Below are 60,948 nucleotides of genomic sequence, written 5' to 3'. Positions count from 1 at the left end.
AACCAGTGTTGAGCAAAAGAGGACTGATTGGATGGGGACACAGAACGTGTGGGAATTACGGAAATGTGCCATACCTTGAGTAGAGTGGTCATTACACAGGTGAACACACTTATCAAAGCCTTGAACTGTCTACTTAAAATGAATTAAACCTCGGGAATTTTTTGTTTTTTTGTTTTTTGAGACTCGCTGTGTCACCCAGGCTGCTCTGTCACCCAGGCTGGAGTGCAGTGGCACAATCACGGCTCACTGCAGCCTCAACCTCCTGGACTCAACCAATTCTCCTGCCTCAGCTTCTTGAGTAACTGGGACTACGGACATGCACCACTATGTCCAGCTAATTTTATTTATTTATTATTTTATTTTATTTATTTGTTTGTTTTGAGACAGAGTCTTACTATGTCACCCAGGCTGGAATGTAGTGGCCCAATCTTGGTTCACTACAACCTCCGCCTCCAGGGTTCAAGCAATTCTCCTGCCTCAGCCTCCCCAGTAGCTGGGATTACAGGCAAGTGCCACTACGCGGGCTAATTTTTGTATTTTTAGTAGAGATGGGGTTATGCCATGTTGGCCAGGCTGGTCTGGAACTCCTGACCTCAAGTAATCTGCCAGCCTCGGCCTCCCCCAGTGCTGGGATTACAGGCATGAGCCAGCACTTCTGGCCTAATTTTTAAATTATTATTTATACAGACAAGGTCTCACTATGTTGCCCAGGCTAGAAAACCTGTTTTTAAAGCATATATAAAGGAAGTTTGGGAACCGTGGCTTTCAGATTCGGAAATTTAGGCCTAAAGAAGTCAAGTGACTTCCCCAGAGTGATAGATAAGGATTAAGCCCCATTCCTGCCAACACTCTGTGTAACTGTCCTCACAGCACCTCCTTCCTTAAAGCCAGCACCCCATGGTTTCTTTTCATCATTATCCTTTTCTTTCTGAAAAACAGATGCTCTCCTTGTGGTGGGTCCTGCCCCTCACTGCCAAGTGTGAATTTGGACCTCAGTCCAGAAGAAATGGGTTTTGTATCCTGGAAACAAGACCAGGGCTCTGCCAGGAAAGGCTCTTTTCTGCCACAGGCCCTAGGTAATTTAGCTTATCTGAATTGCATAATTGAGCAGGGCTGAGCACTATAATCACACAAAAGACCTTTGTAGATGGACCCGGTATATCCAGCCCAGCAAGGCCATCATACATAGCCACCTCCCCGAGGGTCTCTGGTCCAGAGTTTTGGTCTTTGTCAGCTAAGCAGTTCCTTAGAGCCCTATCACTTTTGATATTTTTTTGACCTAAATGTGATGCATCACATAGGAAATATACGTCAGCAAAAAAGTCCCATAAATACGTTATGCCTCACATATGTATGATTTTGACAGGATTTTTGTTCTTTCTAATCAGCAAACAAATGAAGGCATTATACCATCTGCATTCATTCTACACTTAATTTATCAAGCACTTGTATGTGCCAGGCACTGTTCTACATGCTGGGGAAAGAGAACTCCAGCTAACTCCATTAAGGCAGCACAGGCAACAAACAAACAGACCTGTAAATGAAATTACACAAGTTGTAATATGAGTTTTACAGAAACAAGTAGAGTTCCAGCAAAGAACAGCAGGAGGGATTCTACCTCAGATACTTATGTTAAGGCCGCGCTGAAAACATGACACTGAAAAGGTGGGATTCACTTATATGAAGAGGGTGGAAATAGCATTCCAGGCAGAGACAGGAGCATGTGCAAAGGCTCCAAGGCAGGAAGGAGCTCAGTTAGGTGGAGACTGGGAAGAGATAGGCAAAGGAAAGAGTGGCACTAGATGAACCTGGAGAAATGGGCAGGAATGGATAATTTGGAACCCTGTAAACCAGTCAGGGGGCTGATGCAATCATCCATGGCAAGGGGCTATGACAGTCTAAGTGACAAAGGTTGCAAGAGACACGGCGAGACAAGGGTGATCCAAGCTATGTTGGATGCACCATCAAATAAGATGGTACATCTTAGTCCCACCTTTCAGGCCACCTGATCATCTTCTACTTGATGCAACATCAAGCTGTGGATTGGTGCACCTTCTTCTCTCAACAAGCTATCACTATGTTGGGGATAAAGACTTTCCAAGCAACTGGATGAGTAGGATGAGGAAAAGAAGGAACCTGAGATAACATCTGAGATTCTGGCTTGAGAAATGAAGCAGGGGAGTTTAGGGAAACAGCACATTCCAGGGAGATCAAGAGTTCTTGTTTGGACATGCTGAGGTTGAGACCCTATTAACCATCTACATGGAGATGTCAAGTAGGCAGTTCGATATATGAGTTTGGAGCTTAGAGGAGCAGTCAAGACTGGCAAGACACATTTGGCGGGTCATTAGCACATATGCATGGAATTTACAGCCAAGGGAGCTGATGAGAATGTCTGGCTGGGGAGAGGGTGCTGATGAAGTAGGGACCCAGGACAGCAATTAGAGCTGACAAGCAGCTTGTTCTAAATTCTCACCGTTGGCTTCATTGTGTTCTTTCTTATGGTATTGTGTGACATTGCTGTGAGTAACGTTTCACACATACCTTTCAACAGCATAGGAAAGAGTCATATGAAGAACCATATGCAACATGTTGGAGGCTGGCAGGAGATGGGAAAGAACAGAGGGGCTCACGTCAATGGATCATTGCTGACACCACTTGTATTTTCAGCCACTGTCCTCATCACTGTTGCTGTATGAGAGGAAACGAGGTGGAGCAAGATGTGTAGATCAATAAATCACTAGAAAATAGCGTGCAGTGTGTGTCTCCTCCAGAATAAGACCCAAACACTTCCGCAGGCAGCATCCCCACGAGTACTCGCCCTACCCGGCCTCCCACCACACGCTCTCACACCCTTCCCTCCATAGCACTGGCGGAGATACTGATCCACCTTCTGGCATGTCCTTCTCCCTGCCTGTCTCCCACCCTTCAGGCCACGTTGCTACCCTCTACTTGTCCTTTTTGTTTTTGAGACAGATTCTCGCTCTGTCACCCAGGCTGGAGTGCAGTGGTGCAATCTCAGCTCACTGCAACCTCCACCTCCCAGGTTCAAGCAATTCTCCTGCCTCACCCTCCTGAGTAGCTGGGACTCCAGGTGTGTACCACCACGCCGGACTAATTTTTGTATTTTTAGTAGAGACAGGGTTTCCCCATGTTGGCCAGGCTGGTCTTGAACTCTTGACCTCAAGTGATCTGCCCACCTTGGCCTCCCGAAGTGCTGGGATTACAGGCATGAGTCACTGCACCTGGACTACTTACCCTTTCTTTATACCCCTCCTGTGTACCCACCTCAGAGTGAGGTTATGAGGATTAGAACTGTGCCTGGAACGTGGTAAGAGCTGAGGAACATTAGCTCTAGTTAGCCTTATCTTCATCTCTGTTATGGTTATTATTACTCTTGTTCTCTGTAGCCTTGCTATCAAGGATCAAGGCTAGCCATCCAAGTAGCTCTCGCTCCAACTGTCTGAGGGAGGCAGATGTGGTATTCTCTGTGCCTAACAACTGGCACACTGCAGTGTGGACAATGCAGTAATGTGGGTGGCCCCAGCCTCAGGGGGCTTCTGGGTGTCACGTATCTGCCAGCCAGGGTGCCTCTCCCTCCCACCAGGTGGAGGCCTGCTTTGGCCAGAGGGGTAGGCTGGGGCATAGAAGCTGTGGTAGCCTGGCAGGGCTAGTGGATATCCAGGGAAGTCCCAGGCAGGGCCTGGGGATAGGAAGAGGGGAGAGAAACAGGGGGAGTTCCCACCAGTGGCTATTTTCCTAATCTTATGAAAACTCTTCAACATTTCAGGACAGGTGTGGTTGTTTCAGCACGTGTCTGCTGAACCAAGAGTGGGAATGAATGAACCAAACCAAGAGTAGAAAGCTCCCCTCCCACCACCCCATCCCCACCTCCACTGTCCACCTGCCAGGCTCAAATCTGGGTTGTTGATGCTCTTTATCTGAAATAAACCAGAAGCTTGGAAGAGTGGAGGGCTGGGCCAGGGCTTGTCAGGGATTCACACTCGCAAGCCTGTTCCTCCCTGTCTATCAGGACCCACAGAAGCCACTGTGGGGCCCTAGATCCCCCAGAATCCCAGCACCAGATGCTGACTCAGGGCCTGTCTGGCTGTGGGACCAAGTCTGTGTCGCAACGTCTGAATTCAGCCTTTGAGGCCTCCTAGGTACCCATGTACTCCTTCGGATGTAACTAACAGAAGAATGCATAAATAAGTTGTGATGTAGTCACACAATGGCCTACCTTAGAACAATGATGATAAACTTAACACCACAACTCACAAAAGAGGTGCCTTGCAGGTATAATTTTAGAGAAAGAAGCCAGACCAAAAAGACTCCTTTTATTCAATACAAGGAATATGTCTCCTCCTCCTCCACCTTCTCCTCTTCTTCCTCCTTCTCTTCCTCTTTCTCCTTATCCCCTTTCTCCTTTTCCTCCTCCTCTTTTTTTCCTCCTCTTTCTCCTCCTCCTTCTCCTCTTCCTCCTTTTCTCCTTCCTCCTCTTCTCCTCCTCCTTCTTCTCCTCCTCCCTCTTCTCCTCCTTCTCCTCCTCCTCCTTCTCTTCTCCTTCTTTTTCTTCTTCCCATTGCCTTCTCCTTCTCTGTCTTTTCATTCTTCCTCTTGTTCTTCTGTTCCTCTTCTTGCTCCTCCTCCTCCTTCTTCTTCTTTTAATTCTCTTCCTGGCCAGCCCTGCATAGCATGAGGACACTCCTGCATTCTGTTCAGAACATCTGGGGGTCCTGCTATAATTCAGCTTATTATTGATGCAAAGCCCCAGATCAAAGTCATAAACATGGACCTAATAAGGACATATCCCTGCTTAAAGTCGCAATCCATTGTACCTGGAATCAACTTGAAACTCTCTGCCATGACTTAAAACAAAAGCAACCTATGGGCCAAATCCTGCTTGTCATCTGTTTTGTCAATAAAGTTTTGTTGGAACACAGCCATGCCCAAACTTTGCATATTGTCTATGGCTGCTATCAGCTACAAGGGCAGAATTGAGTGGTTGTGACTGAGACCCATAAAGGGCCATAACGCCTACAACTGTTACAGAAAACATTTGCAGTCCCTGATTAGAAGTCCCATGCAATCTGGCCCATGCCCACCCGTCTAGCCACATTCCACGCTCAGTCCCCTGAGGCCCGTGCACTTGGTCTTTCTCCTTCATCTCACAAGGTTGGCTCCTTCTCATCAGACCAGTCTCAGCCCTAAGGCCTGAGGTCTCCCTGGCCTCCTCACTCTCTAGTTCATGGACCTGCTCTATTTTTTCCAAAGATTATTTGTTTACTTGTGTACTGACTGTCTCCCCTAGTGAGAATGTCAACACCATCAAGGCCGGGACCCAGTTGATCTTGTTCACTGGTGCATACCCACAGCACCCGTGCCGTGACCCAGTTTAAGTGCTCAGTAAATACTGTTTGTTGAACAAATGAATGAAGTGATGAACATTTTCTAAAAGACAACACTTACATTGAGGACCTGGTGTGACATGTGACAGGGTACATCATCTGTGATTTTTTTTTTTTTTGAGACAAAGTCTCACTTTGTCACCCAGGCTGGAGTGCAGGGTGTGATCTGGGCTCACTGCACCCTCTGTCTCCCGGGTTCAAGCGATTTCCGTGCCTCAGCCTCCCCTGTAGCTGGGATTAAAGGCTTGTGCCACCATGCCTGGCTAATTTTTGTATTTTTAGTAGAGACGAGGTCTCACCATGTTGGCCAGGCTGGTCTTGAACTCCTGACCTTAGGTGATCTGCCCACCTAGGCCTCCCAAAGTGCTGGGATTATAGGCATGAGGCACCGTGCCCAGCCCTGTGATGTTCTTACCATCATCCAGTGATCACCTACTCTGCAATTTGATTCCCTTCAGCAGCCTGTGCAGTGGGGAACATCATGCCCATTTTACAGATGAGAAAACTGAAGCCCAAAATGGCAAATCCGCAGTCAGTAAGTGACAGCGAGATCAGACCTGTCTGAATTCAGTATCCAGACTTTCTCCAGGTGCCCTGCTCTCAAACTCAGCCAAGACGGCTTTGACTTTTGCTAATATTTGGAAGACACTGTCCTCCCAGAAACTTCTCTCTGTAGGATGAAAGAAGGTTGCAGAACCCAGCTGGCAGATAACGTTTTAGAATTTGAGGCCAGACTGCACATATGTTATTGATCTGCTACCCTCATTCATTTTTTAAAAATCCAAATAAAAATGAAGCCCAGCAGTCAATCTGAATTAATTAGCTTTTCTGGCAGCTGCCATCTGAGAATTAGGAATTATCCTGAGCCAGTAAATTCTAACTGATTCTTTTCTTGTGGTGTCAGATTGGATTAAAGGAAATGTTGAGGGTAAAATTAAATACTACGCTTTTCTTATTGCTTCAGTTGCCCAAAGATAAACGCTTTTCATGATGATAAATATACCATAAATTCTCATAACAATAACCGAAATTCAAATAAATAGGCTGTATAACCCCATGTGACTGTAATTTTCCTTTTATAGTCAGCTTGTTTACTGTTTATTGAAGAGAATGTCTGGTCCTTGCCTTTGAGGGATATTAAATGCAGCATTAGTCCAGATTTTTTAAGGAAAGCCCCAAGCCAAGCACCTGTCTATATCGTTGATTGTTTTCTCTTTATTAAGAGACTACAAGGCCACAAAGTCCTTGATGCATATGATTGGGATGGGCACAGGGGTGAAATGAAAGGGAACAAGAAACATGTCAGCTAGAAGTCAGGAACCCTGGGCTCTGGCCCTGCACTTTGACGTTAACCAAGTCAATTCATCTGTTCATCTGATTTTCATCTCTTAAATGAGGGGATTTGTAACTGCCCTACATACATCAGAAAGTGTTTGACCCATACCTGAGATATTAGGGGTGACTAATTTAAGAAGGACAGAACTTGCTTCTTAGGTTGACTCTTGGCATCACAATAGATGAGTAACTTTGCCCAGTGACTGAAGGCCGCCCGTGACACCAGATTCACAAATTAAAGTGACAGTAATGAGAAGAAACACCAGGCATTGGCAGCCATAAGTTAAATTATTCATAAGTCACCTGCATTAAGTGAAAGATAAAGTTTAACCAGCAATCACATGTCTAGGTATGTAACAGCATGCTAAGTTGGAAGTTTAATATATATAACTGAATTTCCAAAATGAGAAAGTTCAAATTAGGTGACACAGAACGAATTAAACTTCTCAAAAATCACTGAAAAGATCTGAAGTGCTTGAAAGAGTTAAAAGGGAGACAGGGTTTGTGAAGAAATATTTTTGGGGAGAGCCACTGCAGAGTTGGGAGTCTCACCCCACTTCCTCCCAAGCAGGTGAGATTCAAAGCCTCAAGCCAAGGGAGCAAAGATGTGTCAGTTAGCTACTGCTGCATAACAAATCACTCCAAAAACCAGGGGCTTTAAATAACAAGAGTTTATTTAGCTCACTGGCTGGGGGCCATCTGGTCTAGGATGATCTCACTTATGCATGTGGAGTTGACTGTTAGGCCAGCAAATCAGTTCTGCTGATCTTGTCTGGGCTCGCTCATGTGTCTGAGATGAATCCGCTGACCCAGTTTTGCTCCATGTTGCCTCTCATCCCCCAGCAGGCTAGCCTGGGTTTGTTCATACACAGTGGCAGAGGTCTAAGGAAGTGAGCAGAAGCATCCAAGGACTCTTCAGGTCTAAGCTGGAAAAGGTACATCATTATTTCCACCGCTCTCTATTGGCCAAAACAAGTCGTTAGATCAGCCCAGATTCAAGAAAGATTTCAACCCACCTCCAATGGGAGGATCATCAAAGACACATTGAAAAGGGGTGTGGCTACAGGAAGAATGGAGAATTGTGGCCAATTTTACAAGAATCTTCAGGGAGTTTGAAATGGTGCAATTATGGGGGTTATTAGATTTAATTTCTTACATGTGACTGAGGAAATTTAAGGTGAGAGACTACAGCTTCCAAACTGAGTCATGGGGCAGAGAAAGGGAGGGAATCAAAGGCTGAGTTTGAGAAACAGCAGCACTGCCACCAGGCATATGTTTTTCATGAGCTAGAAGTGGGCCACCTAACAGAGAGGACAGCTGGGAGGGGCAAATGGACTCCACCTAGAGGTCTGTGCTGAAGGATCCACTCAAGATCCAGGAGTGGGGAAGGGAGTGGGGTCTGGAGAAGGACTTCCCTTCCCCTCTGGAGCCATAGTTAGGACCCAACAGAAGAGCTGTGTAAATCCATGAATTTACTCATCAAAGAGTTAGCTCTAAAGGCTTGACAGACTCCCAGAATATGAAAAACCATCTTATGACAGTATCAAACCAGTAAGAGCTTTTTTTCTTTTTGGGACAGTGTCTTACTCTGTCACCAAGGCTGAAATGCAGGGGCATGATCATGGCTCACCACAGCCTCAACCTTCTGGGCTCAAATGGTGTTCCCACCTCAGCCTTCTAAGTAGCTAGGAACACAGGCTTGAGCCAACACGCCCAGTTAGTTTTTGTATTTTTTTTAGAGACAGGGTTTCGCCATGTTGCCCAGGATGGTCTCCAACTCCCAGGCTCAAGCCATCCTCCCGCCTAGGCCTCCCGAAGTGCTGGAATTACAGGCATGAGCCACTGTGCCCAGCCAAGAACTTTCTATATCCCTTGTCCTGTATCCCTATCAGAAAAGGCCAGGGCCACTTCCTTAGCAAGTCAAGAGGAAAGATGAGGAAGAAGGAGTGGTGACCACGTCCCCTCCCAAGTTCACCTGGAGCTGTGCTACTCCACCTGGGGCTGAGAGAGGGAGGAGACTTAATTCTAAATCTAACTTCTAAAGTTTGGAGTTTGGCTGAATGTGGTGGCTCACACCTATAATCACAGCACTTTGGGAGGCTGAGGCGGATCACTTGAGGCCAGTCCAAAACCAACCTCAGCAACATAGTGAGACCTCACCTCTACAAAAAAATTTAAAAATTAGCTTGGCATGGTGGCATGCTCCTGTAGTCCCAGCTACTGTGAAGGCTGAGGTGGGAGCATCACTTGAAACCAGGAGTTCAAGATTAAGTGAGCCGTGATTGCGCCCCGGCACTCGAGCCTGGGTGACAGAGTGAGAACTTGTCTCAGAATAAATAAAGTTTAGAGTTTTGACTATTCCATGATTCTGGGCAACCTAACTAGCAAATTAAGCCTATTTGTATAGATAAGACTGTCTAGTACCTAAGTATGAGCAGAAAAGTCACACCAGAGTCTTTATCCCAGGCAGGGTTAAAGCTTCTACCACAGTGAATACATTTTAAAGAGATGGGGAGAAAAAAGATAAAGTTAGACTTGTATTGTAACCTATTATCAATGTGTTCACAGTATCAGTTATAGGTATTCATATATTATGCTTCTCTGCTGTGGCAGAAATTATTGTAGAGTGCTTGGTAGCACTGTATACAGTGGAATGTGCACTATACATATTTCCTGTTACTAATATTTTTGCTTGTTTAGTGTAAACTTCAGTCTCTCCAACTCTGCTCTTTGAGAATAGTGACTTCCAAATTTTCTACAGAATAATAAAATATCAGAAAAATATATTTAGCATCACTACTAATCAAGGAGAGGTAAGTAAAAACAAAATACCATTTTTCATCTATGAAATAGGCAAAGGTTAAAAAACAACAATGCTCAGAGTTAGAGCAAGTGCTATGGAAGGAAAGTACAATATACTCCAGAAGGGAATGTGAGTTAACACTGTATTTTGGAAAAGCAACTTACAATATGCATCACGAACCTTGAAAATGTTTCTGACTCTTTGATGTAGCCATCCCACATATAAAATGCATTCCAGGAAATAATCAGAGAGATATGCAAAGGTGTATGTGTAGCAGAAACCTGGAAACAACTTCAATACCTATCAATAAGAGTGATTGATTAAATAATTACTTCATGCACTAGAATAATTTACAGCTGTTAAAAATATGTCATAGCAAATTATCACATTAGATGGAAAAATACAATGCTTTTAAAGCAAGATAATATAGTGCATTTACAAACATGAAAGAAAATGTATGAAAATGTTCACAATGTTTATCTCTGGGAAATAGAAATAATGGCAACTTTTTTTTCCTTTTCATTTAATTTTCTAAATTGTCTACAAAGAGTATATACTGCATTTGTTAACAGGAAAAGGCACTGTATCTGTGAGCCTCATCCACATTGTCGGGTAGATACCTGGAACTGGAATTGCTGGGTGTATGTACGTTAAGCTTCAGCAGATACTGCTAGTTTCCAAAAAAAAAAATACAGTAAATACGACATATTTTTCTTAATTACTGTTTTTTTAGAAGTTTAACACAAAATTTACACTCCCACCAGCAGGGTATGTGGATGGCTATTGCTCCACACCCACGTCAGCACTTGGTATTATCGTGTTGTTCATTACATTTTCATTTCATTTCCATTCTGGTGGGTGCATGGAAGTGGAGGTGTCACACAGCAGCACCAAGCAAACCTGGGCAAGAAGGGCTCCTGCTCTGTGCCTCACACTCACTCCAGAGAGCCTCACATTTCTTCCTATCACTGTCAAGGCCTCAGGGAACCATTTCTCCATATTTCTGGCCCTCTGTCCTCAATAAAATGTAACTCTGGCCAATTATCATGAAGGTGTGTGAGTTGTGCCACAGCCAACATCAGAGGCTGGCACTGCTTTGAGAGCTGACAAGGACTAGAGTGGAGGAAGCCCTTAGCAAGGGAAAACACAAATTAATTAACTTGTTAAATCCACTCTCCTGTGGCATGGATGCAATAGATTGTTGCATATTGGAGTTCCATTTCCCAATCATAGCAAGCACCATTTTCTTGCTTTTCTTCATGTTCTAATTCATGGTTCTGGAGGTAGTCACGAATCACAGCTGAAGAACACTTAGTCATGTTAGCCAACCAATGACCTTTTTCAGTTTGCATCTATGCAAGTCTACACCAGGGCTTCGCAATCTTCACATTATTGACATTTGGGGCCAGAAAATCTTGCGTGTGTCTGTCCTGTGTATTGTAGAATGTTTAGCAGAATCCCTGGCTTCTATGCACTTAAGATGTCAACAGGACCACCATCCTTAATGTGACAATCAAAAACGTCTCCAAATGTTGCCAAATGTTTCTTGTGGCGCAAACTTGCCCCCAGTTGAGAATGACTGATCTAGACATAAAAAAACATGATCTGGAATACTGGTCCTTTCCAGAAACAACTAGGTGGACACTGAATGCTGAAATTGTAGACATTTAATTTACAAAAAATGTATTAAGATTTAATTATTTTAAAAAATTAAAATTTCTTGGCTTTAATTAAATAATTCTTATTTAGAATTTTGATAGTCAATACTTACAATTTTTAGCTTGACTTTTAATTTTAATACTTTTAAAACTTTTAAGAGAAATAAATTTTTGAAAACATACAAAAAGTTATTTTAATTTTTTATTTTTACATTTGTTTTCATTTAAATTTTTGATAAAAATTAATAAAATTGCATATATCTTGAAGATATATTTTAATCCTTTAGATTATTATTAATTAAATTAAAATTATGTGAAAGTATTGATTACAACACAGCGATTTTGCTAAAATGAGGCAAGAAGAATAACTTATGGAATAAGTACATATCACTTATGAATTATTATTTGTTTACTATTCACCCAAATACCACAGGTCTATTAACAGAACACACAGATGTGCAAATATTAATTCAATTCAGTCTTCTTTGATATTTTAATGACTTTGTCATATAAAAACTGTAGCTTTATATTTGCAATGTTGTCATTATGAAGGTATATTTGTTAAAGCAAGAGGATAAAACTTTTAAATCAGTTTTTCTAGGTTGATGGATAGCATTTAAATACTTAGCTGTAATATTTAGCATTAGATTTAATTAAAATCTAATTTTAAAATCTAATCTAAAAATCTAATACTAAACGGATTAATAGATTAGATTTAAGATTTTGCATTAGAATAGTGTGTGGCCTACAATTCTCACTCCCACCCCAAGCCACATAATGGTGGGGACAGGCTCTTCTTGTGGTCTTAATTTGCATCTTTCTGATTACAAGTGAATTTGAACGCCTTTTTTGTTTACCGGTCACTTGGATTTCCTCTCTTGTGGCATGTCGGATGAAGACATTTACATATTTTCCCATTATGTTTTCTGCCCTTTAAAAATGGATTTGTTGACTTTATGTATTCTGAATATGAGCCCTGATATGGTTTGGCTCTGAGTCCCCACCCCAATCTCAACTTGAACTGTACTCCCATAATTCCCACGTGTTGTGGGAGGACCCAGTGGGAGATAATTGAATCATGGGGACGGTTTCCCCCATACTGTTCTCGTGGTAGTGAATAAGTCTCACGAGGTCTGATGGTTCTATCAGGGGTTTCCACTTTTGCATCTTCCTCATTTTCTCTTGCTACCACCATGTAAGAAGTGCCTTTCACCTCCCGCCATGATTCTGAGGCCTTCTCAGCCACATGGAATTGTAAGTCCAATTGAACCTCTTTTTCTTCCCAGTCTCAGGTATGTCTTTATCAGCAGTGTGAAAACAAACTAATACAGTTAATTGTACCAGTAGAGTGGGGTGCTGCTGAAAAGATACCTGAAAATGTGGAAGCGACTTTGGAACAGGCAGAGGTTGGAACAGTTTGGAGGGCCCAGAAGAAGACAGAAAAATGTGGGAAATTGTGGAACTTCTAGAGACTTGTTGAATGGTTTTGCCCAAAATGCTGATGGTGATATGGACAATAAGGCCCAGGCTGAGGTGGTCTCAGATGGAGATGCGGAACTTGTTGGGAACTGGAGTAAAGATGACTCTTGTTTTGTTTTAGCAAAGAGACTGGTGGCATTTTTCCCCTGCCCTAGAGATTTGTGGAACTTTGAACTTGAGACAGATGATTTAGGATATCTGGTGGAAGAAATTTCTAAGAAGCAAAGCATTCAAGATGTGACTTGGGTGTTGTTAAAGGCATTCAGTTTTATAAGGGAAGCAGAGAATAAAAGTGTGAAAAATGTGCAGCCTGACAATGTGATAGAAAAGAAAAACCTATTTTCTGAGGAGAAGTTCAAGCTGGGCTATAAAAATTTGTATAAGTAATAAGGAGCCAAATGTTAATCCACAAGACAATGGGGGAAATGTCTCCAGAGCAGGTCAGAAGTCTTCACCGCAGCCCCTCCAATCACAGGCGTGGAGGCCTAGGAGAATATGGTTTCGTGGGCTGGGCCCAGTGTCTGCACACTGTATGCAGTCTAGGGACTTGGTGCCCTGCATCCCAGCCACTCCAGCTATGACTAAAAGGGGCCAAGGTACACCTCAGGCTATTGCTTCAGAGGGTGGAAGCCTCAAGCCTTGGCAGCTTCCATGTGGTGTGGAGCCTGCGAGTGCACAGAAGTCAAGAATTGAGGTTTGGGAACTTCCACCTAGCTTTCAGAAGAGGTGTGGAAATGCCTGGATGCCTGGGCAAAAGTTTGCTGCAGGGGCGGGGCCCTCATGGAGAACCTCTGCTAGGGCAGTGCAGAAGGGAATTGTGGTGTTGGAGTCCCCACACAGAGTCCCTACTGGGACACTGCCTAGTGGAGCTGTGAGAAGAGGGCCACTGTCCTCCAGACCCCAGAATGGTAGATCCACTGACAGCCTGCACCATGAGCCTGCAAAAGACACTCAGGGCCAGCCCAGGAAGGCATCCAGTAGTGGGGATATACCCCGAAAAGCCACAGGGGCAGAGCTGCCCAAGACCATAGGAACCCACCTCTTACATCAGCATAACCTGAATGTGAGACCTGGAGTCAAAGGGGATCACTTTGGAACTTTAAAATTTGACTGCACCCCTGGATTTTGGACTTGCATGGGCCCTGTAAACCCTTTGTTTTGGCCAATTTCTCGCATTTGGAATGACTGTATTTACCCAATACCTGTACCCCCATTGTATCTAGCAAGTAACTAGCTTGCTTTTGATTTTTCAGGCTCATAGGCAGAAGGGACTTGCCTTGTCTCAAATGAGACTTTGGACTGTGGACTTTTGGGTTACGGCTGAAATGAGTTAAGACTTTGGGGGATGGTTGGGAAGGCATGATTGGTTTTGAAATGTGAGAACATGAGATTTAGAGGGGCCGGGGCAGAATGATATGGTTTGGTTCTGTGTCCCCACTCAAATCTCATCTTGAATTGTACTCCCACAATTCCCACGTGTTGTGGGAGGGACCCAGTGGGAGATAATTGAATCATGGGGGTGGTTTCCACATGCTGTTCTTGTGGTAGTGAGTAAGTCTCACAAGGTCTGATGGTTTTATCAGGGGGTTCTGCTTTTGCATCCCTCTCATTTTTTCTTGCCACTGTGGTGTAAGAAGTGCCTTTTGCCTCCTGCCATGATTCTGGCCTCCCCAAGCCACTTGGGTATGTCTTTATCAGCAGTATGAAAATGGACTAATAAAAGCCTTTTCTTGATTTATGTCTCACACACACACCCCACCCCACTCTGTGACCTGAATTTTCATCTCTGAACAGTGTATTTTGAAGAACCGATGCTCTCAATTTTAATGTAGTCCTGTGTATTAATCCTTCCCTTCATTTTTATTGTTTTTTTGGGGTTCTGCCTAAGAAACATTTTCCTCACTTCAAGGTCAGAAAGATATTCTTCTGTGTTATCTTTTATAAGTTTCATTGCTTTCCTTTCTCTCATGATTCTGTGATCCACCTGGAATAGATTTTGGGGTATGGTGTGCAGCAAGGCATAGAGCTTCATTTTTTTACATAAAGCAACTCAAAATAATTTACAGATAAATTATTAGAATCAATAGGGGAATATGGTGAAGTTGCCAAGAGCAATATACAAAGGAACATATTTCTATGTTCCAACATTAGAAAAATTTTTGTATAGATACCATTAATAATATCAAAAACATCAAATATCTAGGAGTAAATCTAATGAAAGTTAAGAAGGACTCTTACATAGAAAACTATGTAACATGACTGAGGGAAATGAAAGAAGTCTACATAGATGGGAGAGGGGGGCTGTACCACAGTTATGGAGGCTGACCGAGGGTCTCCTTGCTTCTTCCTTCCAAACCGCCTCTCCACTGTAGTACAGATTTCATTCCCCAGAGACCTCAGCTGGGGCTGTTCCCGTTCCCTGGTCTTCCCTCTCTAAGATTCCCCTCCAATCTACCCTGTTTTCTTTTCTATTCCCTTCAGCCCTTCCCATTGTGAGATAGTAGTGTTGGTCAAAAGGAGTGCTGGTCACCAAGGCTACTTTGGAAAAGGGTCATAAGTGCTTTTAGGAAGCAGGGGGTGTGCAGGACCAAGGAAGCAGTCAGGGGTAAGGCAACATGAAATAAATAGCAGGGCTGGTGGTAAACTCCTCGAGAGCATATGCCTACTCTAAATTTGGAAAAAGAAAAATTTAAAAAGCCATTTTGATCAAACAAATATTTGTAGACTAGACTGAGCCCACAAGCTACTGGGTCTTAAAAATCTCTCCAGGTGAGTCTAATGAGCTAATGCTGAGAACCACACAAGACCAGTAGAAGGGCTGTGTATTAGTCAGGGTCCCCAAAGAAATAGAACCAATAAGGTGCATGTGTGTGCACACGTGTGTGTGTGTGTACACAGGCATGTGTGTAAAATAAGGAACTGACTCACATGATTATGGAGGCTGCCAAGCCCCAAGATCTGCAGAGCAAGTCAGCAAGCCAGAGTCCCAGGACAGCTGACGGTGTAGTTCCAGTCCAGATGCCAGCAGGTTCAAAAACACGGAAGAGCCAAGGTTTCTATTTGAGTCCAAAGTCAAGAAAAAACTGAAGTCCCGGTTTGAAGGCAGCCGGCAAGGGGGTTGTCTCTTCCACGGGAGAAGGGTCAGCTTGTTTCTTTTGTGCAGGCCTTCAACTGATCAAATGAGGCTCACCCACATTAGTGAGGGCAGTCTGCTTGACTCAGTTTACTGATTTAAATGCTCATCTCACCCAAAAACACCCTCACGAAAACATCCAAAATAATGCTTGACCAAATGTCTGGGCACCCTGTGGCCCAGCCAAGTTGACACATAAAATTAACTACCACAAGCTGTTTTTAACCAGCCATACCCATTAGACTCTCCTCATGAACATTCTCAAAATGGAGTTTCTGTTCCAACACTGGAGTATCTGACTGGTCAGGAATGGGGTGGGGCCTACAGAAGTGTGTTTTGCTTTCAAGTTAAAGGCTCAGCATAAACTGGGATGGGAGGCAGGAGTCAAATCTATATTTATAAATGGGCTGATGTCTGCACAGCACTTCCTAAAGCTGAGGAGCAGAAGCCAGGGGACTCTCCACTAACAGCTTACCCCTGGAATGAACTGGGAATGGGAAACCCAAAGACAGATGATGGTAGCCACAATTTTCAGAACTGAGGACAGAACAGAGTTGGGAAGTGGGCCACAGAGTGACTGCTTCTGGGAGGGCAGAGCTGTGGGCCAAGAAGGTGGACCCTAACCAGACAGGACATGGCCATGCTTGGGATGGGGAAGGCCCAAGACAGAAAAGCAGAAAAGGAAGGAGATGAGCTAATTCAAGATACAGGAACACTGATAGCTTCGAAAGTAGGAGGCTTCGAATGAGAGACTGCCAGGCCCTGAAGAGACTGATTTTTTAACTAGCCAATGGGGCTGGTTTATGAGGAGAGATAGGAGCCAGTTAAGGCTTATTTGGGCACCTCATTGTTTGGTTTGGCTTTCGTTTGTTTTAGACCAGAGGCAGCTCACATGTCGGTGAGCCCACTGGCTATTTCTCATTGCTTTGTCCTGACCTGAGACTCTTAGAAACCCCTTTGATGAAACATTGCTCCTACAGGTGCCAGGGCACCCAGGGGCTCCTGCTGAGAAGATGCCCTCCGCTTCCTGCTGACACTGAAGCTTCCAGAAGTGAGTTAGTTCTACCCCATTTTCCTCTGCAGAAAACTCTCACTGACTTCTCAGCCCCTCGGCAGCTTTTCCCAGATAGGTGTTGTCTTAGTCAACTCACCCTACCATGACAAATTACCACAGACTGTGGCTTAAACAACAGAGATTTACTTCTCACAGTTCTGCAGGCTGGGAATTCCAATAGCAAGGTGCTGGAAGGGTAAGTTTCATTTCCAGGCATCTTCTCTTGGCTTGCAGCCGGCCACCCTCTTGTGTGCAGTGGAGAGAGAGATCTCGATCTCCTCCTCTTCTTGTAAGACGCTAATTCCACCATGAGAGCCCACCCTCATGACCTCACATAACCTAATTACCCCTCTGCTATGGTCTGCTTGTGTCCCACAACGTTTGCATGTTGAAACTTGATCACATATGTGATAGTTCTGAGAGGCAGGGTCTTCAGGACGTGATGAAGTTATGAGAGTGAAGCCCTCATGGTGGGGATTAGGCCCCTGATAGAAGCACTGGAGGCAGTGAGTTGATCCCATTCCATCTCTTCTGCCACATGAGGACACAGTGTTCATCGCTTCCTGAGGATGCAGCAACAAAGTGTCACCTTGGAAGCAGAGAGCAGCCCTTACCAGGTGTTGAACCTGCCGGCACCTTGATCTTGGGCTTCCCAGCCTCCAGAACTGTGAGAAATACATTTCTGTTCTGTAACAATTATCCAATCGGGGCCAGGCACGGTGGCTCATGCCTGTAAGTCCAGCACTTTGGGATGCCAAGGTGGGTGGATCACCTGAGCTCAGGAATACAAGATCAGCCTGGCCATCATGGTGAAACCCTGTCTCTAGTAAAAATACAAAAATTAAAATTAGCCCAGCATGGTGGTGGGTGCCTGTAATCCCAGGTACTCAGGAGGCTGAGACAGGAGAATCGCTTGAACTCAGGAGGCTGAGGTTGAAGTGAGCCGAGATCATGCCACTGCACTCCAGCCTGGGTGACAGAGCAAGACTCTGTCTCAAAAAAAAAAAAAAAAAAAAATTACCCAACCAGGTATTTCATCATAGGAATACAAGTGGACTGAGACACTCCTAAAGGACTCATCACCAAATACCATCACCTTGGAGATTAAGGCTTCAACTATGAATTTTGAGTGGACACAACTCAGTCCATAGCTGACATCCTACTGGCTTCAGGATTTTTGCTACCTTTCCTCTCCCCAAACCATTACTAATGTACTTTTAAAATTTAAGTGGGTCACCTTAGCTCACCTTTTAACTCAACTTTATTTTAAAGGAAGATTTAATCACTGTAATACATAGAAAACCCCAGCTAATTTGTGTGTATAGTTGGGAAAGGCAAAATTTATTCTACCACCTTCTCTGAGAGGATTGGATCCCAAGAATCAGAGTAATTAATACTAGCTACAATAACAGTAAGTACAAAATCTGAGTGGCTTCAGGCTCTAAAGCAGGGGTCAGCAAACTGCAGTCCACAGGCCAGATCTGGCCCGTTGCCTGGTTTTTGTGAAGAGTCTTTATCTGGGGCATAGCCACACCCATTCATTTATGTGCTCTTTCTGGCTGCTTTTGCACTGACAGCAGAGTTCACCGGTTGGAAGACCAATGACCGCCAAGTGACTGAGGACCACCTAGCCTCAAGTGTTAACTCTTGGGTCCTTTTCAGGAAAAGCTTGCTGAGCGTGCTCAAAGGTTTACTTCTCACTCCTGTCACAGTCCTGTTGCGTTCAGTAGACAGCCTTTCATGACATGTGAAAAGACTTGTGTTGGGACTTGGATTGCATCTGCCCAGGAGCAGATCCTGGGTGACCCCAGGAAGCCCCATTAGGGGAGTGGGAAAGTGAAACAGGGAAAAGAAGCAGATGGAGGAAGTGTTCATGAGCTGTCATCGCTGTGGGCACTTGGAGCTCCTTCCTGCTGGGGACCTGGGCCGCTGTGTAGGACACATGTCAGAGTCATCCCATTCGAGGGCAGTGGAAGTGGGGGTATTTATCCACCACTGGCTGAGGGGCTTGCGCTCCCCAGCCCTCTGGCCCATGCCACAGGCAGTTGGAGCCCCACCCTGCTGCTGATGAAAGCTCCCAGGCTGGGAGTTACATTTCTTGGAGTAAGAAGAGGTGAGTCCAGGAAAGGGATCCCAAAGGCACACCAGCGGGCACCCACAGGGCATGCTGCCTGGTGCCATGGACCCTCAGGGCCTCCGTGGATTCCTCCCCTTCCTCCTCTCCATTCGTCAGCTGACAAGCCAAGAGCAAGAGAACAGCCTTCATGCCCAGGACTGGAAGAGGCTCACTTTCCTCCACTCCCTTTCCATCCATGGCAACCGCTACCTGCAAGGAGCCCGGGGAATGCAGTCAGCTTGCCCAGGAAGAGGAAATAGACTCATGAACTTCTAGCCAGTCTCTGCCTTAGTAACTTTCACTTAAAATTTAGTTTCAAGAAGCTATGAGGGTGATCCCCAAAGCCTGTATTTCTGGATTTGTCAAGTAACTTAGCGGTGGAAAAGCATTCCTTACTTGGCGGCCATATCACACCTTCCAAATGCCTCTGCACAGGCTTTGAGATATTTTCAACTCATGCCCTATACAAGTGCAGATGGTTTAAAGATACCTAGTTATGGCTGAGGGAGGTAGAGAACTCACTTACAGGAATCCGGCTTCCCTGGCTCTGGCACACTGCTGGATGAGGCCCCTGGCACCTAACTCTCCAGGCATTTCAAACCCAGGAGGTCTTTAGGCCTGCCTTTGTGGTAATACTGAGACAAGAGGACATCAATGGGGTGTCTGCTTTGTGCCAGGCATGTTGCTGCATCATCTTGAGGTATCCATAACACTACAAACAGGCTCAGGGATGAAAAGTATCAACTAGTGGTTATTATGTGCTTATACATTAACTCATTTACTCCTCAGTCAAAATTCTTAGGCTGCTTGTCCTTCAGTTTTCTCACGTGTAAGATGGAGGTGGGAATAGCTGTCACTAATATCTATTCTTCCTGTCCTCCTTTGTATTATAATAGCCCATCCACTACCATCACCAATTTTTAGCTGCACACATAATTGCCTGGGATAATGCAAACATTTCCCAGGCTTCCTTGAGATATGTGACTAAGTTCTAGACAATGAGATATAAACAGAAATGTCATATGCAACTTCTAAGGAGTGTTCCAAAGGAGCAAGCCTGAATTTCTTCAACTATTCCTTCTTCCTACTGGCTGAAATATGGATGTGATGGCTGGTTCTTGGGCAGCCATCTTGTACTATGAGGAAGACAACAGATATTGAGAAAGGATGAGGAAAAGGACACAATCAAACCACATACCAGCCTATGGCTCTCCCCTTTGGACATCATTCACCTGTCAGGGAAATTGATCACTATCTAATTTAAGCCTCTGATGCTTGATCAGCCACATTGGTATGATCTGGGAATTTGTTAGAAATGCAGAATGTTGAACCCCACCCCAGACCTGCTGAATCAGAATCTGCATTTTAACAAGATCCACAAGTGACTTGTGTACAAAATAAAATCTGAGAGGCAGTGGTTCCAGCTACTGTTATCTGAGAGAGGCCTGTCACTCAACAGTTGAACTCAGTCCTAACTAATGTCCCACTGTACAGCACTGCTGGGAGGATTAAATGAGTCATGAAGTCAAAGCACCTAGCACAAGGCTCTGCCCAGCATGAGGAGTGAGAGTTTGTGGGTTAAATTGCCTTGGGGGTGGGTTCTGTGATGGAGCACAGGTTTATGGCAACATTGCCATCTGCCCTATGGGCCCAAGGACATCCCCTAACTGTGTGAAACCTTGGAGACAGAGCAGAAGGGGTGCAGTATTTGTTGAATACCAACTTGAGAGGTTTTGTAGAAGCCATTAATTAGGGACCAGGGGAGGGAGAGGACCTGGGATGGGCCTTCCAGAGCCTGCTGCACAGCTTTGACCCCAAATGGTGTAGACCTAGGGAGCAGAAGGGGAGGGAGGTCTTAGACCACTGAGCAGGGGTGGCAGGTGTGAGGGACACAAAGCACCCTCTTCATGCTGCCTGCGAGCATGAGAACACCCACATGCTGGTCTCTCATTCCCACATCCAGGCTGTGGAGGGAGAAACCTTCTGGCTGGGGAATGGCTCTGCTGCTGTACTTATCCCAATTTTCCAGCCGGCCAGGCTTTATCTCTCCTGTGATGTGATTGATGGAGCTCTCCGCAGAGCCTCTCATTATGGTCTGAAGGACACAGTGGCCTAGTTTTCGTGCAGGGATGCAGGGAGCCCAGTCATGTGGGACTGTGGCCCACTGTGTAGGGTGTTTTGGAGACAGATGGGACTTTTCTGACCAGGAGGTCATGGGGTGGTTCTGAGGCAAGGGCTCCTGTTAAAATACCTGTGCTCAGCTGAAGCAGAAGGTTCCTAGAATGGAAGGAGCAAGAACTGACGTGGGCTCCACGTCCCTCACATGCTGTGGCAGGCCTGCCCTGATCCTGCCCTACTCTGTGCTGTCCACCACTTGTCTGGTAGCTGGAGCATGCCCACACCCTGACAGCCCAGGAGGGCTTGGTGGGTATCCCTGCCAGGAGAGTCCACTTGAGTGGCTACAGCAGCGCTGTGCTCTGCATGTGTGTGAGGCTGTGTGTTTGTCTATTTCTCTGTGTCTCCGCCATCTCTATTTTCCCCAATACCTGGAAGCAGAATCACAGCATGATGAGAGGTCTCTGGGACTACATTGCCCTGGTTGTTGGAATCCTGGCTCTAGCTGTTGGACCATGAACAAATTAGTTTGCTGTGTCACAGATTTTCTGTTTGTGATGGAGATCATTGGGTTGTTGTGAGAATTAAATGAGTTGACCCATACACAGTCCTCACAGTAAGCCCTCAGTCAATGGTAGGTGATGCCTTCCCTCTCCGACCTAAGGTCCTACATACTACTGCCCAGCAGCCTAAGAGCGAAGGGCCTACGCCTGTCAGGAGTCTGGGAGGATATGCTGGGGAAGGTTGATGGGGCAGAGGTGAGGACAAGCCCAGAGGAGGTACTTCCTCACCTCTCCCCTTCCTCCTCGGTAACTCACTAGACGATCCCGCCCTCCTGCAAAGTGACATCTCAAGTCACAGCCACCTGGCAAAACCTTCCCTTTAGCTGTCACAGCAAAACAGAAAAGGCCAGGGTTGAGTGAGAAGACCTGGCACCAACACTCACTGTATGAGCTTAGGAAAATGACTCATCTCCCTTGAGCCTCAGTTTCCCCAGGTGTAAAGTGGAGATGACATCGTCTTTGCCCTCCACACGCCCCTAGGGCTGGCTGGAACTCAGAGACAACTCTGCCTCCTCCAGTCTGTGTTCTCCCTCCCATTCATGGGACTCTTCAGATGCCACCTGTGTGCTGTGGCATTTACGTTAGTCAGGTTAGGTCAGGCTTGCCACAGTAACAAATTATCCTTGAAATCAGAGCTGGCTTCTTTCTTGCTAACACAGACTCTAGTGAGGGTCTGGGGACTCCCAGGGCAGCCCCCTGCCCCATGGTGACTCGGCAATCCAGGTGCTTGAATCCAGGCTGCCTCCTTCTCAACCCGGGGCTTCAGTCACCACAGTTGGGAAGGAGAGAGCGGGAGGGCTGCATGCTGACCCATAGATGCTTTATCCAGGAGTCCCAGGCAGCACTTCTGCTCACAGCCCATTGGCTAGAACCTTCCCGTGGCTTTGCCTTTCTGCTGGGAGGCAGGTCAACGCGAAGAGCACAACATTACCCAGTAAGCAGCGAACATCTTGCCAAAGAATCTCTTTCCATCTTAACCTCTGCCTTTGTTTTCTCAGTGTCATGGGCCACTCCTGCAGAGGAGCTCCAGGCAAAAATGGCACCATCCTGGGGCCACGTCCAGCTCAGGGGAAGAGTTGGCTGTGTCAGTACAAGTTGGACCTCTTCAAGTGTGGGGAGAATTTAATCACAAATCCAAAGGTCCCACCAGGCCAGCAACCAAGTTCAGAGCCCAGGCCCACAAGCCCTAGACTTTGAAACAGAGTAGGGAGGGGCCAGCCATCCAGAGAATGGACCTGCTGCCTGTAGTTGCCAAGTTTGGAGTAAGTCCCCAAGAGTCTCTCTTTCATGAAATCCCCTTAATTCTATCCAGTTACAAACAAAAGGAGATTCTGTTTCTCCAAAGCCACCGATCCCTTAAGTGGCTTTCCCTGTTACTTGGGTTCTTATTAAGGTTACGTGGGACTGAGTCACCCGTCCTTGAGTGACAGTTCAACTTGAAGACAATGTCTTGCAGAGCTGCTGCCCAGGTGCCATCGCCAAATGCCCTGCTTGTAGTAATCTCTTTTTCAATTACTATTTTCTGCTTAAGCCCATTGTTGCCATGTAGGTGACTCTGACATTTTAGCTAAATGTCTTCTTGGGAGACGTCATCCTCTCTTTTAAAGCAGTAATTCTTTCAGAGGGATTTTACCCAGGGGCAGAGATGGTGAGGTGAGGGGGACTGCAGAGGCTTGAGCTGGAGCCTTTCCCAGGCAAGCAGTGCCAGCAGCCCAAGCCGTTCCCTGGCCCTGAGGGATCACTTGTGCCTGAGGAGGAGAAGACAGAGCAGGGGACCAAGATCCAGTCTCTCCTCTCCTAAGAGTCCTAGACACTCAGGGGACCTGTCTTGTCTGGGTTCCCCGGAAGCAGACTCTGAGACAAGGACTCAAATATAAGTAGCTAATCTAGAAAGTGATGCCCAAAAACTCTACCAGGTGTGGGGAGACAGGGAAGGGCAGGGCACTGTTTTCAAGCCCATCTGGGCTGCCAGCACCTGGAGTTTCTTCCTCCTCCCTGGGGAACTCCTGGAGGTGGAGTAAAACCCTCTGCTCAGTTACCCCAGCCAAGAGATGTGGTGGTAAGGATTTACCCATACTTCTCCTCTCCTGCTTCTCCTCTCCTGTCAACTGGCTCTGTGCATTTCAGGCAGGGAGAGCACTCCTGGGCAGTGTGTCCCAGTGTTTGTGGCCCAGTCTTCTGAGTGCAGAGGTGGATGTCCATGAGCTCTGAGCCAAATTTGATCCATCAACACATGGTGGGTTCCTGTGCAGCCAGGTGACCTGAAGCGGGTCACTGGGTAAGGCTGAAAATGCAGCTAGTTTGGGTGCGTAGGGGACAGCCCACTTGTGGACTGACTTGCTGAGCTGGAGGGGCTGCTTTTCAATGAAGTCACATTGTTATGCAGCAATTTTGTCTTTGAATATTTCTTCCTGGGCAGAGGGCACAACAATTGTGGTATATTTTTCAGGGCTGCAGGTGCAGGTGTTTGTATGGTTGGGCAGCAAACCAAAAGGAAGTCTCTCCTGGCCAAGGAATTGGAAACAGACATGCAACCACATCCTTATGGACTGTGTGGTGCTGCCATGACCTGCAACATGGGTGCCTGTCCACCCAGCCCACGGCAGCACAGCCCACCTCGGCCTGTGTCTGTGACACAGCAGAAAACACTTAATCCCAGGCTCAGGACAGCACTTGGTGCTGCTGGTGGAACTGCTCTTGCACGGGGAACCAGCCTTTGTTCCAACCCTGAAATCATTCCGCTGTCTCCTGGTCTGGACCTTCTGTGGCTCCAGGTTTCTTTATGCCCATTGTATTTAGAAGCATCCCTTTTCCTGGCCTCTTCAGGGTGACAGATGTGTTGAGACAGACAGACAGACAGACAGACACACACACACACACACACACACACACACACAGCACAGCCATTCCCTGATCAGGCAATGATGCACCGCCCATCCCTCTCTCTGCGCTGCCTTTGCTGTGGAGCCCGGGGTCCTCTGCTGGGCCCTGAGAGGTGGGCGGGGGTCTTGGTGTTTCCCTGGAGACTCCCCACGTGGTGGTGGGCAGCATTTGGTTGGCTCCTCACAGGGCCTCTGCTGCGCTGCAGAAGGTGAGGATGCTGGGGGCCCTGGTGTGGCCTTATTCTGGGGCATGCTTCTGGGGTGCAGCAGGATGGGTTGGGCATGCATTCCTGGCCATCACTCTAAGGCCTTTAACTTAATTTCTCAAAGCCCCTTCAGAGAAAGCCTTCTGGGGTTGGGATCTGGGGCTGGGTGAAAAGGGTCTTAGACTCATGAAGAGCTGTGTGCGTTTGATCTTTCCAGCAGTTCAAGAAGTTTGCCAGACATGAAAGGCCAGAGGAACCTGGTGATTAGATCCCTGTTTAGCTGCCAAGGAGAGATTTTTGTTTTGTTTTGTTTTTTGTTTCAGATTTTGTCTTCCAGCTCTGTTTCTTTCTCTCTCGTCTCTGTGCATCAGCATGTCTCTCTTTGTATGTCTCTGCATCTCTGTGTGTCTCTACTTATCTCTTTGTCTCTGTCTTTAAATGTCTCTGCCTCAGTATCTCTAAGCCTCTGTCTCTATTTCTCTCCTCCTCTCTCTGATGCTATCTCTCTGTGTCTATCACTGTCTCTCTCTGTCTCTCCCTTTCTGTCTCCCTCTCTAGCACTCTGTTTCCTCTGTCTCTGCCTCTTTCTGGCTCAGTCCAGAGCCCTTGGCATGAGGACACGAGTGAGTCAGGGCTGGCTGCAATTGGACACCTCAGGGAGACGAGCCAGGCCTGGTCCCTCTAAAGGGGAGCGATGTGTGTACTTTCAGGATGGTGGCGGGGGGCGGGTAGAAATCTGGCGGTACATTCTGTCCCAGCCCCTTCTGGGGACTTTACTCTCGGTTGGACCCACCTCCACCCTTACCCCCACCAGAGGGCTGTTCCTGGGCAAAGCAGAGCTTCACCGTCAGGCACAGGACATGCCAGTTTCGACAGACGTTTAGGATTTATGTGCAACCAATGAATAAGGCAAGTATTAAGTGGGACATTTGACTAGTTTATCTTGATCACTAAATGTCTAGGTGGTCACAAGACAACCTGACAGACGTTACTGGGAGAACTTGATATTTGGAGGTCACTTATATTTGAGCAAGGGTAGCATTCATGTTCACCTGCGCATTTGAGGGGCATGGGGACTGGTGTGCCCAGAGCCTGGAGGGCCCCCACGTGGCAGCCAAGGGAGGCTGAGGACCCAGGTCAGTTTCTACTGCTCCTAGTTCTCCGCCGTTTCACAGCACTGGCTCCTCCTGGTCAGGGCAGACCTCTGCTGTCATAGCCTGAGCACCAAGTTGTGGCCCAGGAGAGGATCCAGGGCTCTCCTGCCATCTGGCCCTGCTCCTAGGTGCTCACAAAAGTAATGACAGCAGAGGGGATGGGGGCACATCCCAGGCACAGCATGGGGGCTGATCCTCCCAGCCCAAGGCTCAGCAACCACAAAGGGCTGGGTGAGAACAAGCATGCAGTGTGTCTTTGCGTGTGAGGCGGAGGAAATGGCCATCTGTGGCCTGTGGAACTCAGTTGGGCAAACAGAACCCATGAAAGGCACCTGAGTGGTGGGCGACATGAGCAAATAATGTGTTTGTAGAAAGGCAAACCTGGCAGCTCTGCACTGGGCGCACAGAATTAGAGGCATGACAAGCCCTGGAAAAGAGGCTCATCTATGAAATGCAGCCTCCAAGCGTAGATCTGATCTGAGAGGTTCCGCAACTCCATGACCCTGCAGCTTGGAAGTGTGTGCACATGTGTGTGCGTGCATGTGTGTGCGTGCATGCATGTGTGTGCATGTGTGTGTGCGCGTGCATGTGTGTGGGTGCGTGTGTGTGCGTGCATGTGTGTGCATGTGTGTGTGTGTGCGTGTGTGTGCGTGCGTGTGTGTGCATGTGTTTGTGTGTGTGCATGCATGTGTGCATGTGTGTTCTGACTTGTGTCTTCCACTAAACTTCCATCTTTGACCACTCCCCTTCCCTCCCTGCTCCTTCCTGCAAATCCAGTCCCGGGAGACCCTGAAGAAAGCGTGGGCAAATAACATGGAGCTAAATCTTTCAAAGCTGGGGGAGGGAATGGGGTCAGAAGACTGGGGCCAATCAACCTTCTTTCCCCCGCCCATGAAAGTGACCAATTAAGAGATTCAGCAAATCCCACAGGTGCTAGTTCGTGCATCAGTAGTGTTCACAACAGTCCATAAACTCCTCAGTTGTTCAGACCAGCTATGGTACATCCACACACCGGCATGCCACTAGCGATGAAAAGGAGCTGTTTTCATTGCAGTTGAGGACCCTGCGGGACTCTATTCCTGCGCGGTTCTGCAACTGGCTAAAGGCTCCTGGCAATAGAACGCACATCAGTGGTTGCCTCAGGGGAGGCCAGGACTTGGGGGGACCTGAGAGAGTTTTCTGGGATGATGGAATATTCTGTATCTTGACGGTGTGGTGTTTACACAGGTGACAATATCTGTCAGAAATCAATGGGTTGAGCCTTTACTATCTACCTTATTGTATGTAAATTCTAACTCAAGAAAATAAAATAGGCTGCCAATTCAGGAAAAGAAAGAAAAAAGAGGGAGCAGGAGGCATAGTATGTGGCCCGACTTCTCGAGGGTCCCTTGGGGTAAATACAGACACCCACCAGACCCACATCAGGCCTAGCGAACGTGGAGCCGCTGCCTGAAGGGGTGGGCTCCTTACCTTGAGCCCCTGCGTGCCTCATTGGCTCACCCCGTCCAGCCCTGCTGTGGGCTCCACAGACAGAGCTTCCCAAGTGTTAAGAGAGGCATGAATCCCGATTTTCATGTACAATCTCTGTTTTTTTAATATTGGCTGCTAACACCTAAATTTCAAAACATGAAGTGGTCCTCAAAGACCACATCAGGCCCTCTTGCCACTTTACCCCCTTATCGTTAAAAGTTTTGTCCTCAAGAGTGTTTCAGATGGCCTCAGAGCTGCTGGAGGTTCCCTTGTGTTTTGAGCACACCGCAAATTCCTGATGTTCTTTGATTCAACTGACCAACTGAGCAGGCTGAGGCCAAGTCAGGAAAAGGCCGTCTTGGGCCAAGCTGAGAGGAATGGGTGCAGTGGGGTAGGAAGGGGTCTTGTGGGAGAGAATCCAAGAAGGAACGTCCTCCCTGAGATGAAATGTTTACTGGTGTGATTCTTGTGCTGCAGATTGGGAGAAGGGACCAAGGTTCAGGTTCGACTGGATGCCAGTCCCCCATTGGGTCACCCTGGGTTTGGATCTGTGTCCCCGCTCAAATCTCATGTCCTGTTGTAATCGCCAGTGTTGGAGGTGGGGCCTGGTGGGAGGTGATTGGATCATGGTGGGGGATCCTTCTTGAACGGGTTCGCCCCGTGCCCTGTGGTGCTGTTCTTCTGACAGAGTTCTCATGAGACCTGGTTGGTGTGTAGCACCTCCTCCTTCTTTCTGTCTGCTGATCCCACCATGGGAAGAAGTGCCTGCTTCCCCTTCGCCTTTCACCATGATTGTAAGTTTCCTGAAGCCTCCCCAGAAGTCGAGCAAATGCCAGCATCATGCTTCCTGTACAGCCTGTGGAACTGTGAGCCAATTAAACCTCTTTTCTTTATAAATTACCCATACTCAAGCCAGGCACAGTGGCTTGTGCTAGTAATCCCAGCACTTTGGGAGGCTGAGGCGAGTGGATCACTTGAGCCCAGGAGTTTGAGACCAATCTGGCCAACATGGTGAAACCCCATCTCTACTAAAAATACAAAAATTAGCTAGGCATGGTGGCATGTGCCTGTAATCCCAGCTACTGGGAAGGCTGAGGCATAAGCATGACTTGAACTGGGGAGGCAGAGGTTGCAGTGAGCCAAGATCACACCACTGCATTCCAGCCTGAGCAACAGAGTGAGACTCTGTCTTGAAAACAATAAAAAATAAATAAAAAATTACCCATTTTCAGGTGTTTCTTTACAGCAGTGTGAGAACAGCCTAATCCACACCCCATGAGGAAAGCTGGGGTGTGTGAGGAAAGCTGGCCCCATTTTGGGGCTGTCTGCAGAGACGTGGCCTCCTGCCTTTCTCTCCGGGATACCCCAATGTCCTTCCACAGCCTCAGGGCCCAGGGTCCCCATCTACCTGAGCCAGGGCTACAGGTCTCCCTTCTTCCCTCCTCACCCCTGGGACTCCACTCCCAGCTCCATCAGGAGCTCACAGTGATGACTCCCTCTCACAGGCTTTTGTCTTTAAAATGAATATCACAGCAGCTGTGGGGACTAAAGGAGGCAATGTCTGCAAAAGCAGTGATGGTTGTCAGCAGCGGAGTCTTCTGGAATCTCTAAGCCATCTGGTGATGGAAATGTCACTGTGGGTGGGAGAGAAGAGGGGCTTTCCCCGTGGCCTGGGCACTGCCAGAGTCTTTCACATTGCCATGGTCCCAGGGTCTCTGATGGGTAAGCACAGTGGTGAGAGTGCAGGTTCTGGAAAGAAGAGAGAGCCAGCCTGGGTTCAGATCCCATCTCTGGGAACTTACGCACTGTGAGGCCCTACGGAAATTATTTAATCCCTCTGAGCCTCAACTTTCTCTTCTCTAAAATGGGAAAACAACAGTACCTGCCTCATAGGGCTGTTGTGAGGATTAAATGAGTTAATACATGAAAAACACTCACAGCCCTAGCCAATAAATGCTTGCAAAATAGGCCTTTCCTGGCTGGGAAAACAACTTAAGGCCAATTATAGATGGATGTTGATGAAAGACTCTCTTTCCTGTAAGTAAAAAGGTTGAGACTCATTCTCAGTTTGAGTCACCACAGGGTAGTTATGTGGAGGTGAAAGAGTGTGGGCCGTGTCCTCCAAGAGAATGCAGGGTGCAAATCCCAGCCTAACTATACACCATCCTTGGCCAATGAGGGTGCGGTTCTAGCTCTTCACTCCCTCCCTAGTCGTAGGATTGGAGTTTGCAGTTGCCGCTCTCTGGGCTGGTGTGCCTCCCGCTCCACCCCTGTCTCTGGGCTCAACCATAGGACTTGCCTTGGCCAACAGGATGTTAACAGACGTGATGCATGCAGAGGCCTGGGATGTGTGCACAGATGGGATCGATCTCTTGCACAGCTGCCCTCATCATGAGAAGAATATGTCCTGCATTCCCTTGCTACTGGCCCTGGTATGATGACCCTATACAGAGCCCTTACATCAACCATCTTTGTTATTTCCCACCACAGTCCTAGGAGAGGGTCTTGTCATCCTATTGCAGATGAAGAAACTGAGGCCCCATTGGGGTCACAGGACTTTTACCCTGATCACACCAGTGGTTGGTGGTGAGACCAGAAGCCTGTGTCCCTCTGACCTCACCACCTTTGGTCTGAGCCGAGCTTCTCCCACAGCAGGACTTTCTTACAAACCCATATCCCCTCCAGTAGGCAGGAGAGGTTCCTGGTCAGCATTAAGAAAGAGCACATGGGGTGCCACATTTTCCTGCTCAGGTAGACTGAGGAACTGAGCCAGACTCACAAAGACATTTGCCCCCTTAATCTAGTAAAGTGGTTTCTGTCTGGAGTGCAGTGAGCAGCTCCTGATTGCCAAGGGGAGGTTTAAAGTTGACACTCGAAGGAAGACAATTTCATCAGAAAATGCTGCAGCCTTTATAGATGATGCCCTGGGAGCCCTCGAATCTCTAGAGAGGACTGATGGTTGCTTGTTTGCTGGTGGATATGGAGAGAGGGAGGTGCAAATAGGAAAATGGAGCCGGGGTGGTCTCCAGAGGCCCGAAGTCAAATCCTTTACCAGCCAGCTAGCTTGTCCCAAGTGCCTAGGAGCCAACCAAGTCACAGCCTCTGGGATTGACAATGGCCGGGAATGGTGGATGTGATTCAGATAGGAGTAGGGACAGTGGGGAAACTGAGGCAGAAGGTGGCCGGGAACTGGCCCCATACATACTCTCATTGAGGAGGGTAGAAAGGTTGCAACTGCCTCAAGGGAAAAATTTCTCACGTGAAAGTTGTTTTTCACATGAACATTCCCTAAGACCCTTGTATGCCACAAGCCTTCATCCTATTCCCTTCTCTTTATGACCCTAGCAGGAGGAACTGCAACTCCTATTTTACTGATGGAGAAACAGAGGCTCAATGAGATGAAGGCCTTGAGCAAGGTCACCCCACTGAGAATCATGTCTGGGCATGTGTGACTTCAGAGCCATGCTCTTTGGGTAAAAAGTTGGACCCCAAGCTGTGCGACATGGTTAGGCTTTGTGTCCCCACCCACGTAATCCCCACGTGTCAAAGGAGAGACCAGGTGGAGGTAATTGAATCATGGGGGTGGTTTCCTCCAGGCTGTTCTCGTGACAGTGAGTTCTCACGAGATCTGATGGTTTCATAAGGGGCTCTTCCCCCTTCACTCAGCACTTCTTCCTGCTGCCTTGTGAAGAAGGATCCTTGCTTCCCGTTCACCTTCTGCCATGATTGTAAGTTTCCTGAGGCCTCCCAAGCCATGCTGAACTGTGACTCAATTAAACCTCTTCCTTTATAAATTACTCAGTCTCAGGCAGTTCTTTATAGAAGTATGAAAACAGACTAATACACTGTGTGTACCCTGTGTATAGGCATGGAACATGGGTAGGCCTGGTTTGCCTTTGGTTGGAATGTGTTCATTAAAATGAATCATTAATACAATGATACCTAATTTACTTGGCCTCAGAGTATGTGGTATTCTTCAAGTCAATTTGCTAGAGCTTACTACTTGAAGCATTTTGATTTCTGTAACTCTCAATAGTTTGGGGTGAAATCACTCTTGATAATCAGTTGTTGCCTTGCTGAGGAGCATACTAAACATAATTCAGTCTTCTCTAGAGGACTCTTGTAACCACTATGAACAAAGGTGGCTCTGCTGCAGTAAAAGAGGTGCCCCTTGAGCCGCTGAAGTGAATTGGATTATTCACCCTACACTGAATGGGCCCAAGTTTCTAGCATTATAGGACTGTTTTTAAGTCTCACCTCCACTGTCATATTATCAGTTGTAACGTCAGCTGCTGTCTAAGGCCATCTCCACCCCATGTGAATGGCTGTGGACAAGGAGACACTACGGCTAAACCTTTTGGGTGTGTGTTAAATATATGTAAATAACAGAGCAATGGCTGATGGGCCTCCTGCAGTGACTTGGTGACATTTACACACCTGTCATTGCTACTCAAGTTCTTCTCTGCTTTCTTCCCGACACTCAGTTGTGTTATAGGCATTTGCGTTGCCCCATCTATTACATCCAGAAAAGTAACAACTCACACATGAGGTTGGAGCAATATAAGGAAAATCTGTTTGCTGAGAGTGGGCGTAAAAAATAGATTCCGGGCTGGGTGTGGTGGCTTATGCCTGTAATCCCAGCACTTTGGGAGGCTGAGGCAGGCGGATCATTTGAAGTCAGGAGTTCGAGACCAGCCTGGCCAACATGGGGAAACCCCGTCTCTACTAAAAATACAAAAAAATTAGCCGGGTGTGGTTGTGTGCCCTTGTAATCCCAACTACTCAGGAGGCTGAGGCAGGAGAATCACTTGAATCCGGGAGGCGGAGGTTGTAGTGAACTGAGATTATGCCACTACACTCCAGCCTGGGCGACAGAGGGAGAAACTGTCTCAAAAAAAAAATAGTAATAGATTCCGTGCATCAAAGGCCATGTAAAAACGTGCACACAGATGTTCTTAGCAGCTTTATTGGTAACAGCTAAAAACTACAAACAAGCCAAATGTTCTTCAGTGGGGTGAGCATCAGCTGTGGTGCCTCCAGGTCGTAGAATGCTGTGACGCCACGAAAGGGAAAGAATTTTGATACACACAACTTGGATGGATCTCAAGAGCATTAGATGAAGTGAAAAAAGCCAGTCCTTAAAGTTTCCATGCTGCATAATTCCATTTATATAACATTCTCAAAATGACAAAATCACAGTGATGGAGAACCATTCACTGGTTACCAGGGGCTAGGGATGCAGGGAGGCTGTGACTATAAGGAGGGAACATAAGGGAGTTTCTTTGTGGTGATGGAACTTTCTGTATCTTGATTGTGGTGGTGGCTATACAAATCTATACATGGGATACAATTTCATAGAACACCAGAAAAAAAAAAAAAGAGTGCATGTGAAAATGAGCACAATCTCAGTAAGGCCTTCAGTTTGGTTAACAGTAACTAGTAACGCAGCAATTTCCTGGTCTTGATAATGGTACTATGGCTAAGTAAGATGTTATCATCGGAGGAGGCTGGGTGAAGGGTACAAGATAATTCTCTGTACACTATCTTTGCAGCTTCTATGTGCATGTAAAATTATTTCAAATTAAAAAGTTGAGTTATTTTTTAAAGCCTAAGACAGCCAATAGAAATAATTTTGGGATTATCTGGTGTTCTGAATTATATCTACCACGGTTCCCTCCCAATTGTGAGTTTTCCATTTATGTATAATGTTACAATAGAATTTAATATATCTTTGTGGCCTATAAAATAATTTTTCCCAGTTCTCTTTTCATTATTACAATGCTCATTAGTATTCATCATGACTCTGTCTGAACTCTTTTATTTACCTGAACCAATGACCCAGATTTGAAGCAGCTGTGAGAGGAGAGGAGCTGGGTAGGGAGGCGACAGGCAGGAATGGCGACACTAGACTGTCAGCTCCATAAGGACATATCTGGGTTTTCTTTCTTTCTTTTTTCTTTTTTTTTTCTTTTTTAACTGCTGCTTCTCCAGTGCCTAGAGCAGGGTCTGAAATGCTCAGTAAATATTTATTGAGTGCGTGTATGTGGACCCAGAGGTGTGTGTCCATACGACCAGTGTACACTAAGCCATAGGATATACCTATGCCTTCGTCTTGGCTATCACTAACCATAAATACTTGGAGACAGACTACAGTTTTATGGCCCTTCTGCATGGGGATGGGACACACCAGCATCTATCGGGCACTCACCATTAGCTAGGCTGTACACTCATCCGCTTCTCACTCGTGTCCTGAGAGGCACGAGATTGCCTAATGCATCCCCAATTGCAGGTAAGAGGATGGAGGTTCAGATACGTTGTGCAAGTTGCTTAAGGACATGTAGCTTGTGTAAGGCAGAGGTCCTTCTTGCACCCAGATCCACTGGCTGCCCAAGCCTGCATTCCTCCCATTGCACGTCTTTTCCATGAAGACTCTTTGCTCTGGGTTTGTAATAGGCACAGCTGTATAAATTGTGATGCATGGGGCAAAATTAGTTGGAGTTTTTTTTTTGAGATGGGATCTCTGTCACCCAGGCTGGAGTGCGGTGGTGCAATCATGACTCACTGCAGCCTCAACCTCCCTGAGTTCAAGTGATCCTTCCACCTCAGCCTCCTGAGTAGCTGGGACTACACGCACTTGCCACCACACCTAGCTAATGTTTAAATTTTTTATAGAGATGGCGTCTCACTATGTTGCCCAGGCTGGTCTTGAACTCCTGGGCTCAAGCGATCCTCCTATCCCAAACTGCTGGGATTATAGGCCTGAGCCACTGCAAGTGGCCTAGTTGGATATTTGAAATTAGATTTATGCAGGAGTGTCTGGGTTATTGTTGACATCTGATTCATCTCTTCAAAGAAAGGGGTCAGTGTCCCCAATGTCACTTTGGGCCATACATCATGAACGGAGTCACAAGTTATGCAGCTATTTCCAGGTGTTTCTGAGAGAAGAGTACCAGGCCCAGAAGTGTTTTGCAGACCTGTCAGGGATCAGAGGACATCAGCAACAAGAATGCGGCAGAGCGGACCTTTCAGGGGAAGGCAAGGTGGGAGAGGAAGGGTGACCCGGGCACATAGACAATCTTTCACAGCAGGTGCCAAGACTCTAGGTCCTCCTCCTACATTCTGGTGAATGATCATTGCCACCTGGCTGGAATTTGTGCGAAATTGGCTGCATTCTGGGAAAAGTACTTGTCAAATCCTCCCAGAAAAGAGCCTGGAGCCAACATGTCCCTCAGAAACTGTCCTTCTGCCCCCCCCTCCCCCCGCAGAATGCCTTCTGCCCCTGGACACCTGAGCAGTTCTTATGTCTTGGCATAGATTAGGAGGATATTCCAATTTATTCTGCATTAAAAGCCACTTTTCTTACATGCTTCTTCCTCTGAGTGACAGCTATGGCTTCAAGCAGTTCTCTTTTTAGCTGAAAAAGCTTATCAACTATGTGGCCACTGAACTCTATACACGCTACAGAGTTCGTTAGTATTATGGACACTTCTTTAAGGAATCATCTGAATCTTTAAGCTGTAGGAATTGACCCATTAGCGGATCATGAGATTAATTTAGTGGGTCACATCCAGCACTTATGAAAATAAAATAGAATCAAATAAAATAGGGGAGGAGGTATCAGAATGAGAAAGATATTGCATGCAGTATGAGGATGTTTGTTTCACGAGCCTTCTGTTTCAGGGTGTGTATGGTGTGTGTATTCAGGGGTTAGGGTGTGGGGGTAGAGGCAGCTGACTAGCTAGCAAAGCTGTACTCTTCTCCATAGTATCAGTGTGTCCCTAGGAAGGGGCTGCCCTTGTGTCTAGGTGGGCCACTGGGTGACTTGCTTTCCCAGCGGAATGTGATTAAAAGTGACACTTTACTTCTGAGTCAAGGTGGCTCTGACATCGGTGGGAAAGTCCTAAAGGATGGAGCCTCAAAGTGGCTGGGTCCCTGAATCACTGCATGGAGGACAGTCACACACAAACCAGGAAGCCTCACTTTGATACTTATGTCTGTGAGAAATGGACTTCTTTTGTTTTAAGCAACTGAGATTTTGGAACCTATGTGTTATGTAGCAGCAGACACAATCCTATTCAATATATCATGGAATATATTTTTAAGCCAGTCAAATTTCATCATAAAATGTATTTATTACTGTGGTGTCTGGTCAAAAAAGTTTGAAAAAAGTGCCTGCTTGGCTGGGCGTGGTGGCTCATGCCTATAATCCCAACGCTTTGGGAGGCCAAGGTGGGTGGATCATGAGGTCAGGAGTTCAAGACCAGCCTGGCCAAGATGGTGAAACCCCATCTCTACTGAAAATACAAAAAAATTAGCTGGGTGTTGTGGTGGGCGCCTGTAATCCCAGCTACTCGGGAAGCTGAGGTGGGAGAATTGCTTGAAACCCAGGAGGTGGAGGTTGCAGTGAGTTGAGATCATGCTACTGCACTCCAGCCTGGGCAACAGAGCGAGAATCATCTCAAAAAAAAAAAAGCCAACTCTACCCCAGTCTCCTTATTTTTCAGATGGAGTGTCAGAGAGAGTGGGGCCTACCCACTGTCTCCTGGACAAGCTGGGACCAAACCCAGCCTACGCAGGAGGGGTGATAACATGAGGCCTGGATCTGCTTTGCTCCCATGGAATCCAGCAAAGTGGATCCCCAGTTCGACTCCAGCAGGCCCGTCTCTCACCTGTCTCTGCCACGTCCACACTGCCACCAGGGGACAGAGCTAACATCTGGCTCTGCTTCATGCGGCCTCCAGCCCCAGAGCAGCTCAGGGACAGGAAGGATGAACTCTGCCTGGCCTTGCTGAGCTAGTTCTCGGGGCTCCCACTGCAAGCTCTGTGGTTAACGCCTCTGCTGACAGCGGACAGGACAGACTTTCTCTGAAAGTCTGAGTTTCTCTGAATCTCTGAGGTGCAGGATTCTCAGAAACCCAGCAGCAGCCTTGCCACGCACCATCGCTGTGACACTGGGTGAGTCACACACATGCCCAGGAACATGCCTTCATATCTTGTGACAGGGTGAGTTTGGTCCCTGGTGCTGGTGCTGCATGGTAGATGGAAGCACAGACGCTGCTGCAATCATGCAGAGCTTGTCACCTCCAGGAGTTAGAAGCCACCCAAATCCTGCCATTCAGGTGCTGGGGGAGGGGAAGTCCTGAGGGGCAGAGCTTCAGGGCTGTCTGCACACATGTGGCCACATCAGCCCAAGGCTTTGCCTTCCCCATCACCGGCCCCCAGGGGGAGACTGGGAGGAGTTAATGCAGGTGACAGCCAGACCCAGGGCCTGGAGTTTGATAGGCTTAATGCCCTTGCAACACCCCTGCGAGGCGGCCAAGCTAGGCATTTGCCCCAGCCCCACACCCCAATATTAACGATGGGGAAATGGAGGCTTCTGGAGCTTGCTTGTCTTGCTCATAGTCCCCTCTTGATTGGCTGACAGTGGGCTAGATGGACCCCTGGCACCTTGAGGGTGGAGTCAGGCAGGCAGGGCTCAGGGCACTGGTGTCTGATGGACACTAACATCTCTGAATGAATTAGGGTTGGTTCTAAGTGACACTGGCTTCTATCGTTCCCCAACCTGTAAGCAGCCTGGGATTTGATCACAGTTGATTATGACTCTTTCCCCAGGGGTGATATTTGTGGGAGGGGCAATATTTATGGGAATGAAAGCAAAGAATGACAAAGAGGTTTAGGAAAAACCTGGGACCGGCTGGTCCTCAAGATCTGGGGAGGAGGTGGTTTCTGCGCTCTCCCCCACCCCACCGTTCTGGGCTCCCAGAGTCATCTACTCATCCCCTCCTCCTCTACATACTCATATTCACCCCTCACACTCCAGTGGCCCAAGCTCAGTCCCTTCAAGGGAGGCTGGTCTAGTTGTGTCCCTCCCCAGGGGGAAAGGGAACTGGGGCTTCCTGAAGGGTCTCTGCCACATCCTTCTCATCTGAAATTATCTCATTCATTCCTTCACTGGGCATTGCCTTTCTCTCCCACTGGACTGCAAGCTCCCTGAGGACAGGCATCTTATCCATCTTGTTCACTGCATGTCTCCAGCCCCCAGCACAGTGTTTGGCACATGGTAGGCGCTCATAAATATGGGTGAATAAATAGCTAAGGCGCAGAGTCCCTCTTTTCAAGATAAGAAATGCAGAATCTGGACTTGGACATGAATATATTCAGCAGAAGGCAGGGAGGTAGGACAAAGACCTGGCGAACGGCATAATGACCTTCCCCAAAACTAGTAGCTTAAAACAATCATTTAGTTTGCTCACAATTTTATACTTTGGGAAGGGTTTGGTGGGTGTATCTTGTCTCTGCTCTGCACAGTGTCATTGAGGCCAAAGGATCCACTTCTGAGATGGTATTGTAAGTTGTTATTGACCGTTGGCGCCTCTCCATAGAGCTGCTTGGGCTTCCTTGCAGCATGGTGGCCAGGTTCCAAACGTGAATGTACCAAGAGACAAGAAGTAGTCCCATCTGACACTGCATCATGTCCTCCATATTTTACTGGCTGAGAAGTCACAGAGGCAAGATTCAAGGGCCTCTTGATGGGACCAGTGTCAAAGAGTTTTGGGGTGTGCTTAAAAAACATACCTAAGGTTTCCTGGAGGAGAGGAGTAAGCAGCTACACATACTGCAGGGTTTGGATGGGGCCTGTAAGCTCCCCAGTATGGCTGGAGCAGCCTTAGTCTACCACTGGATGACTGAGGCCTCACTCCTGCTACCCTGCAGAAGCCTGCAATGTGCATGGCAGATTATAGTCTCCAAAAGTGGCCGCAGCACTTCCAGTCCCACATGTGCTTCTGGAATGTTACCCTCCCCATCAAGAAGTGCTAACGATTTTCACTCCCCTTGAATCTGCGTGGGCTTGTGACTACCTTGATGAATAGAATGTGGCAGAATTGATGCTGTGTGCCTTCTGAGGCCAGTCATAAAGGGTGAAATGGCTTCCACCTACCTGCCTTCCCCACAGACACTCGTTCTTGGATCCCAGCCACCATGTTGCAAAAAAGCCCAGGCTGCATGTAGGTGCTCTGGCTGACAGCCCAAGCTAAGGTCTCAGCACCAACCACTGGACATCACAAAGACCAGCCTTCGAGTCTTCTGAAGACCCAGATGACAGGGGTACCAGTGACAAATCATCTCCACTGTGCCCTACCTGAATCCCTGCCCCACACAACCCATAAACATAATGAATTGTTGCTGTGTGACACAAAGCGGAATATAACAATGCGACTTCGGGAAGCAGTTCAATGCTCAGGAGTCTGGTGGAGCCTCACCAAAGAGCAGGTTGGCCACTGAAGCTGGCATTCACCCCTGTAACCTGGAGGGCAGGGAGAGGTGTTGTGGGCAGAGGAAAGGGCAGGTGTGCAGCCTTGGGCAGGAGGGATGCCAGTGGGGCTGCGGTGGTCAAGGAACCACCTGTCATCCTGAGGGCTCGGAGGGACTCTTGGTGGTATCTGCTTCCAGGTGAGGGGGTAAGGAGGTGAGCTGGAGTTGGAGGAACAAGGCCACTGGCCAGACCTGAAAGTGGGAACGAGGCCTTCTCTGTGGTGGGATAAGGAAGGGTCTGACCAAGCTGTGGGATGGTCCAAGGGCCAGGAAGCTGTGCATGGACCACTGGGCCCTGGCATTGACAGCTGGGTAGCTCAGGACCAGGGGCAGAGCTGAGGGCAGGAGGTAGGGATGTTGAGGGCCAAGCATGTTGTCGGAAAAGGCAGTGAATGACGATCTCTTTACAACATGGCCTTTGTTGGTTGTCCTGCCCTTCACAGCACACTGTGGGGGACTGGGGGTGACATCTGCTGCAGCCCCATGACCCTTTCAGTTATACTTACACCTTGTTAAATATCCCTTAACTTTTCTGAGTCTGACACATGGGAGGGGCTCCTGCTGCCAGGCAGCTGCTGGAGCTACATCCCAGATGATGGGTCGGTGGCATGCCCTCGGGACCCTTCCTGAGCTCCCCAGCTGGCACAGCCTGTGCAGTCTCTGTTAGCTATCACTGAATGGCTGGGCAGCATCAAGTCCTTCCTGAGGGGCCATCCCCATTACTGCAAGTGCCTGTGGGAAAATGCAACTGCCTGGCTTCTGTAAGTCCACCCCTCAGCTCGGTTTCTGCCATTTGATGAGCAGGAAGTGGGAGTGCCCCACCGCTCACTGCAGAGAGCTGGACGGCAGGCTCACGCTGGGCCCCGCTCACCCCACTCACCTCTGTGGTCTCCTGGCACCCCTCCCAGGCTGCATAGAGGATTTCCTCTGGGCTACCTTAGTATTTAATTTTTTTTTTTTGGTGTTTGTTCCTAATATAGAAACATGTCTCTTCCAGCCACTCCCAGCAATCTGAGGGGCATTTTGTGTGTCCCCAGCACCTGTGCAGCCTCACACTTTGAAGGTGTCCAATCACATCTGCTGGAGGAACAAGTGGCTCAATGTTGCATGGATCCTCTGGGTCGGTGTCATCTCTCTGGGTCGGTGTCATCTGTCCCCTCTCACCAACAGCTACGCTGCTCAGAGCACAGAAGTTACTGGTGACGCACACATGTCCTTAAAAGGCTAAGAATGCTGGCTGTGGCAGAGGCAAACTACTAAATGAAATGGAGCGTCAGTAGCTCCTCCAGCAGGGCCTGATCAGCCATGGGTAATGTTCACTTGTGAGAGGGGGCAACTCGGCAGGCCTGGGAGCAAGAACTCAGAGGGCCTGCCCTGGCCCTCGAAGAACCACAGACACCAGGGCAGCAGCCTCTCAGCACAGCCCTCATCTGTGAGGACTCTGGGCCCACCTGACAACCTGTACTCTTCCCACTCACCCCCGGCCTTGGTAGGGTCACGGTGAGCCAGGGACAACCCTTCTGCCTGGAGAAGGGGCTCAGGAAGAAGGGTGTCTGGGGTGTCTTAGCTTGAGTTCCCCAAGAAGCTGACTCTGAGAGAAGATTCAAGAGCAACTGGAGCTTAACCCTGCAGGGAAGCCCTGGGAAGCCACCAGCACTCACATCAGGATGGCTCCACCCAGGGGCTAGGGGCCTGGGTTGTTATGCACTGACTCCTCAGCCTTTGGCTGAGAGCTGCTCCCAGATGTCATTCCCTCACACTTGCTAGCAACTTTCTAGGGCCAGTAGCCCAGCCTCAGATGGAGAGGTGCAGGGAGGGCAGGAGGAGGTTTCAGAAGCACTGAAGCAGTCACGCCCAAGGGACATGGGTGAGGCACTCCTGGAGGCCAGTGGGGGATGCCAGTCCATGTGTGGCTGTCACTGGTCTGAGGAAGCTGGGGTCACCCTCACTAGCAAGAGCCATCTGAGGAGTGTACCAGGCCCTCCAACCTTTTGATGGTAGAACCTGTGGGGAGGGGCTGTGCCCCACAAGAGGAAAAGCTACTTGCTAGCTGGGTTGGGGACAGAGGCCCAGGCTAGAGATGGGCCCAGGTGCAAATTCTAAGCTGCCATTGGCATGATGGCTCTGCCTAAGCTATAGAGATCCCCCTCCCCATCCCTCCTAGTTTGTCACTTAAGACTATACTCACCTTTCCCCCAACCTCACCTGTGGCCTTTTCACCAATCCCACACTGGATTGGTGGAAGTGCAGCTACCAGGGCAAACCTGGTGCTGATGGATAGCAAGCCATTGGGGCTGCCCCCAAAATGGTCTCTTGGACCAGTGGGCTGAGCAGGGCTGCCTCAGGGTGGGACCCGGGCCTCCCAGCAGCCTCTGAGGTCCTGGCTGTCAATGGTCGGGGTAGGACTACATGACCTCCAGGGGCTCTTCCAGAATTAAGCATCGTGTTTGAAACTGTCGGGCATTTCATGGTATGTCAGGCTCTGTGCTAAGTACTTTCAACTGTGATCCTCTTCAATCCCCACCACACCCTATGAACTAGGTGACTACTCTCTTCAGTTTGCAGATAAGGAAACTGAGGCCCCAGAAGTTAAGAAACTAGCCCAAGTTAGAGAGGAAGGGAATGTCAGAGTTGGATGTGAGCCCTGGGCGAGGCCTAGGACCTGCCCAGTGGTGATGTGAGGCTGGACCACAGTGCTGGGGCTGGACCAACCTCTGCGTCCGGGCTGGGACATGGTTCCATCGTGCATGCCCCACCTGACTATGCACTCCGAGGGACTCCTCTGGGCCGGGCCTGGTCAGCACCTTGTGCCCCCATGTGTGGCCTGAAATAAGTCAAGCTATAGTCTCAGTTTGACATTAGTCTTTTATTATAACCATATTGAATGGGGTCGCTTTGCCAAAAGGAGAAATCATTTCTTAAATCAATATGAGTTATAGCATAAAGATGGATGAGAAAAAAGCAATAGGGCATAAATAGCATCACTGAATATTCCATCAATCAATTGAATTGTGCCACTGTGAGAAAAACTACTACGACAGCTTTTACATCAAAGTGGTCTCAAGCCTGTTTATATGAACTTTATGTATCTTTTTAACACTATAAAAACAGAGCATTAGTAAGTAACACTGAGAAAGCAGTCTGGCCTTTGAGAAGGAAGCCTGGCTTGCCAGGTGCCATCCTCAATGCATCCGGCCTCTTCTCTCTACTCCACAGCCTCCCCAGTGCCCCTCCTGATACACAAGGCAGGGGCCAGGGGCCAGGTGTGTGTCCGCAGGAAAGGAGGGATGGAATTGGTTGGAGCCGCCACAGAACGGCCACTATGTGGGGACCTAAGTCCTCTGTACACACTCCTGTTCTATAATGAACCCTTGGAGCAGTTCCTTAAAAAAAAAAATAAAAACAAAAATAATGGGCATCAACTCTGATAGGTTATTATTAGGAGGCCAGCATGACTGCCACAGAGTTTGATATCTGTTCAGCATCTCCGACAAAGTAGAGGGGGCATTCCTGTTGAGAGCAGGCAACTAACCCCCAACTCCCTGAGGCAGCTTCCTGAGCAACCCCAGGGCTGACAGCACAAGAGTCAATTGGTCATCTGCAGGCAAGGCAAATCACAGGGAGGTCCTGGTTTATTTTTAGAGTCACATTCTTTCTGCAGTGATATTATTTCTTTCCGGATTGCAGTTACCTCTGGACATTAGCAGGAGGTCAGCTTTGGAAGAGTAATCCAGTGTAACTAAATGTTTAATGTGTTATCTGATCCCATGGCATACACTCAAGGTAAGGCAAAGTAATTAGACTTGCTAGTCTGTAACTCTCACACGTAATGTACAAAGCTAAATTTTAACTCAAATTCCAATCTGATCAAAGAGGAATGCATGAAACACATAGGGACATATATAAAAAAAGGAGATGATGATGGGAATTAATCTAAGCTTCATGTATACAAATGTATTTAACTGCTAATAATCAAAATGTAATAAGGGTTCCACTGATTACATTTGTTAACAAAACACAATATATTCAGGATTTAAAAAATGTACAATTAAACATAAGTATCTGATAAAATAATAAAAAGGAACACATATTCTTTAATAGCACTGTAACTAATAAAATTGCAAATAATACTCAACTCTGAAGAATTAAAAAAAACACTTAAAAAACATAAGGCAGTAATACAATTGTCTGAGTATGAGCCTGTGGGAATTTGAGGCTGGTACTGCCCATGATCCACTGTCCTTGTATGTCTCTCTCCTCCAAGGAGGGGGTGGGCTTGTTGGGGGCCACAGAAGCAATATCTCTGAGTGGACCCATTGGTCCTCACATGCCACCAACACAGGAGCACAGGACAGAGAGGACCGAGAGGACCTGCCTCTAGTGTGCAGCAGGGCTGGGAGTTTTCAGTGACTATTAAACACCCAGCCAACTGCAGGGAGCCGGCGGAGAGCCTTATTGGCATGGTGGGTGCCTAGTGACTCTTGCAGGACCAGTGACCCTCAGCTATCATGACTCTAGCTCTAGGGCAAAGGAAATACTAGAGGTCAGCAGGTGACAGTGGCCCAGCTGCCCAGGGATGGCCAGCTCTGTGGTCCTTTCCAGTCTGTCCCAGAGCCCTGGCGGGAACAGCTCTACACCTCTTAACCTTAGAACTGAAAACACTGACACCTTCCCAAGGTGAGGAAGTGACCAATAGCAACCCTGCACAGTTGCAAGGTCACTCGCTGTATGGGGGCCCCGCGGCTTTTACAAAGTGTTGTCATAGGGATATGTGCTTGGCAGCAACTTACTCAGAGGTGCTGAGAGGAACACTCAGAGCCAGAAGCCAGGGAGCTACCGTGTGCATCTGCCAGGCAATTGTCCAATGGTTGAAGGCCAGACAACCTGTTGTCTGGCAAAACCAGAGTTATTATTCACCTTACATGCTGATGTGGTAAGAGGAGATTTCCCTGCTAGAGTTTAAGAGCAAGTTGCAGAACCAATTAGAACCCTCTCTACAGTAGCTGACCTGAGAATGAGTCACCATTTTCTTGGAGGGCAGGTGGGAAATCATGTCATTATCACATTTGTCTATACAGATATATAAGGTTAGCAGTGGGAGGGACGTAAACAGTGTCTGTTCCTCTGTACTGAGCTTTCATTTGTTACCATGAAGGCCTCCACTGCCCAGCTGCCTCGCCATCCTCTGAGGACAGGCTCAAAGAGCCAGTCATCCCTGGCATGGCTGCTCTCCCTGATGGAGGCGAGACAGGCACTGTGTCCCTCTGCCATCCTCACCCACTCCTGTTAGAATTCCTGTGCAGGCAAAGGAGAGGAAAAGCATCCTTTCCAGGGATCTTCTTTAAGGAGAGAAACAGCTCATGTGATGCTCTGTGCCCATCATGGTTTCCTAAGGTGCTGACTGACAAGGGGGAAGAGTCTCTAATCTGTGCTGAGCCCGGGAAGGCACTGGCATGTCAGACCCAGTCCCGGCGGTGGTGCCCAGGATACAGGGTTCACAGCTAAGCACAGGCCCTGCAGTTCCTACACTTGACTTCCAAGAAGGGCAGGGGTTGTGTAGAAATCCTGCATCCTCTTGGCATCTGGAATGTTCTCTAGGTATACTTATTCCCCACAGAAGGGACTCTAGGTCCAATTCTCTGTCTTATGACTGCTACCTTAAGGCCAATGAGGGATTCTGACTTTGGGTGGGAATGAACTTGGGTTTTTCCCTTTATTCCTCAGTTGACAGGTATATACAGCTCTGAAACCAGAGAAACTTGACAGAAAACTGTTTGAGAGATGTTTATCCCATAAAGTCAAGGTCACATTTTCCATTTGAAGGATAGAAATATTCTTATATCTTTTGAAATCAGTGCAGAAAAACTGGCTTATAGTAATCTTGTTTTCTGGCTATGAAAGATTCTAAAAGGTGAAATACAATTGTTTAAGGAGAGAAATTGATGGCCAAAGTTGATATGGCCTAAGGATTGGAGATGCATTCTTTAATACATCAAAAAAATCTAATACTATATCACACCTAAATATGATTCCTAAGTTTAGACCCTGTTTACAGAGATCCTTATAACTTTGAGAGGTCAGTAATGAGGTTTTTTTTTTTTTTTTTTTTTCCCCCCCAGCCCTGGAATTCACTAGTTCTAGTTCATTCTATTGCATTTAGCTCTGCGATATGGCTTCCCAATGTAGAAATAAAGTAGGCTGAGACAGATTTCCACAGAGGAAGCTTTCTTGGTATAAACCAATTTTCCTATGTCTGATGCTTTGAGGGACAGAAGATACGAAAATAACTATTTCTCCTCCTTCTAAGTATAACTGATGGAGTTGCCACACATTCTTAGCTGGGGAGCAGGGGACAGAGGAAAAGTGATTCTAATTGTGATTCGGTCTTTTCAAACTGTGAGTGTGATACTGGGTACGTAACTCCGCTCTAACTCAGATCAAGAGTCGGGTGGGGATTAGGTAAGGGCCCAGAAAGCCCTGTCTGCATTTGGCAAACCTAAGCCTGTGTGCTTTGTGGCCATTTATGCTTCTCTCTAAGGGGTTTCAAAGGGCTGGACCAATGCCAAATGCATGCCGGGAAGGAAGCAGTGGTTTAAGAAGGTTCTCCACTGGACGAGCCTCAGTCTGGCCTTGGGGCCACTAAAGGGTGGCTAGATCCCTGTGGGGCAGGACTGGGCACTGTGGTCAGATGTCCAGGGGACTCACAATGGTGAAGCCAGAGTCCTTGCTGCTGTCGTCATCAGGACTGGAGCTGGGGTTGCTGGAGGAAGCTGAGGCTGGGCCCATCAGCGGATCTGAGAACATCAGTGGGGAGCAGGTTGGGGCCTGGCTTTTCCCAGAGGTGCTTCTGAGGGTGCGAAGAGGCTGGGCCTGGCCGGAGAAGGAGCCCCTGGCACTGCTCCCATCATCTTCTTTGGAAATCAGGATGAAGTCATCGGAACTCCCTCTATCGGTGCACCCTGGCATTTCTGAAGAGGCCTGTGAAGTACAGTCAGAAGTACAGGTGGATGAAAGAAGAAACCGGCAAAGAACTGAGTGGAAGGCCCTGTGAACTGGGGGACTCGCGGTGGAAAGCTAGGCCACCTCACCCTACATTCGACCTTGAAAGATGCAGTGTTTGGCCTGCTGCCCTGAAGCCCACACGTTTACCAGTGGTGCAGTGCCAGAAGCATCTTGTGAGCCCCTCTGAAGCCAAATGCTGGCCTCCCTGGGGGAACAAAGTAAAGCTCCTGTTTGGCAAGCTTCCGACAGAGGCAGTGTCTGTGCTGCCTAGGCTCAGGAGAATCCCTACCAGCCTCATGTGGGACACTGCCATGCAAATCACCCATCTTCCTTGAACTTTAACTCTCATCTGTGAAACAGGGATAAAGACAGTATCTTCCTCCTAATGTGTTGTCATGATATAGTGAGATGACATGTGCAGCTGCTGGCTCCCTAATGTGAGCTGCCAGATCTGGAGTGATTTTATTACTGGCTAGAAGGATAGATTTCAGAAGGCCTAATGTATTTCATCTCATGAAGATCTCATTGCTAGCTCATCTTGGGTATGCACACAGGGGTCTCCTGGAGCAATGGTGGTAACTGGTAGGTTCTACAAATGTGAAAACCAAGAATGGCAATTGCAAAGTATAATGGCAAAAAGTATAGAGATAGAATTGCTTTACTCAAAAAATTATTTTCTTTTCTTTCTAAGCAATTATGAGTGGCTTTTTATTTTTTAACTTAATAAAGTTAACATCCACGAACACAGGTAAAGGTTTTGGGTTAGCAAAGCCATAGTTTGACCAAGGACATCCAGTGCCAGCCTGGCAGAAAGAACACCTCATCCAGCAGTGCTGTAAGGTGATGTAGTGCCCACAGCTGCCTCCCTCACCCTGTCTGCCTACCCTCCCCACAAGATGGGTGGAGTCTCGTGCTGGGGTCTCAAGTCTAATGAGCTATATGGAGACCCCTGACTGGAAGTGTCTCCTGAGTCCTTGGGCCTCCAGACTGGCATGGCCTAGGCCATCTGTGGGCTGTGTGCAGAACCAAGAAGGGGAATGAGTAAAAGCTCTCAGGGAAATCTGGCCTTGAGCCCTGTCTGACAGGCCCCTCTCTAAATCTCATGTCCTCCTCAGTGATGTAGGGGGCAAGTGGCTAAATAATGGCTCAGGAACCTTCCACCTCTGATGATTCACCAACCTTTAGGATATTCAGTTGGAGAACATAAATGAAATTGGCCTTTAAGATCACAGAGCTGCAACAGGCCTTGAGGTTCTTCATCTCAGGTTCTAAAGCTGCTAACATTCTATTAACACATTAACTCTTACACAAGTGAAGAAAAACATAGCACACAGTAGTCTGATAGCAGGGGATGTGATCACAAATGGCACCAGAGCTGTTTGGTAGAGAAGGACTGTCTTTTTTCTGAGTTGGAGGAAAAGAACTCAAATCTCTTCCCCGTGACTGTCCCTATATAAGGTGCACCTGGTCAGAGCCATGCTGCCTTTGGGGAGTGCACTAAAAGCTGCTGGGGAATCAACAGAGGCCCTCAGCTTTGACTTCTTCCAAAGTGTAGACACTTTGTTCATAGGACAGTTGTCCTGCACTGTAAACTGTGAAAACTTGGCCTCTCACCACAACACAGGGCTGGAATGCTACTTGGTGGAGCTTATCCTAGGCTGAAAATAAAAGAGCACGTTTGGCAGGGCCTAGTTTTTAGAGTGGTGCCTCTACTTCAGAGATACTGAGATCACTTATTCTCCTTTAGCTTACAGTGAAGCTGTCAGTAAGATTCTGAAGTGGAGAAATACTTTTCAAACCCCTAACTAAAAGTAAAGATAGTCTCTACCATTACTCTACTTATCTGGCATGCTTCCCCCAATTCCCAGATGAAGGTCATAGACTGCCTTAGACAAAGCAAGTTAGAGCTGATAGGGCCTTAGCAGCCATTTTATTTTATTGACCCCCCTCCTTGTCCCTTTGCATTACAGATCAAGCAAACAAGCCCAAATAGGAGACCTGGTAGCTTGGCCAATGTCACAAGGCACAACAAAAGACCCCACTCTTCTGGACTCCCACCTAGAATTTTTTTCTAGACGCAGAGTTGACTTCTTTATGGACTTCCCTAGCAGCCTTAACTGCTATCTGGTGCCATTTATAACATTTACAGAAGTTTTGTAAATCCCTAGGTCAATCCTCTCTTTTTACCCGATACAGGTAAGTCTTACACAATTAGAAAAGTTTTCAACCTGTCAGTCCTGCCTAAAACTAGCCAGGATCATCACAACACATATCCCTCTTATCCGCTTCCTGCCACCTTCCCAGACCTACCTCATTTCATAGCTTGAGTTTAGGATGGTTGTAGAAGCAGGTGAGCCCAACTATAGACCAGCACTGTTCAACAGACATTTTCCATGATGATGGAAACGTTCTCTGTCTGTGCTACTCAACACAGCAGCCCCTAGCCACAGGTGGATACCAAACACTTGAAAAGTGGCTAGTGTGACTGAGGAACTGCATTTTTAATTCTATTGAATTTTAGTGCATTTAATTTTAAATAGATATGTGGCTAGTGGCTGTAATAGTAGACAATAAGCGGATTAAAACAGGGGACCCAAGTACCAAAAGGGCAAGTGATGCATTGGCTGACTAATGGATCCAGGGTCCCACAAAGTCCTGCCTTCTACTGCAGTTGATTCGAGTTAGTTCATCAAATACTTCCCAAAGGAATGTGTGAGGATAGATGCTGAGAAGGGAGGGACAGCGTGTGGCTCTTCTCACTCTATAGAATACAATTTCACAAGACTGCTGCTTTCAGAGCTGGAGGTAAGATTTGTAAACCAGACAGAAAGAACACTACGAGCCATGTCACATCAACCTCACAGTGAGGAGCAGGGCACGTGAATTCCCACAAAGGAAGAACACTTTCACAGTTGCTTTTGAGGAAGGGCATCGGCAGGAGGACCATGAGCCATGTGTCATGAGGCAGGGGAGCCTGGCCCTTCTGCACTATCTTTTAGACATTATTTACTGATTAACCACGAAAGCAATGAAAACCCATCCCTAAGTTAGGAATGTGCCATGGCACAACCCGTCACAAACCCAACATGTGGTGCTTACATCTCCAATGTGTCAAGAACCTGCCTAGCACTGCTCCCCTAGGCCCTGGCCCTCCATAACTGGGAGCTCATGAGAGCAGGGGATATATCCCATAGCCTTGGACACCCAGTTCCTGGCACAGCAGGCCCTGGAAGCCTTCAGAACTCCCACTTGGCTCTCTTGGTGCATGTTCCTGGGGGTAGCCTGTCCACAGCCCTCTCTACCTCCTCCCACAAGCAGTGAGGAGGAAAACTTAGCCAGCTCCAAGCACTGATGAGTTAGCTCCTGCAGGAAGAAGGTGGGTACCTGGCAGCTGTCTCATGCCTGGTAGACCCCCTGGGCCCTTATCAGCCTAGCCCAGATCCTTGGGTTTTGCAGTGGAAGGCCCCATGCACTTGGCTTCTTTCTGACTTGCTTGCTTGAATTCAGGAATTCTCTCAAGAAATCTCAAGATTTCCCCGAAGGAGAGAGGAGAGCACTGCTTCTCTGTTTCTCTCTTCTTCAGTAAAACCTTCTTCAGGAGTACTAGCTTTGTATAAACTGCTAACAGCTATGGGGAAGGGCCATGGCAGAGAAGAGGTAGAGTAGAGAAGCCATTTTATTTTCACTTGTGGGGTCTTCAGCCCCAGGAAGGGCTGTGTCTCAGAAGCACATGCAGAGGTGCAGTATCTCTTGGATGCTGCATGTGATGAGGCCCTGCCAGAACAAGGCTGCAGTTTCATTCACCACAGACACATCTCATGGCTAGCTTATCTTGGGTATGCACAGTGGGGTCCACCGGGGCAGTAGTGGTCATTGGTAGGTTCTTACAAATACAGAAACCAGGGATGACAACTGCAAAGTATAATCACTAAGTTTTAAATTTAACAAATTCATTAGTGATTTTAAAATATCTTTTTTTCTGTAGTAAACCTACACACTCAACTAAAAAATTATGCTAAAGTTTTAAATAAAATTGTCAATTAGAAATGCATTGTGGTTGGGCCCACGATCAGTAATATTTGAATAAATAAATGATTATTGAAAAATAAAACATCTGTGCAAGGAAGGAGAATTTGTGAAGAAACGAATGAAATTAAACTGGAAGTATCACTGTTGCATTCATGTGGCTACAAATGCAGAGTCAAAGCACTCCATGAACATTTCATATGGCTTCAAGAGGAAGTTAACCATGGAGTCTCTCTTCTGGAAGAGCACCCTTAAAACTGAAAAACATTCCTACTCAAATGTCATTTTGCTGTTTTAAAATCACACAAAAAATAATTTACAAGTGTCTGAATGCTAGTTTTTGAGAAAGTGACTTAGATAATATTTTGCTAATGTTCATTTTCCAAGATGAAACTTTGTAAGCTGATTTTAAACATATTATTAATAATTTAAAACATAGGTGGGAAATGAACAATCTTTTCATCTTGTCGGATAATGGACAGCAGGGACACATGGTGTGACTGAAGCTTACTGGGTTGGGGCAGTGTTTCTGAAAACATAATACCTGGTAGGCTAAGTGCCTCTGGCCTCAGAGCCTGTGTGTGTCTCTCTGGCCTTCATTTCTTACTGGTCAAATGAGCAGACAGGACTAGGCACACAAGGAAGCTGTAGGAAGATCCTTTCTAGCTAGGAAGTTCTGTGGTTCTATGTTAAAATAAATGATATACAATGTTGACATCTGAGAGTAGGGGTCAGCAAACTATGGCCAAATACAGCCTATGGCCTGTTTTTGCATGGCCCCCAAGCTGAGAATGGTTTATGTATTTTTAAAGGGTTGTGATAAAAACAAAAACAAGATACAAAGCAAAAAAAGAAAAAAAAAACAAACAATGAATATGTGACACAGATGACCATATGTTGCCTGCAAATCCTGAAATACTTACTCTGTAGCCCTTTATAGACCCCTGCCCGAGATGGTGGACATTAATAAGAAGTCCCTCCCTATGAAGGCAAGAAAGTAATTTTGGCAAAAAAGGTTCTAGCACAGTGAAATCCGCTCGAGACAGCATTAGGAAAGCATAGACAGTATTTCCTAAAGGGGAAAAGAGGCATCAGCTGGAGGCAACTGACTGATAACTAAGACAGAGATCCAGCTTTCCCATCCCACAGAATGGGCATGGCAGGAGGCTCAGGCAGCACTGCTGCACACAGGTTTGTAGGGCACGCACCGCACGACTCTAGGAGACACTTGTCTTACCAGTATCATTGTGAATGGCACCCCCTGCAGCACAGAGTGCACAGCCTGCACAGCTGTACACAGCACCTCCGCAGTTGAACTTCACACATGGTAATTTGAAGTAACTTTGGTAGGGTTTATTCTTAACTTTGAGGAACTTATGTGAATGTGCCCCCTTTGAGTTAATGTAACATGTTCATCAGAGCTTCTGTACCTGTTTAACGGCCCCAGACATTTGATCGCTCTGGCCTTGGCCTCGGCCCTGGGTCTGGCCGCTGGAGCAGTAGTGGTTGTCCGCAATGGTGATCTGTTCGTTCTCTTCGGCCTCTAGCTGGCTCTGGTTAAAACGCAGGGAACCTTTTAGAATGTCTTTGATCTATTTTCAAAGAAGAAGAAAATAAATGAAAAAAATGGATGCGTTTGTTTTTAGATGCTAGCTAGATCTCTCAGACATTTAAACTAGCCTTGTCATCAATCATTTTTTATAGTATGAATATTAATATTTTACTATAAGAAACAAATAATGAGAAAAAAATCTAATTTTATCAAAGCTGCTGGCTTAGCAGTGAGCAAGAAAAACGTCAGGACATTTAACGGCCAGGTTCTCACAGGGTCACATATTGGAGTCACATATTTAACACTCTATCTTAAAACAGGAAGCACAATTTGCCTTCACACCTACCCCCACTGCACACCTTGGTCACTAAAGTGGCTCCACCTGAGCTGGACTGTTCATAGCATAGGTAGGCATTTGGAAACAGCATACTCTTTTCCACTGACATTTATGTCTCATTTAGATCTTCAAGGCTTGGGTCAATGTGGTCCTTGAGGGTCTGAGGCCTGCTGTAGGTACTAATTATGACTTGTGCTCCAAAAATATTCATGAATTCATGCATGAATGACTGAACATGATGCTGGTCTACCCACACTAGCTTTGGGTAAGGAACAAACAGAATGGGTTTGGTAAGAGGAAGGAGTGGTGTGGGAAATGGAAAACCAGCGTGGGTCGCAAGCTAGTCAGATATAATTGTTAGAAGGAGTGGGGGCATAAAGAGGTGGCGATGCAGAAGGGGCTCTGTCTGGGAGGAAATGAGGGTTAGGGGGATGCTGGCTCTAACATCATGGTGCTCCATGCCCCGGGGGGCCCTCTCCATGGCAGGCGGGACACAAAGAAATAGTGTCAGAGCAATGCACATACCTGTTTTAATCCTGCCAGGGAAACCAGAATTTGATCTTCTTTTTCCAAATTTTCTTGTAATATCACATCTTGAATATTTACTGAAAATAGAAGAATGACATTTTATAACCAATGCTCTGAGCATAACCTACCTGCTGCCACACCATAACTTCAGACAGGCTTGGGAAGTTTTCTGCCAAATCTCATAGCAACTACTCCCACAAAAGATGCTCTGCAAACTGCAGATGGGGCAGCTGCAGGGTTGAGTGGAGAGGGCAGCACTGGGCCTGGTACACACAGCCTCCCCTCCAACATTCCATGAATGTACTCTCATCATGACAGATGTGTCTTCACTTCCAACAAGAGATCTGGGTACCTCTTGCTGACATGATGTGGCCGACAGCCTGGGCCATTCATCTAATCTCTAGGAGGAAGCTTTTCAGCCTGGGCTTCCTATATAGCCTCATGGGTCAATGATGTTACCTCACCTCTCTCTAAAGACCGATTCCTTCCAGGTGAGTGAAATTAATAAAGAAACTGTCTTTAAGGATTCATAACAGTAAAACATGTTGCCATTTCAACATAATAGTAAAAATGAGAGTCCGAACTCATGGCACTACAGATTGTCATTAGATGACAATGTCTATGGAGTCTCCTCTAGGAGACTTAGCTGCCACATGAGAAGTCTTTCCTCCAGACCTGATCTGAGGGACCCACCAAGCCAGTTTCTGACCATCAGGCGCAGCATCACACTGAGTTGTTTGCCTGTCGGTATGTTAAACACTCAGTGGTCCTTAGCTTTCCCTGCTTTCATGTGCCTGCAGGATGCACACAGCTCTATCAGGAACTGTGGCGTTCTGAGGCAGGATTCTCACAAGGGGCCGGGGTTGGGAGGAAAGCCTAGTCTCCTGGGGAAGTACAAGAGGATGTGCTGGTGGAGGAAGGGAGGAGGGCACAATTAAAACACATTTTAAAAAACATGCTGATAGATACGCCGATTTGAGAATCACTACAGTATGTTCACCCTCCATTAACATCTGCTTTCTTATTCTTTGTGGCGTAAAAAAATGCCCACTTATAATGTCTTACATGCTACATTCTTAGTCACTCACTTAAGATTGTTCCAGTTGCTACGGGACTCCTAGATTCCATGCTTGGCCCCGTACAGCTACTAGGGCTAATATACCACTCCTCACTTGCTCAATGCCCCGCATCGGCAGAGGCAGAACCAGTGCGCTGTGCCCTTGGCCTGGAGGCTCTTGCTCCAAATCTATGCACAGGCTTCTGTTTATTGTTCAACTTTCTGCTCCAGTGTTGTCTCCTCAGAGCACCTTCCTGCCCACCCAGACTAAAGAAGCCCCCAAATGACTCTCCAGTCTCTACCATACCATCTATTTTACTGTATTTATAAGCACTTATCATTGTCTGATGCATGTATTTGCTGGTTTATTCACTGTCAATCTCCCCCTAACAGGATATAAACTCCAAGGTGTTCTTGCTCAGAGCTTTATTTCTAGCCCTCAGAATAATGCCTGGTGCATTACAGGTACACAATAAGTATTTACTGACTGATGGAATGAATTAATAAATGAACATGAAAAAACATGCTTGGAGCTTGCATATCAAAACACTACTATTCTAAATATTTCCAAAAAGTATTTCCAGTAAGGGACAGGGCAATGACTGATACCATCAACATGTTTCCAGCCTGACAATTTATTAGAATCTTCAATAAGAATAAATTCATAAACCAAGGTGATAAGTCTTCTTACATACTGTAGCAGAAAAGCAACAGCTTTTATTTATTGAGAAAACTTGACTGTAGTTTTGGCTATTAAATGGCCTGCTCCGAAACAAGAAAGCAAGTTGAATGGGAATGAAATGACAGATATAATTAGAGAGCAAATTTTTTTGGTTTCCTTAAAAGCCTGTAACAATTTCTTCTCTCTCAATAAAAAAAAAACAAAAACGAAATAGAATTCACTCAACAAGACATTAACAATAAGCAACTGCAGAAAATTCACAAGAACCAGTTCTGTAGGTCTTTTAGAGCAGCAGTCCCCAACCTTTTTGGTACCAGAGACTGGTTTCATGGAAGACAATTTTTCCGCAAATGGTGGGGGAAATGGTTTCACGATGAAACTGTTCTACCTCAGATCATCAGGCACTGGAGTCTCACAAGGAGCACACAATCTTGATCCCTCGCATGCACAGTTCACAATAGGGTTTGCGATCCTACCAGAATCCAGTGCTGCCTCTGATCTGACAGGAGGTGGAGCTCAGGTGGTAATGCTGGCTCACGTGCCCCTCACCTCCTGCTGTGCAGCCCAATTCCTAACAGGCCACGGGCCAGTACTGATGCATGACCCAGGAGTGGGAACCCCTGTTTTAGAGGATTGAGAAAGATGACCTTGTTTGCAAGACTGCTATGACTTTTCAGGTTGAGCTGTGAGGGCCTGAAGGCTGGCAGAGGCAGCATGGCACACAGCACTGGATGCTTGGACAGGGAAATGGATTTTGCCCCTGCTGAGCTGAGAGGTGGGCTCAGGTTTCCCAGCTCCTACTGGGTAGGTGAGGGCAGCAAGGGGACTGCTCCCAGGCCCCCAAGGGAAGCTCAACAAGTGGAGTCAGGAGCATCAGGACATTTGGAGGAAGAAGAGGGGGCTTTTTGGGTTCAAGGAACTAAAGAAAGTGCCCCTGGAGGTCATACCCACAGGGCAGAGGCCAGTACAAAGGGGGAATCTGCAGAAACCAATGTAAGCTCTCCTGCTGTCCTAACTAGACCTTTGTCTCCTGCTTGCCTCTGTGATAGTCTGCTGTGGAACACATCCTAAAACAAAAAGATGAGGCCACATTGCCTGGCTTCTGCCCCCAATGTAATGGCGGGGCCCATGGCCAGGAGTAACAAGAACCAATGGCCTTTAGGTCACAGTCTATGGGCACACAGAGCAGTCAGTGGCTCTAGTGGAAAATGAAACCCAGAAATGTTTCATTTTCAATGTTCACAATGAAACCCTATTGTGAACACAAAGGAACACAAAGGAACACAAAGCTCTCTTTAGAGGCAAGGACCTAGAAGGCACTCGAAGCTCTTCCTCAAACACCAAAGAGACATGTGAGCCCATCCCAGAACCCTGGCACCATCTTGGCAGGGAGAAGAGACAGAGTAGAGAAACTAAGTGTGGGCATTTGCTCAGAAAAAAATGGTTAGTCTATAAGAGACTGAGTTGCTTTTAACTGGCAAGTTGAAGCCCTTTGATTATCATTGGTGGAGATGAAGTTTTAGAGCATGATTTTGGCACATGTGAGTTTAGGGACATAGACTTATCATCCCAGTACAGAAGTATCAGTGTCTATACAAGATCTTCCCAAATCATTTTGGCCACATTGCCTGAAAAGCCTGTGAACCGGGAAGTCCTAGTCATGCCGTTTTGCTGTGAGCCTCTCACAAATCCCTGTATTCAAGAGTGGAAGTGGTGGTGCTAACAGGGGTAAGTTGAGAAGGGGAGTGGTGGTGAAGGCAAAAGCTGTGATAGGGATCACAGTTTAAGGAGGCACCTGGAGCACGTCATGGAGCCACCATCCCTGTTTAGACTGTCTACCTATGGGGCTTCTTTCAGTTGTGAAAAAAAAAAGTAACCCCTCTTGATTTGTCTACTTTTTGGAGGGGGATGGAGGTTATGTTATTAGCAGCTGTATTCATTTTCTAGAGCTGCTCTAACAGAGTACTACAAACTGGGTGGCCTAGAACAACAGAAATGTATTCTCTGTGAGTTCTGGCTAAGTCTGAAATCAAGCTGTTGGCAGGGCTATGCTTCCTCCAAAGGTTCTAGAGAATTCCTCCTTGACTCTGCTTAGCTTCCGGTGGTTGTCAACAATCCTTGGCATTCCTTAGCTTGTAGATGCATCGCTCCAGTCTTTGCATCCATCATCACACGGCATTCTCCCTGTATGTCTGTTATCGAAATTCCCCTCTTCTTATAAGGACACCAGCCACTGGATTAGGGTGAGCCCTAATCTGGTATGACCTTATCTTCACTGAACTACATCTATAAAGACCCCATTTCCGAATAAGGTCACATTCACAGGTTCCAGGTGTCTCACCGTAAGTTTGGATGAGACAATATTGGACCTAGTACAGCAGCCAGACTGCCTAATTGTTACACAGGATGAAAAGCATCCAGTTCCTCCAATAAAAGACAATGCAACCTACTAATCTTGTCCTGCATGCAGAATACAATGCTCTGGCCTGATGTGCAACACAGCTGCGGAAAGCAGTGCAGAGTGGTTTCACCCAAGAAGAGGGAAGAACTCAGCTGTAGTATCACCACCAGCATACCCTCATCTAGCAATTCTTTCGTCTTAATTTATGGACTGAGTCAAGGACCACCTTCTAGGATCTGATGAAAACCAGGACTGTCTCCTCTGAAAACCCTTGTACATATGAACTGTTCACTTAATTTCAGGGATAAACCTTTTTTTTAAATCAACTAAGCTGACTAGGCTCACTTTAAGAAATCTAGGGTAAATCCAAATTAAAAAAAAAGGGCACCTTCAGAGGCTGTTAAATGTTTTGAGTACAAGAATTTACATTTTACTAAGAGTATTGACCATGTAAATCCTTTCCCTAACAGTTCCCCTATATAAGGTAGCATTTACACACATTCTACTTACATATAATCTCCTAGTAACAAATCTACTGTTTTAAGTAAGTTACATCCGCATGTAAAAGTAGAAAAACATAATGATGTCTTTCCATGACTTAAAATAAAATGTTTACATTTCCAACGTAATACACAATTCTCCTCATAGCCAAAGGCAGAATAAATTTTGCTATAAAGCCTCTTTCTCTTTGTTTCTGTGTAAAAGGAAGATTACACTCTTTATAATCTCCTCACATTTAAGTATTATATATTATAAATGTTGGAGCACTGAAACTAAAGGGGAAACTGTCACATAACTAACCACTTCTGTGGAAATTACACACAAAAATCTCATTCACCTAACAATCCCATGGTGATGCCACTATTTTTAATGAAATGTAGTGCCACAAAAATAGATCTCTAACTCTCAGGGTAATGAAAATGGTAAACAAACCACATTTTCAATTTCTTAAAAACTTGATTTTTTTCAATGCTAGAATACAAGTGTTTTCAATTGAACGTTTTAAATGGCTGGTGCAAAAGGTAACATAAGCCTTATTTGGTGGTGGTGAGGGGGTTAGTGAGTAGAAAGGGGACGAAAGCAGAACATCTGGCTTTCACAGTCGTGGAACTGGGCAAGGCATTTAACCTTCTTGTGCCTGAGGGGTAATAACAGCACCCTCCTCATAGGATGACTGTGAAGAAACGGAGACAGCACAGATCAAGTGCTTAGCACCACACCTAAGCCCACTATGGAAGCTCCGCACCCAGTCGTTTTCATTTCTACGTGCCATGTTACCTCAGTGACTATCTCAGCAACCCTTCTAGATGAGAACCGTCAACATATTACAGAAAAGGAAGCCAAGGCCAGAAATGCCAGGTCTGTTATTTGAGGTCTCACGACTTGAAAGTGGTGGAACTGGGATTAGATTTCAGATCTTTTAGACTCCTGAGCTCCATGATTATTTGTATGGCACTGATGAAGGCACCAGAGATATGAAGAGGCACAGGATGGGATATTGGCACTGACTTGATTGCCTTGAGATGTAGTGCCTTTTATTCCATGGTGGAACTGATTGAAGTGAGTCAGCCAGAAACAGGCAGTTACCTATATGCACAACAGATTGTACAATCATTTCTATCAGAGAGCATTTTGGAGCACTGGCAGTGGTACCAAAGGGCTTGGGTTTTGATGACCTTGAGATATGATCTTCTGTATGTTACTAAACCCATCAGTGAGATGGGGGTAATACCCATCTCAGAAGGTTGCTGGGAGGATTAGATGAGATAATCAAAGCTTTCTATCTCTGCATACTGTCTTGCAATTACTATTATTGCTTACTATGTTTCCTCCTCCCTTGGTACCTTAAATATTCGGATATCTGGATTCCGTTTTTTGAGGCTTTCTCATCTCTGATAGGAATTTAGTTACCCTGATCTTTAACAATCTCATATAAGGGACTGTAGTAGACTCTAAAGAGGAACTATGCATGCTGTTATAAAATAGAGAGGTGGGATTAAGGGAGGCAGGCCCAGTGTGACAGTGGCTTAAGAGGTGGCCATTAGTCAGAAAGAGGGGCAGACCTGTCATTTGTCACTACTGGCTTTTGTTGAACATTGACAAAGGGATGTCTGTGCACAGGGTGTGTGCCATAGTTGTCCAAACCCTAGGAGAAGACATCAAATTCATCATGCAACCTCCAGTACACGGTGTGTATCTCTGTGTGTCCTTGCAAATCCATTCCCCCTTCTAGAAGTCCCTCCCATCTTCCCTATAATGACATGTCCTGCCTTTTCTTCAAAGTCCACCTCAAACTTACCACGTCTAAGCATCAGCTTCCCATTAGCAGTCTTCCCTCCACTAGCACCTAGTTGTTGGGTCCCTCTTGCTTCATCTCTCACTCTTGGACAATAATTCAATGATGAGGCTCAGAGACTGAATGTTTCCTGAAACTGCACTGTTCCACCTGGCACCAAAGGTGCCGGGTTTTAAATATGGTGCTTAAGGTGTTTGGGTTCTAAATATGGTGCTCTATTCAAAGTATTCCTATCACTTTAAAACCCCACTGCTCCTTGCTAATGTTTCTAAAATCACTAGTACTCTGGGGGAGACCCCGGTTTTCTTCGTGTGAAGCTGTGTATCACTACAGGTATTCCTGAAGAGGTCTATTCTCTCCTGCTGTCTCTCCCTACCTTGAAATTTTACTTAACTTTTACATATACATTGAACTCAATTTCAGATTACCACTCCCCACCTCACCATTCCCCTAGAACTTTTTTTGTTGTTGTTGTTGTTGTTTTTGAGACAGAGTCTTGCTCTGTTACCCAGGCTGGAGTGCAGTGGCACAATCTCGGCTCGCTGCAACCTCCGCCTCCTGGGTTCAAGCGATTCTCCTGTCTCAGCTTCCTGAGTAGCTGGGATTATAGGCGTGCGCTACCATGCCCGGCTAATTTTTGTATTTTTAGTATTTCACCATGTTGGTCAGGCTGGTCTCGAACTCCTGACCTCGTGATCCGCCTGCCTTGGCCTCCGAAAGTGCTGGGATTACAGACATGAGCCACCATGCCCAGCCAGAACCTGTTTTTACATGAGAAAGCAGGTAACTGGCTAAGTGACCAATGTGAGGCAAGGGCTTTCCTGCTACCATTAGGGCTGATTTTTATCCCCTAAGGAATAAATGTAGGTGAGATATTTCCCAGATGAAGATTTAAGAGATACTAATATGATTAATCAGATCTTAGATTGAGAAGTGGTAGGGGCAGGTGAAGAGAAATTAATATTCATTGATGGTCTATTAAGAGCCAAGTTAATTTTCTTAAAAAGCAAAATGAAGATTGCACTGAAATATAATCAAGGATCCTCTTTGGCATCCAGCTGCCAGAATGGCTGAAGACCCAAAACTCAGCACTGGGAGAGAAACATTACTTAGGAAAATCTAAGGGTAAGACTAGGCAAATTTGCATATTACACTAAAGACAATTCTTGAGGCCAATAAATAGTTCTCTTAAGTGAACTGAGTAAGCGTGGCACAGAGTTCTGAATCTTTACTGATCTCTACTATTTGGCATATTATTCTCCTAGCACTTATCACCCTGTGCGCCAGAGAGTAACATGGAAGCATGACACCTCCCAGTAAAATCTGTCATAATCATGATATGGCTATAACATTAGGGTCAACCAAAAGAGACTTTAAATATATTTTTAAACTTGAAAGGTCTCTAAGTTCCAGTAATGGTTAGATGCCTTTGCCAGAATATGTACTTCTAAAAATAAAAACAGAAACATAGCTGATGCCTTAGTAACACGAAATAATCTGGGGTTTTGCCATCATGCCCTTATTTGGGAGCTAAGAGATAGGACAGCAGTTTGGGTACGACTGCCTTAAAATTACATCATTTAGTCAAATAAGACTCTTTGAACTGGGCCTAAGATAAATATATATGTTGTGAATTTCAGGCCATAAAGGTTTTGCTGACATGAGGAGTGAGTGAAAGTTAAGTGCCATTCTGCAGCTAGAATGTAAACATGGTCCAAGGCAATGAACATCAGCCTTTAAATCCTGGGCTTCACCTCCCCTGGCTCATATGCTCTTGTCCTCAGCATGAGATGCTCATGGTGGCCCCAAAGTCCTTGAGCTACCCGTAGTAAGCCTGTCTCCACAGATGATGAGGTAGATGGGTTTTGTGGCTATTGGATCATTAGCTAAAGAGAGTTGGGATTGGAGAACATGGAGAGGCAGCCTGGTATGAAAGGATGAAAATAGGCTGTAGGATCAGACAGAGCTGGGACTGAATCCTGCCTGGTTCTGCTATTACCTAGCTGTGTAACCTCCCACCAAGTATGTAGAGCATGCTGAGTCACAATTTCCTCTACTGTACACTAGGGATACTCTCTCTCTACATGCAGACTTAGTGGGAGATTAGAGATACTGTTTGTGAAGTACCTGGCACTCAATCTGGCACACAGGAACTAATGGCAGTTGCTATCGTATGTGACAAGTATATAAGCTTCATCCTACTGTTGTGTTAAATGCTCTACCAGGAATGAAATGACACAAAGGACATTTGCCCCTTTCAAACTGGGAAGGCTGGTAAGTTGGTATTTTGGTCTTCTATAGTAGAGTCTTGCCTCCATAGCAAAGCTGCCAAGTATGACTATAATTGTTAGAAATGACCAAACTTTTATTTAGATATT

The 60,948-nt window shown here is 46.6% G+C and overlaps 1 protein-coding gene and 1 long non-coding RNA gene across 13 annotated transcripts in view; both read right to left on the bottom strand.

The window, feature by feature from the left end:
- Window positions 1-7,402: 7,402 nt before the first annotated feature.
- Window positions 7,403-15,139, bottom strand: LOC134761128 (uncharacterized). 2 transcript variants are annotated; one of them, XR_010139408.1, is made up of 3 exons: window positions 15,010-15,139; window positions 9,727-9,846; window positions 7,403-7,669 (listed from the first exon to the last, which is right to left on the bottom strand). It is a non-coding gene; the product is annotated as an uncharacterized LOC134761128 (long non-coding RNA). The 2 variants fall into 2 exon arrangements; XR_010139409.1 differs by having other exon boundaries at window positions 14,991-15,136.
- Window positions 15,140-41,540: 26,401 nt separating this feature from the next.
- The window catches only part of TBC1D5 (TBC1 domain family member 5), a 592,946-nt gene continuing 573,538 nt past the window's right edge, over window positions 41,541-60,948 (bottom strand). For all 11 annotated transcript variants that reach the window (XM_063722180.1, XM_063722179.1, XM_063722181.1 and 8 more), the window contains 3 exons: window positions 52,132-52,211; window positions 51,148-51,309; window positions 41,541-45,667 (listed from right to left, as the gene is read on the bottom strand). In XM_063722180.1, the coding sequence (XP_063578250.1) occupies window positions 45,374-45,667; window positions 51,148-51,309; window positions 52,132-52,211 (536 nt within the window). In that variant the 3' untranslated portion in view covers window positions 41,541-45,373. The remainder of the gene's footprint in view (window positions 45,668-51,147; window positions 51,310-52,131; window positions 52,212-60,948) is intronic.

The sequence above is a fragment of the Pongo abelii genome, chromosome 2 (genome assembly GCF_028885655.2).
Source record: "Pongo abelii isolate AG06213 chromosome 2, NHGRI_mPonAbe1-v2.0_pri, whole genome shotgun sequence".
Lineage (NCBI taxonomy): Eukaryota > Metazoa > Chordata > Mammalia > Primates > Hominidae > Pongo > Pongo abelii.
Note: the sequence above shows the minus strand (reverse complement) of the source record. Positions and strands in the feature narration are given on the sequence as shown.